Source organism: Aristolochia californica, unplaced genomic scaffold (genome assembly GCF_029961685.1).
Source record: "Aristolochia californica isolate CCGP_79_NKW_82.1479 unplaced genomic scaffold, dmAriCali1.0.hap1 SCAF_6, whole genome shotgun sequence".
In the NCBI taxonomy this organism is placed as follows: Eukaryota; Viridiplantae; Streptophyta; class Magnoliopsida; order Piperales; family Aristolochiaceae; genus Aristolochia; species Aristolochia californica.
The window spans coordinates 39,818,270-39,877,487 of record NW_027182257.1 but is presented as its reverse complement, the minus strand read 5'-3'; the positions used below and the strand labels follow the sequence as shown (position 1 = coordinate 39,877,487).

General features: G+C 37.3%; 4 protein-coding genes across 4 annotated transcripts in view; 1 reads left to right on the top strand and 3 right to left on the bottom strand.

Moving 5' to 3' along the window:
- LOC137934583 (1-aminocyclopropane-1-carboxylate synthase-like) overlaps positions 1 to 462 on the bottom strand; it is a 2,256-nt gene extending 1,794 nt beyond the window's left edge. The window contains exons 1-2 of the mRNA XM_068779011.1: positions 292 to 462; positions 58 to 189 (exon numbers count right to left, since the gene is read on the bottom strand). Coding sequence (XP_068635112.1) covers positions 58 to 189; positions 292 to 462 — 303 coding nt within the window. The remainder of the gene's footprint in view (positions 1 to 57; positions 190 to 291) is intronic.
- A 25,975-nt stretch (positions 463 to 26,437) lies between these two features.
- Positions 26,438 to 28,296, top strand: LOC137935397 (1-aminocyclopropane-1-carboxylate synthase-like). The gene is made up of 4 exons (XM_068780052.1): positions 26,438 to 26,608; positions 26,708 to 26,839; positions 27,045 to 27,205; positions 27,315 to 28,296. The coding sequence occupies exons 1-4, from the start codon at positions 26,438 to 26,440 to the stop codon at positions 28,294 to 28,296; spliced, it is 1,446 nt and encodes a 481-aa protein (XP_068636153.1).
- An 872-nt stretch (positions 28,297 to 29,168) lies between these two features.
- Positions 29,169 to 40,050, bottom strand: LOC137967190 (C-terminal binding protein AN-like). The gene is made up of 7 exons (XM_068813670.1): positions 39,149 to 40,050; positions 38,329 to 38,494; positions 36,933 to 37,063; positions 35,442 to 36,245; positions 35,239 to 35,286; positions 32,922 to 33,038; positions 29,169 to 29,526 (listed from the first exon to the last, which is right to left on the bottom strand). The coding sequence occupies exons 1-7, from the start codon at positions 39,740 to 39,742 to the stop codon at positions 29,452 to 29,454; spliced, it is 1,935 nt and encodes a 644-aa protein (XP_068669771.1). The 5' UTR covers positions 39,743 to 40,050; the 3' UTR covers positions 29,169 to 29,451.
- Positions 40,051 to 46,802: 6,752 nt separating this feature from the next.
- Positions 46,803 to 50,060, bottom strand: LOC137967191 (uncharacterized protein At1g01500-like). The gene is made up of 2 exons (XM_068813671.1): positions 49,070 to 50,060; positions 46,803 to 47,412 (listed from the first exon to the last, which is right to left on the bottom strand). Exons 1-2 carry the CDS (start codon positions 49,814 to 49,816, stop codon positions 47,176 to 47,178), a joined length of 984 nt encoding a protein of 327 aa, XP_068669772.1. The 5' UTR covers positions 49,817 to 50,060; the 3' UTR covers positions 46,803 to 47,175.
- Between the last annotated feature and the right edge of the window lie 9,158 nt (positions 50,061 to 59,218).

The following is a 59,218-nucleotide window of genomic DNA, read 5'->3' as shown; positions in this document are numbered from 1 at the left end:
AAATGGAAAAGTCGTAGAACTGAAAGGAAAGTCAAGAACAGTTGATTCAGTCATTACATTTCTGAATTCCGGAAGCCCATGGTAGTCTTGAAAGATTGCAGTTTCCTTGAACTCCGAAAGGCCTTCAGGTGAGCAGATGGAAGCAGAGGGGTTCTTCCTAATCCACTCCTCGACTACGTCAAACGAGAGCTGCAAAACGAAAAACACACATAAGCAAAACGAATTGATTAGTTACTTTGGGAATCAGAACATCTGCAATTAATGATCGAGAAATCGGTTGTATATATGTACTTGATTTTCTGCTAGACCCATTTGTATAACCCCGCCAGGATTCTTGGTGGGGTGGAAGGGATCACTGTCGTAGGCCTTCCACCCATCGAAATAAGGGGAGTCCTCGCCGTGGCCGTCATTATTTGCAATTCTCGAGAGCAAGGGATACTCTTCGTTTACGGCAAACCCCATTTATCCCTCTGCTGAAATGAAACACAGCGCAAGCTTAGAGAAGCGAAGGGAATGCAGATCGCAGAGTGAGAGAGAGAGGGTGGAGATGAGGGGAGAAAGTCGAGCGGAGCTTGGGATTTATAGAAGGTGGGGGCGTGACCGTTCAACGTTCAACCTTCCAAATCACCCAACATCCAAACAAAATGAGTCATGCGAGGTGGGCATTTTCGTCGCCGCGGACCAACTTTTGGCCTTCGCTGATCGTAATTTTAGTGTGGCTGAGGTTGGCATCATTCTTGATTTGGAGAAGCCAATATTCTTGATGTAGAGAAGAAATCGAAGGTTCCCATGAAGGTGGCCCCGAATCTCTCCTTTTGAACTCCTGAGATGGCGCCGACATTTTTCTTACCAAAGGGGGCGGCTCGTCTTCACTTCAAGCGTGTTGGACCCAATGGCAGCGAACGAAACACGCGTGTATGTTGCAACACGGACAGGGGTCTCTTTTTGAATCCAGTTGCCCGTTTTGGAAGATGATTTGATGCCTGTTTTTGGATACGATTTGGCTTGTCCCGGAAACACTACTCGTCTCCACCTGCGGCTTTCACACGTATAATTGAACGGATTTAGCAAGACGGACTTAGAATTTATGGTGCATTCCTCTTGATTAAACTGTTTTCTAGTTTCTGTAATCTCTCCTTTCTTCATGGAAGTAAAGCCCGTCAGTGCATTTTGTCAACGTTGGACTCACAGACTTTAATGTAAATCCCTGCAGGAGTTCAATCCGAAAAGAAATACAAGAGAGCCTAAGCTAGGTGAATCCATGGTTGTGTCCCTTGCAGTCAATCGTGGGAATGATGGATTAAGCAGCAAAGAACACTGTTATTACATTCGTGTCATCCATCGAGGTTTTCAGTAATGGGTTGTTGAACTGGAACGCGCAATGAGGTTCTCCCCGTCGGTGGATTCATTATACGAAAAGGATTGGAAGACGGAAGCTTCAGCTTTGACAGCAGACCCACAAACAAGAAGGAATTCGATTGCCCCACGAATCGCATGGTTTCATTAAAAACTGCTGGGTCGATGTCATTCACGATTCGTATCGTGAAGGAAGGCTTCTTCTGTCACTCATGATTCGTATCCCAGGGGAAGTTGGTAGACGGTGAATTTCGAGCATTTTAAACCATTCTCCGTCAGCCAAGTTATCTATGCAGATTGCAGAAATGAAACAGAGAGGTAGAAAATGAAGTGCTGAACATTATTTAACACACTTGACTCTCCTTTTTTTCACCTGAATAGTAGTAGAAAAGCGTAACCTTCCGTAAACCAAAACGATTATTAACTTTCTTGAATACGAATAGCACTGTCCTAATCTGTCTCTGACCCAGTTGCTGAAACTGAACTAATTAAAGACCATGCATGTATGCTTAGGTCCGCTTAAGTTTCTCTTCTGCATGTTTTAAACATGGCCGAAGCCAGTAAAAGCATCAGAAGGCGATTGAGTTGCAACTTCTACAAGCGACCGCCTCAGCTATCTCCTTGTCAGGTTTCTTCGAAAGACCTTCAGCAAAACTTTTTCCGCTCTCTGTTCACGAATTTGAGGAGATCAAATCGTCCTCTTTTTCAAAACTCCTGCCAAAACCTTTGACCTTGTTGACGAGAAAAGAGAAGACAAATGTGCAGCCAACGAATCGTAACTTCAGCTACTTCATCCCAGTGATTCATTTGCGTTGATTCATTTGCGTAAGGAGAAAGGAAGCTGCTGATAAATGAAAACGCGAGTAGCAAAGAGGTGAACGTAAGCTCGCGAGGAGCACGAGTACAAAACCAGCTTACGCACGTGAAGGCCTAATTTATCGTTTTCTATACCAAAACTCGCAGCCTTAGAATATAAGAATGTAGAATAATATTACTATTATTATCATCGATAAAGTGTATACTATTTATAAAATTACAATAGAGATATTACTTGATTACAACTCTACAATTTGAGGCCGTCTCTAATTCAATTAACTTTATACTTATCTCTATCATTATCTTTAACTTTATTTTTATCTCTATCATCAACTACCTCTTTTCTCTCCATCGCATGTCTTTGATCTCAAAGGCAGGCTCGACATAGGAATGATACAATTTTCAATTTGAGTATATCTCTATTTCAATCATCGGTAGGTCGAGGTACGGTGGACTGGTAGGGAAAAGGATGGGTTAGCTAGGGTTTGTGAGGGTGGAGGGGGGGCATGTCCTTCGGAACCATCCCCGGTCATGTACCAATCATTTTGTTTCATTGGGTTTTGTTTTCGAGCAATAAATTGGAAGAAACCCTCAATTAAATAAGAGTATATTTGGTGCCGACTACCAGAGCTCCAACAGCTTGCAGTGAATAAACAAAGAGTCCTTAATTGATTTCATTGAAGAAAAAAATCAAGGTCGAGCTCGCTAATGCTTCCGTTCCTTTTCATGAAGAACAGCCAAGCTGGAGCTGAGAGTGACGGTTTAATTAACCACTCACTGTCCGAGTTCAAACTTGAAAGACATGGAAGACGGAGCACTGGGGCAGCAGCCCACTGATCTAGACGATAATTGATGCCCACTTGCAATACTGAGAAAAGTCCTTTTAGCAATTATTGATCCCTATCTACTTCACTGAGCTCAACCTCAATTAAGAAGCCATTGATCACCATTTCAATGGCTGATTACCGCTTGGTCGGCGCCCCACTGACTTGGCTCTTTCTACTAGAAGAACCGGAGATTGGTATTTGGTCTCTCTTTTGGTATAGTGAATATGAAGTGGGTTGTTTAGTTTATGTTCTAGACTTAGAAGCTCTTGTCAAAATTAACGATGAGCCATAATTATAACAGCCAACACTTCTACCGCCATTTTGTTAGGCCAATTTTGGTTATGGAAGGTGCATCTTCTTTGTTGTTTTAGATCGGTAATCAAAGTTAAGGGGTTAGTTAATGTTAATCGTAGGTCGACTTCTACATTGCTTTTTATGATAATTTTTTTTATTGAACTAATAACTTGTAAATGTAGTATTTCAGATGCTTCACCTTCAAGAGCATATCAAGGTCTAAAATATCAATGTTTAAATTGAAAACTTTAAGCACAATTGAAGAACATCTTTTGAAGAAACACCCACAAGAAAGAATAAAACGGGAAGACTCAAGTTCAAGTATCATAGACAAAAATTTAAGTCAATCAATTTTTGTCAGAGAGTATACTAAACTCCTATTCCTTAAGTACTTGTGAGATAAAAACTTTAGGAAATAAATTTCATATAGAAATGTTTAGAATCATCATACACTTCACTTAGAAACATGTTAAAACACTTAGAGAAAAATTTTTATGCTTTATAAAATATATTTTTAATCTGTCATTGGAATGATCAATAAATCACTGACTGTGATCGATCAACCAGAACTGTTCAAGCAAAATATATAAAGCATGATCGATCAATCTAGTCAATTGATTGATCATCCAGGATATGGCCATGTCATGTTATAATGCATGATCAATCATCCCACTTAGATTGATTGATCATTGCTATCCAAACAAGCAAAATTTTCATGGAATGATAGATCATCCCTCTAGAATGATTGATCAACCATAGTCGATTGATCGATCATCCATGACATGACCATTTCATGCTATAATGCAAGATCGATCATTGTTGTCCATGCAATCAAAACTTTCATGGAATGATCGATCATTCCTCCAGATTGATTGATCGATCAAAATCTTGCTAGTAAGAGACTTCAAGCATGATCAATCAAATGAAATTACACCGATTGATCATACTTGTATTGCGCAACCAGAGGGAATCTCGATTGATCGATCAACCACTGGCAATGACTGATCAGCTTAAAACTTTTTTGGACCAATAGTAACATATTGATCGATCAGTCCATTGATCAATGAGTCACTCTCTAATAGAGAAGTAGACGTTATGATTGATTGATCGATTAGTCACTTACCAGGGATTCATAAATCAACTGTTTGATTTTTGTAGATGGGCAAATAATGACTAGTTTGAGTTGAGGAAGTTGTAAATACCCCACCAAACCGTGAGAAAAAGAAGTAAATGAGCATTTATCGGCATATTTTTAAGCCACAAACCTTATCTTGCAAATTCCCACCTAAAGTGCTTTAGAGAGAAAGAGAAAGAGCCTTACCTTGAAAAGTCTTCTATCTCTTTGAATAATTCTTGCATACATCATATTACAAGTTCATTGATCTATTCACAACGTGCTACAAAAGAGGAGGCAACTTGAATCTCTCAAAGAGAACATTTCTCCAGTAAGGATGTAATTTTTTCTTTTCTTTTTATGATATTGTGAAAGGTTCATCTAGAACCTATTAATCTAGATAGAAAGCCAGACTAAAGCTATAATCTAGTAGCCATCTCTTGGAGAGATCGGTTTATGTAAAAATTATGTATGCTACACGTTGCCAAAGAGAGCCATAATCGATTTGTAACTTTCCATGTATTAGAGAGTAATAGTGGAGTTTTTCCAAGCATGGGTTATTGGATAGTGACTACCACTATGGTAACATCGATAAAAAAATATTTTTGTTCCTATGGTGTGTGTATGTTATTATTTGCATTGAATTGCTTTTATATATGATATTTTGATTACACACACAAATGAGTTTTATTTTGAATAACTCAATTCAGCCCCTCTTTTGAGAAGTCACCTGAACCAACAGTTAATTACCCATTTATGTAATAAATATATAGTTGTAATATTGTCAGAATGGGATTAGCCATCAATTACAAATGGTGGTTAGGTCTACTTCAATTAGTTCAACTGGTTTAAATTGCATTTGAATGTCAAGAAAACAACATGAACTTTCCCGGTTGAGCAGCAATAGGGAGGTTTTTACCCTCACCCGCCAATGGGGTCTAGAGGTATAAACGGTATATTTGAAGGGAAAAGAATAAGTTATTTCAGATACCATTTATTTACCCATTTATCATTGGTAAATGTAATAATTAATATAAAATATTTAAAAATATATAAAAAAGTATAAAAAAGATGTTTTCATGCTAAAAAAAAGTCTTGAACTATATTATGAATATATTAAAATATCATTTAAAAAAATTACTAGATCATATAATATCAAAACATATATACACTCAAACATTGCATAATGAAAAGGTATATAGGAAAATTAAAAAAATAGAAAAAAATAAGCAAAGACCAAAGAACCTCACTTCCCATCTTGGATTTCCAATAAAAAAAACAGGTGGAAACTATAGAATATAGGAATGAAGAATAATATTGTCGTAATTATTATTGATCAGGTGTAAACTATTTATAGAATTACACAGTGTGATTGTAGGTGATAGGAGTAGGGTGAAAGGTTATATGCCCAAGAAAAAGGGGCGGAATCATTTCCATACCTATGATCTTAGGTCAAAGAGAAGAAAAACAATGACTATCCCTCCTCCCCATGTTCATTTTGTTTAATAAAATCTTATTGGATAAAACAATCCAAATACCCAAATACCTAAATACCTAATTGGCTAAGAATTTATATTCCATTTTTTTTCAATCTAATAGAAGATACAAACACACTAAGGTAAATAAGTATAGTTAACACCTCTTATCAAGTAGCAAAATGGGAGTTTACCAAACTCACCTACTTGGAAAACCGATTTTGTGCATCCCACCATGTGGTACTCACACTAGCAAAATATTAAATATTTTTATTATGGGTAAGTATCTTATTAGTTAAAATTGGTATAAGCTAATTTGAAGGGTATATAAATAATTTTGGCTATATTATAACGCTATGCACCTCTTAATTTGGGGTGGGCAAGGATCAAGTCAGGGTTTGGTTCACCAAAACCCAAACCCGATCCCCAACCTTGAAAACCGAACCCAAAAAACCATATTCATCAAACCTGAACTGATCATCATCCTTGTAACCCCGTCTCCTCCCCATCCCCGTGAACCCAACTTAAACCTAGCCCGTCCCTACCCCATCCTTGTAAGACCCGACCTGTTTTAACCCCATTTTATATCTTTGTCTCATATGTGAGTTGAGTTGGGGTCAGGTTTGGAAAAACCTGTCTCTTCCAAACCTGACCCTGAAATCTAGCAGGTTTTTTTCTTCGCCCCCGTCCGTCCCCCACCCGCGGGGTGAAATTACAAACCAGAACACGGTTTTTTGGGTCGGGTTACCCATAAAACCTGACACCCCTGCTCTTAATCTACATAAGACTATGTAAACTTTTTTTTTTACCATATTTCAGTTAGGAGTAGGCAGTCTCATTCATCGAAGCTTTGCAATAAAAATAGACAGTGCAGACGTATCAACTTGACCGCTAATTGGTCTGCCCCTTCTTTAGCGACTCTATCGACCACCCCCCTTTTACGATTACTTTGTGACACGAGTCCTTAAAAGTTAAAGCAGGTTGACCGTTGGAGGCGGCAAAGGTTAGATTCATTTGACTTCCTGTGGAGGCCAGTCAATCACATAAAGAAGGAAGGAAGGAACGAACGAACGAAGCAGATAAGAGAGGACAAGTAAAAAATGACCTAGAGCCAAATCCAAACCAAACCATTCGCCACGACAGTAAATTTGGAACTCTATAAATTATTTTAGCCACCAATCAATGTTAGAGTGAGAGAAAGAAAGACACATTATATGGCAGTCAAACTAGGTTTTCTAATCAAAAGACGACCTCTCGGTTGTTGGTGACGGAATTGCATCGGAGCATGTGGGTGGTCGATATAAAAGTTGTTCTATTTTTGAACAATTTTACGTTAGCGAAATTGTTGGCTTTCTGGGGCTCCCATCCACAGATTTTGCTCTCATGGCTGCCCATCGTTTCAACCCCTCGTGTCGAATTCAGCAAAGAGTTTCGAATGTCTTTTGCTTTCAGAGGTTAAAAGTGATCATGCATGCATTGCCTTCCCTGTCTGCAATCATGGTTTTCGGACTCCTTACGTGTTTCTGAAAGAAAATATATTGGGTACCAGGAAGAAGAATGTTTGGTTGAGTCTAGTAGTTCAACTACTCGAAGTTAGATGTTACAATCCATCAGAGACAAGATGAACGCGTGCAAATAAATAAATTAGCTATGTTTATCCTAAAGTTCACAAACATTCAGTTTAGCATGTATCGGTCTTCAACTTTCGATAATTTGAGCTTATCGTCTTTATTATTTCAAATCCATAATTGAAGTGGTTGATCAGTTCTTGTATCTGAGCCAAATGGCACTGGAAGGAAGCTCCTCTGCTGGTCCCTTCCCCAACCTTCTCCATTTATTTTATCAGTTCGATCCGATATATGTCGAGTGAATCAAGGATAGAGCTGCACTGCGTGCAGTACTGGGTACTTGAAAGTCTCATACATGCTGGCTGACACTCATCAACCCAGTTCTAAACAGCTGTTTTATTCCCAAACCCTTCTTAATCTCTGCTCCCGTGCTCGTCTATATTCGTAGTAATGATGTTGACGTAGTCTTATTATATTAAGACTCTAGAGCTTGTCTGACTAATTAGAACGCTTGGTACCTCTCTGCAATCCAAATCTTTGTCAGTTTCAGTATCTGGAGAAAAACGGTCTGCTGTCCAGCAAACAGGATGACATCTGTTTTCGCCGGTAGGGGAATATATAATTGTTGGAAGAAAATTAGAAACCCCCCAAGAAGAGAAGTTACTACTTACGATTCAAGCTGGAGTGCAGAAGCAGAATAATTATTCATGACCGTCAGTCGATGAGAACAGATGAAACGTAAATTTCCAAAGTAAATTAGCTTTTATCGTCGTCTCTCCTATTACGATCAATCCATTTGGTGTTTGGCAAGTCGTGGTTTCTTGTCAACTCAGTGGGTCCTTCCATGGATAACGATGGATCCTCCATTCCATTTCTCAGCAGGCACCGCTTTAGACTTTCAACCTCGAACAAACAGTCATGGTCTCCATAGCAGACAAAAGTCTAATCTCGATCAATGTAGTCTTTTTTCAACAACTGTAACAACATAATCAAACTAATCGCTATTTAACTTAAACAGTTTTTGGGTATTAGTTTATGGGTACTACGATGATTTATTGCTAGGTGAGAATACGAAAACTGGGATTTCAAAGATGTGTCTACCATATTTGATCGGACTATAGTGTTTTAAACAGTTACGGCTGCCATGAATGTGTTCAAACTCTCTAGCAAATATATTAAATTTGTTCTTCCTCGGACTTTCCACGGTCTAATAGCCTTATCGTTCGATTGGTTGAAGTTCGCGCTTGCATTCTTGCCGCAAAGAAATAAAAGATCTGCAAGACTTTGCAATGTTTGAAAGGATCTTATACAGGGATCCTTGGATTTTTTTTGTTTGATTAAATGGCACGCGAGGGTCCTTGTGGAGATTCCATTTCAACTTCTATCGATTTCTACGGCGCTAGCTTCTGAATCTGAATGCTGTTTTGTTCAATAGGCTGAGCTTGCGTCCTACCACATTTGTCTTCAAGGAAGTCTTGCACAAAATAACTTTGTTGTTGTCATGGAATAGCTGGTCGTAAATGTTATTTAATCAGAAGTCATAGTTAAAATTTTTCCATAAGGATATCGGTTCAAAGTAAAAATATACGATTTTAACTTGGAATTCGTTTTAGAATGGATTTGGAGTCAAATTAATAATTATAGATTGACAAAAAATATCAAGTAGAGCAAAACAAAAGCCAAGCATCACCCTGAGGCGTTCTCCTACTGATATTATTGAATATTAACCAAGTCTAAGCAATCCTAGAAATTACTTGCTAAAACTGGTTTAGTCATCATATATGCTGCATTATCACCTGTAGAGATATTCTCTAACATGGCTTTTGTTGAAACTAGTGCGCTAAAAGGCTCGAACCTTTTAGGAAAGCAACCCCATGGATCTTATACAAGGACTGACCCGATCGATACAAACAAATATTCCAACACTCCCCCGCACGGGGAAAACCCGTGGACAAATTCACCGGAAAAACCAGGGACAAATTCCTGGAAAAACCCAGGACAAATTCGGTGGGAGCGGGATTCAAACTTTGGACCAACCTGCTCTGATACCATGTTACTAACCATTGCGCCAAAAGATTGACCTTTTAGCGAAGGCGCAACTTGCATATTAAAGACATGCCCATTCCAACAGTCCCCCAATGGGGAATACCCGTGTACAAATATAAATGCACAATCCCACCTATACGGGGATGGAACAAACGGGGGGAGCGGGACTCGAATCCGTGACCAACCTGCTCTGATGCCATGTTGAAACCAGTGCGCTAAAAGGCTTGAACCTTTTAGGAAAGCAACCCCACAGATATACAAGGATTGGCCCGATCGATACAAACAAATATTCCAACAAATTTTCCATTAGACATGAGCTCTTTGAGCTTATGATATCGATATCAATGTGCTTTCTTCTTGCATTATGCACTGGATTTTTAGCCAAAATAATTGCACTTTGGCTACTAGAATAAATGGAAAAATATTTCTGACCAATCCCTAGTTCACCAATCAACTCTTCCAGCTACACTGCCTCTTTAACTGCTTCAATGGTAGTTGTATATTCAACCATAGTTGTAGACAATGCAAAATGTGTCTCACAACATAGATTGCCAATTAATAAGGCCACCTGCCAAGCCAAACCAATAACTTATCATGGACCCCCTTTTATCCAAGTCCCTTGAATAACCAGAATCTACACAACCATGCACTATCATACATAATATATGTATAAGTAGAGCCATTTGGATAACACAAGATCTATTATACAACATTCCAATAATGCTCTCTATCTAGTTCAGCCATGTATTTCTACTTACTACACTCATAGCTTGTGAAAAAAAAAGGTTTAGAACAAACCATAAAGTACATAAAAAAAATCTAATGTTAGAGTATGGTACCTTAGGCATATTATTCCTTTAGTGTCAATTTTTGGGCTCTGTTAATTTGACTACTTAAAATGTTGTGCTAAAGGAGTACGTGCTAGTTTAGCTTCATTCATTTTGAACCTAGCTAACACCTTACTCATATATCCTTTATGAGACAAGAACTTCTCATCTTTCTTGTCTCTATGGATCTCCATACCTAGGATTTTCTTTGCTTTACCAAGATTTTGCATGTCAAACTCCATGGTTAACTCCCACACCCACTTTTTTATTTCATTAAAATATTTTAAAACAAAAAGCATATCATCAACATATTACATCAATAACAATAAAACCTTCACAATGCAACAAAAAATAAACATGCACACCATAGTTGCACCTGTAGCCATAACTGACAAAAAATGTGTCAAATCATGTATAACATTGCCTTGGGAATTGCTTATGTGCAACAAAAGACCTTTTCAACTTGTACATAATCTTCTCTTAGCCTTAACCACAAAACTGTGAAGTTGGGTCTAAGGCCCATCCCAAAATGACTACCCAACTTAGGAAACCTCTTTCCCAACTAATAAACTCAAAATCTTTATATTCACTAATCAATGTGGGACTATTCATTAACACCCCCTCATGTGTAGGCCCACATTTGAGTACTTGTTCTGATACCATGTCAATTTAGGTCCAAGGCCCATTCCAAAATAACTAGCCAACTTAAGAAACTTCTTTCCCAACTAATAAACTCAAGATCTTTGTATTCACTTATCCATGTGTACATAACCTTAGGACTATTCTTAGTACATAACCTTCTCTTAGCCTTAATCACAAAACTGTCTGGTTGTGTCATAACATTTCCTCACCCAACTAACCATGGAAAAAAATGGTTTTAATATTTAATTGCTCAATTTTTAGATCATACATCGCTACATCGTAAGTAAGACCAAAATAGAAGTGTGTTTACCACTAGAGAAAAAAATCTCATTGAAATCTACACCTTTCATTTGTGCATTACCTATGCTACTAATTGTGCCTTGTATTTCATTGGTTCTCCCATTAATGATGTCTCTTTATTTTGATAAATCCACTTACAACCAATAACCTTTACCCTATAGGAAGATCCATCAACTCCCAAGTTTAATTCTGTGAAGGTATTCCATATGTTCCCTCATAGTATTCAATCACTTATTGCAATAATCAATTTTTATTGCTTCGTTGAATGTGGTTGAATCACCCACAAAGCTAAAAACACCTTATCCTCAAAACCAAGGCAAAATGGTGCTCCAATATTCAATTCTTTTTCCCTTCCCCTTAGTAGTACAATAGGGCTCATCATTATGTAATTGTCCATCTCAAACTTCACCTGAGGAAATATTAATATCTGGCGTAGTAGTTGTCAATTCTAGAGAGGAACAAACTAGGTTTCTTCAAAATTTCTACTAATTTTGACTCTTTTAATTTAACCTTAATAAGTGTTCACAATAATAAATAATTCAATGTGCACAATTAAATTTACAATCAAGGTTCAAACACACCTAATCAAAAGTGTAACAATTTATAGTGGTTCATAATCCTATCTTAGATTGATAATTCACTCCCAAGGTGTTTTGTACCTCAACCAAGTGACTCTTATAACAAATTGCCTCTAAGGCCAATTATAATATTGATCACATAGGGACTTGCACCATACAAATGACCACATCACCTAACTTACATAAGCTCACATTAACGTAGGATTACAACAAGAAGCAAAGTAGGCATACAACCTAGAGACACAAAAGGATTTTCCAACAACTAATTAGTCTCTACAAATCTAGACCCGCATAGGGATTCACAACAGTTCACTAGGTACACCACGCCTAGACCCACACAAGGTTTCTAGTATCGCCTACCTACACAATGACTTCTGGCTCACCCAACAATAACAAGACTTCTCAAACTTTACTCTTAGGAATATAATCATCAACTAAACAACAACTTAAATTCACAAAGGATTTTTACAGTAGCTAATCCTTGGCCACACATGGTTCTCTTAATTTGATTAGGATGAGATATGTTCTCACCTATGCAAGCTTGACTAGCTTTGCAAGGGCTATTTTCTTATAGTTTTAATTCAACATAATACCACAACCACTCAAATTCGCATAGTTCACAGTTTGCATACAAAAAAATAGTATACCAATTCTAAGTTCCTAAGAAATGTTGTAGCAACTTAGAAGGTCCTTAAAAGGACCTGATTTTCCAAATATAATCTTGATGTCAACCATGGATTGATTTTTCAAATAGTGGAAAATCACATATAGTAGCTCAAACACAAATATTAATTCCAAAGTATAAGCCCAAGAGTAATATTTTGAATTTAACACTTGTTTTCAAAGTGTAATCACTCAAGTTTAGTGTATTCGACCAAGTTTAATTTAAATATTTCAAAATACATGCACATTGAGACTTCAATTTTGTAATAAATTTGTCAAATCTTAAAGCTATTTATAAGTTCTTTCAAATGCCCCAAAAAATTTATTATGCTAGAATGTATAATATGATCTTTAAGTATACCAATAGAAATTCTAGCATGAAAGATGCTAAGTAATTTGAGGTCTCGAAAATATTTCTCTTTGATAGGTGGCTCAAATTTAACCTTTGTTACTAAAAGTGATGTAATAACCCCCTAATTACTTAGTGATAAGGATCCTACTTGTGAGAGGTCCTTATCTTTTTTAAAATGAAATGAATTTTTGAAAGAGAGAGGTTAAGGGGGTTGGAGTAAAAGAGAAGGGAAAAAGAGAGACATAAAGGAGGAAGAGAGGGAGACAGAGAAATCTAGAAGGAAAAGAGAGAAGAGGAGAGGAGAAAAAAAGGGGAGAGGTGCTAGGCACCAAGTTGAGATGGAAGAGAGATTTGGAAAATGCCTTAATTAATTTTTTCCTTCAGCCAACACCCCTATTTATAACATTATTTTGGAAACTCCTTAATCAACTAGTATTACATAACTCAAAGAGAGATTCTAGGAAATTAAAATGATTACATCAATCTAGAGAGATTCTAGGAATTGAAAGATTACATCTATTCAAGATAAGAATAATCTGGTAGGATCTTATCTTATCAAGAAGAGGGTGTATTTTTTCTTTTTACCTCAAGCCTCACATCCCTTGTACATCTTTCCTTTTTTTCCTTTTTTACCCTTAGGCCCCATATCCCTTGTTACTTGGAGGCGACACTTTCTATTTTGTGGTGGCTTATCTTTTTTGTTTTTCTTCTTCTCTTTTAATTTTCTTCTAATCTTGTTTCCATGGGGGTAATTTTGGGTTCTACCATTCCACCCCTCTTGAGTATCAAACTTATCCTCAAGGTTGAAGTCGACAAATCATAGAAGGAAATCATCCTCAAGTGTCTAAAGTGACCTCCCTTGGAATTTCTAGTAAACAACATCAAATTGCCACTTTTACCCTTAAGGTAGTGCCCCTTAGACTTTTTGAAAATAAATCCTCCTAAATTACAATTTGTACACCACCCTTTGCTTTGTACACGTGTTCATTTACATAAATTTGGGTTTATCACTTAGTTTCTTTTCTTCTTTGATTTAAGTATAGAATTGCATTATGGAAAACTCTCTCATTTAATTAATTAGCAATAGTCTCAAGTCCTAACTCTGAGAGCTCCTCTATTTATTTTCTTCTCCACATATTTGGTCTCCATTTTCTCTAGCAAAGCTACAACCTCTTTTTCCTTCTTCTCTTTCTTCTCTTCCTCTCTCTTATCTACCTACCCAAATTCTTTATGTGTTAAGGCCCTGAAATCTAACATGGTATCAAAGCAGGTGTTTTAGGGCCTAAATTTTTACTAAAATTCTCTTTGGGTGCTTGGGAAGACATTACATGGCAGCAACAACAAGCTGAAGAATCTGAGTTGTTATGCAACAACAAATCAAAGAGCTGACATCTTCCCCTTATGAGATTAATTACATTTTTTTTCAAATTTTTTTTTCTTCCATGCCAACTAGTGCCCTTTCCTTCCATGCATGAGATAGTTAGAATTATATGCATGTCGAAAAATTTTTGCACGATTTTTTTATTCTCTCCAAAAACCATGCAACTAATTGCCTTGTTGGGCTTGTTGCATTGCCACGAAGAGTTTGGCCATTTTACTTTAATTTCAGGCCTTGTCATTGAGGCTCTTAAGTTTTTTACTCAACTTCTAGTGTATAGAATAAAAGAATGAAGAATAATATTGCCGTGATTATAATTGATCATGTGTAAACTATTTATAGAATTACACATAGAGATTGTAGGTGATTAAGCCTCTACAATCTGAGTCTATATCTAATTCAAACACTAGTTATCTTTATCTCTATCACTATCTTTATATCTATCACTATCTTTATATCTATCACTATGTTTATCTCTATCTCTATCATGCCCCTACAAGATGGAGCTCCGACAAGAGAGTCCAATCTTGATCTTCAAAAAGAATGTTCCTGGAAGTGGTTTGGAGAGAGCAGCGGCATTGGAGGCGGTTGGTGCAGATGGAATTTCATCGGTAGAGCTGCGGCACTGAAGGAGCTGGGGCGGACAAAATCGCATCGTCTTGTGGAAGAGCAGTTGCACTGGAGGCGACTGGTGCGAACGGAATTTCATCGTCAGGTGGCAAAGCAACGACACTGGAGGTGGTTGGTGCGGACGGAATTGCCTCGTCTGATGGAAGAGCAGCTTGGTGCAGTCGGAATTTCATCGTTAGGTGGCAGAGGAACGACACTGGAGGCGGCTGGTGCGGAGGAAATTGCATCGTCTAGTAGAAAGACAACGGCTGGGGCGGACCGGAATCACATCATCCAAATAGGATGAATTCATTGAGTGTTTTTTTAATTAAAAAATGCCACACATGCGAAACTCACATGTGTGAAAGTCTACGTGCGAGTTCGCACGCTGTGCATATACGTGCGCGGGCCGGCACGTCCAACGGGGGGAAATAATTTTCCCCCCCTTAAGGGGGTGGGGGGTGTGGGGGGGGGGGGGGGGGGGGGGGGGGGGTGGGGGGTTAGTGCACAATGTAAGTGCAGGGGGAAAGTGGAATGGAAAGTGAACTACTTTCCCTAGGGTAAGTGAGATGGAATGTAAGTACTTGTTTGTCTTAGTGTGTGCAATGGAAAGTGCAGTTTAAAGTACTTGTTTGTGTTAGTGTGCACAATGAAAAGTGTGGTGTAAAGTGAAGATAGATTATTTATTGAATAAAATATTTTGATACATCTGACTTTCTAAAATAAAAATAATACAAATATAACTCAAACAGGGCTGGGAGGCGCGAGGGAATTGCACTTGCTCCCCTGTGCTGCACATGGGAATATCTAAGTTGTTAATGTTTACATAATATAATAGTTATTTATTAATTTTTAACTACTCAAATAATTTATTAACTATTTAAGTATTAATCAGTAAACATATTTTAGTAATTTATATTACAACTATTATGTTTTATTTTTATTACCACAATTTAACATTAATTATAATACACATTTCACTATTATACCAATTATTAATCATTAATTTTTAGCCATTAATTACCATGATTTGATTAATGAATTATTTAGGTGTCTACTGTCAACCACTAATTAGTTATTAATTACTTTATAACTACTTCAGTTACTTACTAGAAATTACATATTAATTAACCCTTCATTGTTAATTACTATTAACAATGGTAATGTTAGATTTCTCCGAAAATTCCACCTGGTTGCCTTGAAAATAATACCAATAAATCACACAAGGAAACATCTGAATGTGCGAGAAATGAGGAAAATCATAAGGTATGCAAAGACGGGGGTTTGTTTCGTCTGTAGATGTCTACGGGCTACGACGATAGAGACCCAATTGCTGCCATGTTGGAAAATTGTTTGAGCGCCAAGGAATGAAAGAAAATTTGAGAGAAATGAGGGAGAAGGAGAGGAAACAACAAGCACGGGAAAACACATTGTAGAGAGACTATTAAGCACCAAATTCAGACACGAAAATTACACAGGATGGTAAAAAAAGGAGAAAGAAGATGAAACCGAGAGAGGAAGAGGGGGGATGGGGACTAAGAAGCGCTGCGATTACCTCCCAACTAGTGAAAGTCATAGGAAGGATATAAAGCTGGAAACAACAAAGGTTGTCGGTGTTGGGGACGGCGAGAGGAAGAGAATCGAGCGGCGGAGACAGGTCGCTCAGAGAGAATTTTTTTTTCTCCGAAACCCTCGTTCAACAAAGCCCTCCTGACCGCCCCAGCCGGAGCGCCCGATGGAATTGAGGGAGCCCTCCCATTATGCCTAAAATAGGGGAAAATGAAATACAGTTGTATTTTACTTTCCCCCTGCACTTACATTGGGTACTAACGGCTTTTGGCTCCTTTTACCCAGCGTAAACGAAATACATTTCACTTACAGAGGGCACTAACAGGGCCTAACTTAGGTCGTCTCGTGCTGCCGAGACGGGGGGGGGGGGGGGGGGGGGGGGGGGGGCGGTCAGCGCTGTGGCCGGAGGGTTGAACGGAGGCAGGCGGCAGCGGGGTTGATCGATTTCGACTGTAAATCGGTGACGAGAGAAGAGAGAAGGAGAGCAGGGGAGTGGGGGTTTTGTGCGGCGCCGGCTAGGTGGTTGTCGGCAGAGCGGATGGCGGTGGCGTCAGGCTGTAGGGGGGCGACAAGAATTTTTGGAGATAGTGTCGGGAGAGATGACTTTGGAGAGACGAGGGGTTCGGCGCAAGGGGGAGGGGATCTCTAGGCGGCACCGGTAGGCTGGAGGCGGTCGGACCTGTGGCCATCGGGGCAAACGACGGCGGCGACGGTGGCTTTGAGGGGAGGAGGGAAAAATAGGTCGGCTGAGACACAGAGCAAGGCCGAGCGGCGGTCGGGGAGCAGCGTGAGCGTCGATTGGAACGGAGCCTTTGGAGAAAATCCCAGAATGGAGGAGCTCTGCATGGGGTAACAATGACTAGGATGTCGGCTGAAGTGGCGGCGGTAGAGGCAGCGGTAGCGGCTGGGGCTACAACGACTGTGAGGATGGTCGATGGCAGAGTTTTTTTTTTTTTTCAAAAATTCCTCCTACGAGATTGCACGGAGAAATGGAGGAGAAAATACTAGATATGGGCGGCGGTAGTGGGCTGCAGCTACAGAGGCTACAGTTAGGGAGTCTGCTTTCGATAAGGATTTCCAGCGACGACATACTGGTTCTGATTAATCGATCGAAAGCTCTGATACCATATAGAATGTAGGAATGAAGAATAATATTATCGTGATTATTATTGATCAGGTGTAAACTATTTATAGAATTACACATAGAGATTGTAGGTGATTAGGACTCTACAATCTGAGTCTATCTCTAATTCAAATACTAGTTATCTTTATCTCTATCTTTATCTTTATATCTATTACTATATTTATCTCTATCTCTATCATGGTGTTGGTTTGAAGGTGTTATTTTTTGAAAACTACATTGCATAAGAAAGTTGGGTTTTGAGTTTAATAAGTTCCTCGACACTGGAATTGATTAGGCTATTGCACTTCATCCTTTAGAGAATTACAATCGGCTAAATATTTTTTCCTTCACCAATAGTCCTATACTAGACGTGTAAAAGTCTGTTTTGTCTTTTTTATTTTTTTTTGGCAAAATATGTGAGGGTTCATCAAATTTCTTCTTATTCTTAAACCCATAAGTAAATCTCCTTCGAAACTTGTCAACTTTTATTTTCCTATCATGTACGTTTGGATTTTAATTGGATATTTTTTATTTGGAATTTCTAATGTCGACCATAGCAAGTCTGAAAGTTACTCTACTTCCCATGAATTTGAGAAACTTGATTTTTTTGAAAATAACCACAATTCCATCAAAAGGTGTCTCCAATTGTGGTTAGAACAAGTAGCATCCACAACGTCCCAATGACTCTATGCAAAAAGTTCTTGTTGTGTTAGGCTAAGTAGATTAGTTAAAAATTTGCCACCTCTACTAACTTACAAATCTACAACAAAATCAAATTCATTTTAAAGATCTTTTATACCTAATTAAACATGCTCGAGATGCTCACTGGAGTCTCCTTTATTATGGAAGAAAAACAAATTACTCGTCTGTTAGTCGTATAAGGCAAACACTCTGCTCTTTGCCAATTCAACAGTTTTTAATAGATAATATGGGAAACCATTAGTTTAGAAAATGTAAGGTACCTACTTTTCTTCCATGGATCTTATTCTTTTTGCTTGTATAATATGAGAGAAGGAAGGTGGCTGACATGCCCGATATCGATTTGACTCAAGCAAACAGGATGATTGTTGCGAGCTAAAGAATTTTAAACCCTGAAAGTATTTCAGGGAGAAGAATCACCAGTGACATTAGTTATGAAACTTCCGTGAAGTTCCCCGATGATTTCTCTGTTTTGATGACTTTCGGTTTGTGGAAGGTTTGGAATATTTATTTGACAATGACTCACAAGCGACTTCATTTCCCAGCAGACACCACCTTTAAAAATTTCCAGTTTAGAAGTCAAATAAGCAACAATGGTCACCTTACCAGTCTAATCTCAGGTTCTTCGGTCTTCCATCAACAACTCTGACAAGAAACCTGGTGCATACGACGTGGAACCAGCGCGATTATTTTGAATTCTCGTCCAGGTGATGAAACTTTTGCATTTTGAATTCGAAATGCATGCAGTTTAATACTGGATTGAAATCTGAACTCCGAAGAGAATTAATGTCTTAGATAAGTTTGCTTATTTGGACTTTCAACCGACTAAAGCCTAGCTGTTGGCAAAAGTCAGGTTCATTCCAAGCTAATACGATCGCATTCCAAGTTAAAGAGCGACAAGCACAGAATATTTCTAATAAGATCGCATGAAACCATTCGAACAAACAAAACATTCCAATCCTCATTTCGTCTCAAACCACCGCATTTTGAGTATGAAAAAACACAGCTAGCCTTTGGAACAGTTGGTTGTTATGCATTGTGGAGTGGGTGATCCCAATCCTCATTAAACGGGATTCAGCTTTGACGCACTATAGTTCATATTTTTTCACCGTTTTGGAAGGATTTAATGAATTAGGTTACCAAGTTCGACTGGTCGAGCCAAGTTCGTTCAACCAAACCGTATCCTTCGTTCGAGTTTGAAAACAATAAGAACTAGTGCTAGTCCAAATCACGGCTTACTTGGCTGGTTTTCTGGTTCTACGAGTAAACCTTTGTCCGAGTCTGAAGCGGGGGTGGGAGAAGGATGGGAACGATGGTTCCCCGCTCCTTCCATTTTGTACAAAACGTCCAGAGGGTAGGAGAGGTAGTACAGTCCTACCTTTCCACTCTTTTCTCTGCAGGAACAGGAGAGAAATTCTCTACTAGATTTTTCCAGTAACTCAAGAGCTGAAGGTGTCAGTGTCTCAGCAAAAATAGTTGGGTGATTGGTAAAGGATTCAACTCTACTAACTTTGATATTTCTACCATGGAGTTCAAACACAAGGAAAACATTTTTAACTTCTCAAAAATACATACTCGACCAAGTCCTTTTGACAGGAGACATCTAACCACTAAATGGAGCTCAATTAATGCATCAAAATGGTCGGCAGAAACTAGTTGGCTTCATATTTCTCTGGAAGATTAGTTTCTGTGTTTCAGATTGTTCATAAACATGGAGTCTTTCTCCTATAGAAATGGATACAGAGTTTCTCTTTCTCTTGGGTCACTAACCTTCTTATCTACTGAAATGGTTAAACTGCTAATAGGCCGAAATAGATATCTAAAATCCCAATCAAGTCATTAAGAAATGGAAAATTTTTTTTGGATCTATAATGACCTTGGTGAAGCATTAGATACCTTCATCACTGCAGTCTTGAGCAAGCCTCCTATATTCCTACATTTGATGAGTTTTAGTCAAGAGCTAAGGTTAAAGTTTTTAGTTGCTTCCTCTGTCTGTGCTTGTACAAAATGATCAAATTATATGCTAATAACTCTCACACTAGCCAGTGTTCATCCTACAAGAATACGTCTCCAGCAAAGATTTTCAGAGCTTCCTCTCACCCTTGAAAATGAGCCAAGACTTATGATACAACTTTCATAGGATATGCAGAAAACAATAATGCATAATTACAATTTCAAACTACTTCTTTCTCAAATAATTTTTTTCATTCACAATCTCTTTTTCACTGGAACCAGGAAACCCTTTCCCTAACTCTCTTTTTCATAGGATTTTCGCATTGATCTATCCTCCCAATCCCCCTGTGCCCTTCAATATTCTCTCTCTCTCTTCTCTCTCTTCCCCCTCAGCCTTCTCTCTCTATATTATGCATCTTTGTTGTCCACCTCTTAAGCCCATAGCTGTTGTCAAATCTCTGTATTTTTCAATAATAGTCACCATAAGGACGTAGAGGATGGATTACTAAGGTAACTTAGACCACACATGTAACACGATTTAGTTCTAGGCACGGATGACTGATAGGATAGGGGGATAGTTACGTTTAGAAAAACCTCTCTTTTTGCCAATCGGTTTAGACATTAAGTTAGTGGCTTAGGGAGTTTATGACTTCAATCCCCTTGATTTGCTAGTTGTTCTCAGGTGGTATGCTCTTCCTAGCTCAAAGAATTAAAGTCCCATATGAGGAATCTTAAGAACAAATTATCTTACCTTCTTCTGTTTAGGAGATAAGATTATCTAAATAATCAAACTCTTGCTACTATTATGGCTAGTGAGTGTTGCTTGTAGGTCAGCAATTCAATCTATACTTTCTCTATGCGGTTTAAGAAAAGGAGCTACTAGAAAGGTAAGAGTGTCCCACATACTAGAAAAGGCCACGAATGGAGTTGATTTAACATTGCAAAGGTATTATGATAGCAGGGTCTGAAAAGAACAAGGTTGTTTTGGCTCTAAAAGTAGACAAGAGGCTGCTTCAAAAGGTAAGTGCTCAAAGCTAGCGCTTTCTCAAGCACTATAGCAATATGTGTCATCTAGCTCTTAATTGCCAGGGCTACACACCTGGTGCAATTGGTGCTTGTTGCACTCTTGCTATGAGATAGAAAGCCACAAGCCTACAATTGTGGCCATAAAGCTAGCACGAAAGCCTTAAGAGTACTTCTTGCATGGATAAGAACATAAGGACCTATCAAATATTCAAAATAGACCAAGTGACAAATTTTTATCAAACTTTGGTCACAAAAAGAACAGAACTGTGTTCACTTGCATCTCAAGATTCTTAGATATGTATGCAAGCGGTAGTTATTGACCAACCCATCATAGAATAAGAAAACTCAGATTTTCCGATCAAAAGAATAGCTTTTGGCTGTTGAAGATGGAATTCTTCCGAGTTCTACTAAAGCAGATATGGATGTTGAATATGAAGCCTACTCTTTTTATTTTAACATTTTTTATTAGTTAGCAAATTTGTTGGTGTTTCCAGGACGCCGTCCACAGATTTTGCTTTCATGGCTGCCGAAATTTCAACTCTTCTTTCTTCGTTCTGCAAATTTGTTAATGAACAGCTGTTTTATTTCAAAAAAATTAATCTCCGGCCTCCGTGAAGATTATTTATACCGGACATGAAAATTCGGTCTCCTGCTCAGCGAATAGGATGGTCACCTTGTGAGAATTCTTTTATGTATTTGTATATGTCAGGGATGATCTAAACGTCATAGAATAAGAAGCAGAAGAGCAGCCCATGATGGTGTTTCTTCCAAGTCTGTGTGACTGTGATCAAGGAGGAGAGTCATCCATGACATCAGTCGATGCGTACAGAAGATACTTCCGCGCAGGACTCCAGAAGACTAATGTCTCTCCTGCTCCGATGCATCCATATTCCATTCAGTTTCTGGGATGAATTTGGCAAGTAAACAAGCATATCAGACGCAGTGGGTCTTTCAACTGATCATAAAGATGGACCACGATCTTCCCACTGCATTTATCAGCCGACACCCCTTTACTCCTTCCAGATCAAATAGCCAGCAATCTCAGCAGACAAAAGTCCAATCTCATACTCCGCATCTGCCGTATGCAGCAACACATGTGACCAGAAAATGAAAACTGCGCGCTTTCTGCCTCGTTTTGGGCTGGAATCTGCTCGTTATGGCCCCTGCTTTTCAACTGTCCAGAGAATATCTGAAATTTCGCGCGTGATTACTTTTCTTTCTACGTAGAAATTAAAAAAAAAAAAAAAACAACAACAACAACAAGAGCTGGGGACTCTGGGCGAGGATCATGGATGTTACAGGGAAAGTGAGAAATTTGAAAATACGAAGGATTCTTGCTTCCGTTTCTATCGCACGCACTTCTCTTCCTCCTCGCATATATGAGCTTTGTATTGATCACTGAGAAAAAAAATTTCTACGCGCCGACTAAACCTTTATGACTCATGGCGTGGATATTTGATCATCAATCACGACGGATTATTCCATTTACCAGAAAGACGGCATTACGCAGACCGGAATACAACGATTCAGTGGACCGAGGGATCTCATTTTCCTCTCAAACCAGGGAACACGGCTGGATTACGCAGACTGTGATTCAACATTCACCGTAAATAATATTTATTTATGTTTTAGAAATTAAATGGTGAAAAATCAGTAACAATTGAAGAAAAATGAGGTGAACAGGACTGGTTTTCTATTGAATCAAAACTGGCCAAGCCAGTTCAGGTCAGGTCAGATTCTTTATGCGGTTCATGCATCAAAGTTGAGCATCTATTCCGAAACCGAGAGGCAATATTTGTCACAGATGTGGGAGTCAGATGCTTAGTATATTTTCAAATAAGATCATAAACGGATTTTTTATGCGGATCTGGAACTATAATACATTTTATTCACTAGTGGATTGGCACATCAAATCCAAACCTCACATGGGATCAACACATAATTGAGTATTGGACCTAATACTATCGGCTATACGCGTAGCTCTTGAGCCAAAACCACTATTTGCATGAGCCATGTTGGTTTATCATCTTCCTCCCGATAGCAATGAAACCATAGCGAGAAAATTGACAATTGTCATGTTGTTTTCTAATGGTTTTGAGAGTTAAATGTTTGGATTTTTATTTTTTTTCTAATAAAAGTTTCAAATTTGAGTTTAATACCTGATATTTAGAAAAGAAAGGTTAAAAAAAACAATTTTTTTGTGAAAAAATTGACATTTCTTACCATTTTATTTATTTTTTATAAAATAAGAGGCAAAATGTTCAAAACAAATCGATCTATCTAATAGACGAAGCAATTGTATGAATTAATTGATAAAAAAATTGATGAAAAGAAAAGAAAACCAAAGATTTTACGTTTATCTCTTATACCATTAAAGAATCTATATTAAATTAAAATTAAATGCTAAAAAAACAAAAAAGGCATAAAGATAATTTTCATTATTTGACCTCAAGAGCCTAATCAACAGAGAAAATGATCTTTTATTGATGAATCAGAATGAGTATCAAATTAATTACAAGCCTATTTATATGCAGAAAAGGGACATAATTTCAAATCCTTAACTAAGGATATGAAATTCCTTGATTTATGTAGTCAATCACTTAATTTTCATAATTAAGCTAACCAAAATAACCAAGAAATTTTTTCTTCATTTTTGTTTATCGAGAGGAATCAATCTTTATTTATTTTTATATTAATTTTACTAATTAAATGGAAAAATTAATTCTAAAAGTTACACAAATTATGTCTCCCATAATGAGGTAATGCAATGATCTAAGTAAAATGATCAACTAATAGAGTACAAAACTACATTGCAGCTAGAGAGGATTTAGCTAAGTAAAATGGATTTGCCTAACAAACCCTAATCTAACTAAAGTGTGATAGAGAACAACTTAGTAGCTACATAATGCAATATTATTAGACACTTAATACTTGAACGATGAAACTAACCAAATTAAGATAGTAACAACAAATTGACACTAGTAGGTGTCATGGAACAAGTTTAATTTGGTCCTAGACACCCGGCAGCTTAACATGTAAACCCACCCACCCACATAACTGACATTTGGTGACCAGTTCATGCATGAGTTGTAGACACCCTATTGAATGGAATACTGAGGAGCTCTTAATAAATCCCACTAATCCTTAAGTAGGTAAGTGTAGTCAGCTAAACCCAACTAACCCTTAGCTACCAACCAACAGTAATTTGATGGTAATTTTCGTAATTAAAAAAGAAAAAAGACAGATGGGAGTTGCCACCCCAAGAGTATAATTTAATGAAAGATAATAGACGTTGAGAACTGAAATAAGGAAGAGGAGGCTGATGTGATATCCAACTAAACAAGCAGTAGTGTCCAAACTGAGCTGCAAATGAAATATAAAAATGAACAACAGAGAAGGAAAGAAAAAATCAAATTAGAACATAGAGAAATCCTTTTTAATAGTTAAATAGAACTCAAGAGGATGAGCAACGTGGAATCTGTATGGAGGCACACTGATCCTCTTCTTCCCATTCATCAAATTCTAAATGGATTGAAAGGCAGAGAAGGAGTTTCCAGTGTTGGACTCTCTGGTAGACCAGCACGTAATGCAAAGAGAAAAATGGACAAAAGAAGAAGAAAAACGATATCCCTCAAAGCCAGAATATCTGTTGCGTTTTAAACACTTGTTTCAGTCCATATCCAAATTCTGCTGTTGCAGAACTTTCAACGTTCTAAAGCATTCATGGCTGAATCACGTTTATATGAATGACTTCTAAACTAGACGAAGACCTTTGTTTTGTGACGTGCCTGTAACACGCCATCATATTTCACTGTATATGTGTATATAATTTTTATTTTATTTTTTTCTCAGGAGAGACGTATCAGAGAAGACATGAGATTAAAATCCGACAGATCAGCGGATACTTATCTGTACGACGTATCATGACAGCGGCAGAAGAAGAAATTCTTTCTTTCGTGGCAGAAGCTCAAGCTCAGGAGCCAACACGAAACCCTCCATGTGTTTTCTTGTCCCCAGCTGGAAATTCGGTGAGGCCTCCACTATCGAATGTTACGTCTGTTACCTCTGAGATTACGATCGAGACAGGGCTCTTTACCATTTGAAAAAGGGTGTATTTAAGTACAGTAAGTGGTAGTGGTGGAGACAAGAAGACGGAGAGTGGAACCCACCCTTCATCCGTGAGAAAGAGACAATTGGACAAGTAAGGTGGATGTCGCTTCACTCTCTGTAATCTGATGTCGGTAGTTCTACGCATTCCGCACGAGACGTGGCTGTATCCTATTCCATTTGTTCTATAATTTTCGAACAATTGTTTGGAGAACGACGAGCAAAATGGTTTTTAAATCGAAACGGCCTTGTTTCCACTGAAATACAGCTTCAGTGGACAACTACCTTTGCCACCTATGGAGGGGTGGCGCGCATATGACAACGCCAGGATCTTACCTGCTCCAGCAAGCATGTTTTGGTTTCTCCGGAGTGTGGCGAGCTGCGGTGTGTAAAGATTCGTAGCCAAGAGGGGACACCATGGCAGGACGATCCTTGGACACGTTGAGAAGCTGGGTCCTTCGTGTCTAAGCGTCCACGGTGAGCAGTCACAGGGTCCTCTGTATAAAACCGAAGGATGGATGAATTGAAGAGTCCAGGACTGCACTTTATGTTAAGCATGGTGTTACGTGTATGAGAGAGTCAAGAGCTTGTGTTTATTAGTTGGCAGAAAAGATTTTGTAAGTGGTACTCAGTAAACCCAAATCTAACACTTTGTGAAATATTACCCAAACAGCAAAAGAAACCGGTTCCAGAGTGAGTAAACAGTTTGTGCAAAAGTCCAGCCGCCCGCCCCATTCTCTCTCAAAAAGTCAGCGCGAGCTTATCAGAAAAAGTTGCCTTTCTTTTTACTGTTGGGAGACCAGCTTCATGCGAAACTTCAGTTTGCCTCCACACCAAGAAATGCTACCTGCTTCAGCGAGACCTTAATAGATCTACAAAAGCAGGAAAATGGAGGTAGGAAGAAATACTCACATGGGGTGACTGATTTAACTTGGATTTCTCCTACACTTTGGAATGTTGAACGTTGAAATGTCTCACTCTCTTTCTCTATAAATCTACCCCGTCAGGCTTCTCTCCATTCACATCTCTTGTTCCGTTAGCTAGTCTGCTCCCCATTTGCTCTCAAACACTTGGTCTTTCATAGTTCCTGGAGTCGAACGTTGTGAGGCTGAGACATGGGGTGTGCTGCACCTGTAGAATACTCCTTGCTGTCACGAATTGCTTCAAGCGATGGCCATGGCGAAAACTCACCCTACTTTGATGGGTGGAAGGCTTACGACAGCGATCCGTTTCATCCCACCCAGAACCCCAACGGAGTTATCCAGATGGGTCTGGCTGAAAATCAAGTAACCAACCTGTTCTGAATTCATTTATTTCACGTCTCGTGTTCAAGAGTACTTTTGAACTGGATTAATACTGATCCTGTTGTCTCTTTTGCTTTGCAGCTTTCTCTCGACTTAACCCTGGACTGGATTAGGAAGAACCCATCAGCTTCCATCTGCACCCTGGAAGGCATTTCAAAGTTCAGGGATAGGGCAAACTTTCAGGATTATCATGGGCTACCGACATTCAGAAACGTAACCACCAAACCGGCCTTTTGCCTCATCTCTCTCCGTCTTTAAGTGTCTTACAGATAGAGAAACTCTCAGGCGTATTTCAACAAAATCGTTTGTCCTTGGGGGTTCTCAAGACATATATACTAGTTGTTTTCATTAGCTCATTACTGGTTTAATAGTGGTTTTGGCGGGACCTCTAAGGATATATTCTGATGCTTGTGTACAGGCAATTGCAAAATTCATGGAGAAAGTGAGAGGAGGTAAAGCCAACTTCGACCCAGCCAGGGTAGTCATGAGCGGTGGAGCCACAGGGGCCATTGAGACAGTTGCCTTCTGTTTGGCAAACCCCGGAGATGCTTTCCTGGTCCCTTCGCCATATTATCCAGCGTATGCTCTCTCTTCTTTTCCCCCCTTGTTCTTCCCTTAAACTACTGCTTACCAACCCTACTGAAATTATCTGTTGATGGAATCCCGCCTTTCTTCCCCTACATTCCAGGTTCAATCGGGACTTGAGGTGGCGTACAGGAGTGCAGCTACTGCCGGTTGTTTGCGAGAGCTCCAACGATTTTAAGATCACCAGAGATGCCTTAGAAGATGCCTACGACAAGGCCCAAGGAGCCAACATAAGAGTGAAAGGGATGATCGTAACAAACCCGTCGAATCCACTGGGCACACTGTTGGACAGAGAAACCCTGAAAAGTGTGGTAACATTCATCAACGAAAAGAACATCCACCTCGTATGCGACGAGATCTATGCTGCCACTGTCTTCAGGCAGCCTAATCTTGTGAGCGTTGCTGAGATAATAGAGGAAGACGTGGAGTGCAACAGAGACCTCATCCATATAGTTTACAGTTTATCTAAAGATTTCGGACTGCCAGGCTTCAGGGTGGGCATTGTTTACTCGTACAATGACAAAGTGGTGAACTGTGCACGTAAAATGTCGAGCTTCGGGTTGGTGTCCACCCAAACGCAGCACCTTCTCGCATCCATGCTGTCTGACGAGGAGTTCATAGACACGTACTTGGTAGAGAGCGCAAGGAGGCTGGCCATGAGGCACAAGCTCTTCACAGCGGGTCTCTCCCAAGTTGGTATCGATTATTTGAAGGGTAATGCAGGGCTCTTTATCTGGATGGACTTGAGAAAACTCCTTAAAGAGCCGACATTTGAAGGTGAGATGGTTTTGTGGCGAACCATAATTCACAATGTCAAGCTCAACGTATCTCCAGGGTCATCTTTCCACTGCGCAGAGCCTGGATGGTTCAGGGTCTGCTTCGCCAACATGGACGACGACACCATGGAAGTTGCCCTCCAAAGGATTAGAAAGTTCATGGGTCAAACCCACGAGGCGATAGTTCCGGCGAAGAACCGGCGGTGGCTGGCTAGTCTCCGTCTCAGCTTATCCTCCATGCGAAACAGATTCGACGATGCCATCTCACCTCACGCAATGTCTCCACACTCGCCACTTGTTTCCATTTGAATTCAGATTCGACGATGCCATCTCCCCTCCCATTCGTGTTGGCTAATAAAAGGAGAGGAGGTGTGGAATTACAGTTGTTTTTTTTGGGCTTTTGCCATTGATGCCTTTTGTAAAGGGTGTAAACTCGTTTTTGAAGGCCAAGTTTCTCTTCTCTACTTGTCTCTGTTATGTTTGTATACGTTTTGACCAGATATTGGAAATTTAAAGATTTCTGGGTTTTGACTTGGCGGTCCAGTCAAAAAGACTTTAAAGTCAACGCACGAATCTATGTGTCCACGTGGGGAGAGGACCCCATCCAACAACCTTCACGTGAGATAACACGCTTCTGACTTTTATTTGGTCAGCCAGGGAGTCGGTCTTCCACCATCGGCTTCTTCATTTTCTTCATTTCTCCCACCAAAATAAATTATTTTAATTTTTAATCATCTCGCCTTTTTCGATAGTTCTTGTTTTCTCTTCTCTGGAGCCTGTTTATGGTGACAGGTTTTTGCTCGAAGAAGCTCAGCTGCCGTTTGACAAGATAAAATCCAAAATTTTTCTTCCTTAATGAAATAAACTTTTTTGTTTTCTCTCAATCTATGCAGGGTCTGGATTGTCCAGTTCAACTGCATTTGTTTGATCCTCTACAATTGCTATAATGGCGGCTTTTGGTAAGAATTTTCCGAAGGTAATTATTTACTTCTTGTTTACAAAATCTGCAGAAGAGAAATCATTTATAGCAATATTTGAAACCTTTGATTTGTTTTATCTTTATATGTTGTCTGTAATTTCGGTCAATCCCTCGTTATCTATTCGTGCCTCTCCATCCTCGATGTGAGGAAAAGACGTCAATGAGAATTATAATCTTGGGAACTCTGGAAAGTGACAAAGGGTTTAAACAGAATAGTAAAAACCGTTATCTTTTTCATCACCACACTCGTGGATGTCCAAAACCATGGGCCATGAGAAGAGGACATCTGATGTAAGTCATGGGAGAATATTCTACATATATCAAGGCAATTTTCTAGATTAATAAACGGAAATGAAACCACAGCTGAAGCAATCGATGCTCAAATCCCAGCAGAATAATGAAAATTGAATGCTTTACAGAGGTAGGCAATACAAAACCAAGATATTAGTAGCAAACAACAGACTGCTGAGGTCCCTCCAAGTCATCTAATTGAGCCAGCGAGCAACTCCATCTTCTTCACCAACAGCTGCTAGAATCTCAATACGTACATCCAACACTACCTGCATTCCCATCATCCAGCGACAATGAGAAACAGATCGTCTGTATGGACAGTTCAATAAAAAAACCTAGAACAAAGTTCTTTTCCAAACTAAGACCGGGCATATTTTCCTGAGAAAACTAAAAGAATTGTGGAAGAATAAACCTCTTTTAAAAATAAAGTGGTAGGAATAATAGCCTGGTAAACATGAATAAAAAATAAAACAAGACAATTCCCTCTCCAGTTTGATGGGAAGGGCTCAATGATCAAAACAACAGGTTAGAAATGAATACAAGAAAAGTAACATAAATGAGCGAAACAGTAGCCATAACAACCAAGAAGAGAAACAATCTGCGCTACCACTAGCACCAACATAAATTTTGCTCTCAAAATAATAATAATGATAATATTGAATAATAATAAAGCACATCAAAATTTTGAAGGGTTATTGAAATTTTGTTGACCACTTAAAGAATTTCCAGAGAGATTCATTTTTCCAGATTACAAGAAAGTAAAGATAGAAGAGAAATTGAGAAGAAAAGAGAAGAAGAGAGGAAGAATGAGAGAGAGAGAGAGAGAGAGAGAAGGGCTGCTTACAGACTGCTGGATGGGGAAAATCAGGTTTTATTCTCTACTTTAAGTGTTTTTACAAAAAGACTAAAAAACCCTAACTTCTTATACATGAGTATGTAAAACACCCTTCATAACCCACAGGATTTACACAATAAACCACACCTCTTCAAACACTAACCCAGACCTTTCTATCTAACAAATTACAAATCTACCCATATGAGAAATTACTAAAATACCTCTGATCTTAATACCCTCCCTCAAGCTGGAGCATATATGTACAATAATCCCAACTTCGTGCAATAACTTATTGAAATCTTGTTTTCCCAAGAGGTTTTGTGGATACATCACCAATCTGCTCAATAGTCTAGACATATCGGCTAACTACCTTACCACTTATCACTGCATCCCTTACAAAGTGTAGATCAACTTCAATATGTTTTGTTTTCTCATGGAATACCGGGTTACTTCTAATAAAGATGATTGTTTGATTATCACATTAAGTACCACAATGTCCTCTGAAATCAGTTTTAACTCTTTTAACACTGCTCTGATCCAAATAAGTTCGCTAAAAGTATGAGCCATTAATATCTATTCTGCCTCAGAAATAAAATGTGCCATAACATTTTGCTTTTTACTCTTCCAATTAACAAGATTCCCTCCAACAAACACACAATAAATAGTGGTGGACTTCCTGTCATGTTTGGAGTCAATATAATCTTCCATCTGAATATCCCTCAACTCTAAGATGATTATGTGGAGTATACAGTAGGCCTTTTCATGTAGCCCCTTTCCAATACCATAAAATACTTTGTGCAACTTCAAAATGAATTTTACGTGGAGGTTCCATCTCTACTAACTGATCACACATATATCAACAGCCCAACAAACCATCCCATCTTTCAACAAAGTGTTAATCCCATACTATAAATTCTGACCAACCTCCATTGGAGTATCCACCAGTTTGGCTCCTAATAATTCATACTCACATAACATGTCAGTGATATATTTCCTATGTTAAAAGACTACCCTTCGCTTACTCCTAGCAACTTCCCTTTGCTTACTCCTAGCAACTTCAATATCCAAAAAATATTTTAGAGAGATCTAAGGTCCTTGGTTTGGAAGTGTCTTCTCAGATAATTCTTCACTTCCTAGAAAGTTATATGTCATAAAACATACACCAAAAAAACTACACTTCCTGATGTTTGATGCAAAACACACAACGAAAAGGCCCTGTGAAGTCTATGCAGGTAAACCTGTGTCCCAAAGTACGTGAAGCAGGCAGTAATACCTCATATTGTTTTTCAAAACTTCATAAGATCCTTGTAGGATCACAACTGCCTACGATAACTACTTCAAATAGAAACACAAAGCATTAGCCCTTAGGTTAAGACACAAAGAATAATAAAAAAAGACCTTTAATGTCAATCAAAAGAAGATAATTGAGAGATCCCTATCTTAGGAGAGCTCACAGTTTTCAGGAATAGAGAACATTCAAATTTAGACTTGAGTTGATGGATTGAATTGCTCTGATACTAAGTAAGAAGGTAAAAATAGAAGAAAATTTGAGAAGAAAAGAGAAGAAGAGAGGAAGAGTGAGAGAGAGATGGCTGTTGTAGAGCCTGCTGGATGGGGAAAAATCGAGCCGCCATCAGGTTTTATTCTCAACTACAGTGTTTTTACAAAGAGGCTAAAAAACCCCTAACTTAAGAACTTATACATGAGTATGTAAAACACCCTTCATAATCCACGAGATTTACACAATAACCACACCTCTTCAAACACTCTAACCTGGACCCTTTTGTCTAACAAATTACAGATCAACCAACATGAAAAAATACTAAAATATCCCTTGACTCTTAACACAGACCTAACTGTATCACGATCATAAATGCGTTTTATAGACACCATGTTAAGCCTGGCTAAAAAAATCATTTTCTCCCTTTCGATCAACCATATGCAAGTCCATTCAAGATGTCCTTTTTCCCTTGCAATATTTATCATGCTGGTCAGCTGGTCCACCAATTGCAATTAAAATACTTTTTCACAGTTAGCTAGAAGGCCTATATTGCACATGTCCAAACCATCACATAGCTGTCAATGTATTTTATCGTCAATTGATGCCAACCCCTCAAGTGTTCTTCATCGTTCTAGTTTCAGCGTACATCCATCTTCTTGCATTTATACCACAGCCTCTGCAAATACCACCTTCTCAGTAGCCAAAATTTGATAACATGTCCAGCATTTTTGCCTCCACTCTTCTTGGCATGCCATTATTACTAACAATCCAAATTTCCAAACAGTTTAGTATTTATTTCAAGAGGTGCATCTCCCTCAATTCCCACATCCTTCTGAATGATTGAGAACCCAGGTCGGTACTAAAAGAATTTTCATGTTTCAACAAAGACAACTCAAAACTCAACTAATTAATAGCAATTCTTGAATTCAATATGATAAGGTCTCTCCAGAGCTAAGGAATAGAACCGATCTCCCTCATTATTTCCACTTTTCTCCGTTGGTAGACTTCTTAATTGAATCTTTTTTCCATCGTTATCAAAAAAGAAAGAGGCTTGCTCACAGCTGCAACCACAAAAATATTCACAGGCTGGCACATTTTGTATACAAATCCATAAGACGCTGAATCGCCCAATTGGAAAAAGGAAAAAACATAAAAAATGGGAAAATAGTCAACAATAGCAACTTGACTACCAAACATATGACTGATTCAATACAAATGATCAACAACACCAAAACACATATTTAAGAATCCAACCACGGATAATTTTGTAGAACAAGCAAAACAGCTCCAAACTATTATAAACTTAGACAAGAAGAAGAAGAGCTTACCAAGGGATTTCGACAGTTGACAAGCCTACAATTGTCCAGAGAAGAACCTTCCAACATCCAACTTTCCCAAACATCAAAACTGTAACTTGCAAATACGAATTCCATTCTTCTATTTATCTGGAATGCATGCAACAAGCAAAATATAACTGTGTAGCTAACTTCTACTAAATGGATCAACAGAGAATACACCAATGCCAACGGAAGGCCACTATAAGTGAACAAGATTTAAAAATTTCATGTATCAGTCTATGGAATACTTCCATGAAACCAGAAAAGCATTTTAGCATGATCATCTGCTTCTTATTCATTTCATTTATTGTGAGTAACAAGAAGCTATTAGTTTAAAAAGAAGAAGTAGAAGAAGCTAATTAATTTGATCTAACATAGAGTTGAAATACATGTGAATAGATATTGGCAATCTTAACTCCTTCTGTGTCCCTAGAGGACTTAAACTAATGACATTTACAGCAGTTTAAATCATGCAAGGGACACAGATTCACATGATAGAAAGGCCTGCTGAACAAAGCTTACTAACAACATCCAAGCAACCCAAGAGGAGTATCCAAGCTGTTGGGCATCAGAAAAAAAATTCATAAAATTCGACCTGAAATTCAGGATATGCCATAAGAACTTTACACTAAAGAATCTGATTAGCTGAATGGACCAAACTATGTTGAGTAAAATTCAGATAGCCATGTACCATTGATCAGCTAGCCAGCTACCAAAAATTTAGGGGCATTGTAGTAATTCCATATATTCAATAGAATCGTTTTCTTATTTATTTCAGAATTTTTGTTAATTTTATATTCTGTATATAAATGAGTGGATAAAAATCCTATTTCTGTAGTAGGCCTAGAAGTAGGTTTATAAGTTCAGAAGTAGGACCCCAACAATTGGCTAGTTGTTTTGGGAAATGAACCAGCCCAATTTATCATGGTTCTGGACTGAAGCTAGTTCAAGACAAATTCTATTACTCTTCATGCCCAGGTGCATGTTCCATGTCTCAGAAGCATTCTTCTGTATGTCCAATGAGTCTGGGACATGAGAGGGCTATTAGAGGGTAAAAGTCCCACATCTAGTGTAGGAATGGCAGATTTAGATTTATAAGTTGGAAGTAGAACAGACCCTTTTTTTTTTAAGGATGGAAAGGATTTTATTAAGAGAAAGAGAAACAGAGGGATACAGAAGACACGCTGCCTTATAAAAACGGGAGGGGGAAGATACAGAAAAGAGTATAATGTTTACAAGAGTATAAAAGAAGCCGAAAAACACTCACAGCAAAAGGAGAGGAAATCAACTCCAAGAGGTCAAATCTGCCTCATAACCAAGTCCTCAGAGCTCACTACCTCCCTAGGCAGTCTATCTGCACTAGAGTTCGAAGACTGTTGCGTATGCTGCAAGGTCACAGAGCTGCTGGGACTTACTAAGGATCTCTTCAACAAGGTGGAGATGCCTCCCGCAGGGGGGTTAACTGCCAAACCCCCCCTCAATGAGTAGGGCAAAGGTAAATCTCTACACCACAATGCAGATCCCCTGGAGAAGAGACTACGCTTGAACAGTCAGAAAGTCCCCAAGAGCAAGGGTCCTCCCAAAAGATTCAAAGCAACTCCCCCTAAAACCAGCCAGGATTGCCCTGGGTGCTGCCATCAAAGTTAATCTTAAGGGATCCGGCTGGGGAAAAGATCCAAGCAATTATCTTACTTTGGCAACCCTGACCAGTGATCCCTTGCATAAGAACAGGGGAAATGAAAGAAGTCCTCAGTGGGAGACAGGATAAAGAAACCCACTTACTCCTATCAACTACCTGGTTTACAGATTCCAATTCTCCGGCAAACAACATCGTTACACTTTGCCAGCCATATACACCAAGGAGTCACTGCAGACCCAATTTTCAAATAAAGCACTTCAAATATTTTGTATTAAAAACTTCCGGTGTCACAGTATGAAAGTATCACTTAGGCAGATCCTTGGCATGTACACATATGGATATTTACTGCACATTTTTTGGATATTTCAAATACCAAATATCTGATGATGGATTTTTATAGAAAAACTAAGTGATGATTAATATCAATAACAGATTTCTGATCCGTACAACCATTGATGACACAATGTGGGGAAAGGCACAGTGTCATTCATTCAGAAAACTTCTGGAAATAAACATAGAAAGGGAATGACTCATAGTAACTTCCAAGGGAACTAAAGCAGAAGAATGTCCTTTTTTTTTTCTTTTTTCCTCGGAAATGACTCTGATGATTTCGCCTCCTACTGAAGAACTCTAAATGCAAAGGTTCAATGGTGAAGAATTCAGAATTACCTGCAATAATTTGCCACCAGCAGCAAAAGACCGCAGCCCAATAGTGTCCTGAGGAAAATAAATTTAGAAAAACTGGCCAGTAAATAAAAAATTAACGTTTTATCTCACAATAAAGGCAACATATACTTTTTGGATGAAAAACAGGATGTTATATTGAGGACTAGAAGAACCAAAGAAAGAGGCAAAATTGCAAACTAGCTAACCTTGTTTCTGAAGGTCACCAGAAACTGAGCAGCTGGATCCCTTTTCGTCACATTTGACACAGTATCCAGAAACCAACCTCCCCTGGGCAATCTTTGCCTTGACACATGAAAAGCTGGTCTATCTTTTACATGTAAAGCTATAACATACCCATCTTTCAATAGTTCCCCAGAATTCATACTAGGTCCTCCATTTATTACTGTTTTATTCTCTGGAGTTGATTCAACGGTTGATTCTGCGGGAGCAGTTGGCCTATTTCTAGAATCCTCTGGAGAAGCAAACCTTGAACCAGAACTCCAAACTTGATCCCGGCCGCTTACAGCAGTATCATCCTCACGTTGTGAGGTGCAATTGCTCTCTCTATCAAAAGTTGGATCATCTGACTTTTGTTGTGATTTGCGACGAGAATGCTTCTTTTTAGCCTTTCTATTTGATCTGCTACTCTTCCCCTCAGACCTAACACAGGAATTTTGTGACGAACCAGGTCCTTGATATTGAAGATGAGAGCTAGCTGGTTGATTAAGATACTGTCTCTGGCTATTTTCTATACTCAACTGGCTTTCTACAACAAGATCACCACCATGAACCTGTGAAGTACCATCTGTCTCTACTTTGTTGGGTTGTTCATCTTCATATCTATTTTCACTTATTTCATTTTCCTCATCAGAGACAAAATTCTTTGGAAAAACACCATCAACAAAGAAAGCCTGCAACATAGATATTGCTTTCTCCCTGATCTCCATCCATACTTCTTCACTGTAATCTGCACTACGGGGAAGTATCAACACATTTGGCATCTCTCTTACCTGTAGCAAATTGATAAAACTATAACAGTTAAACTCATAGATGAATTTATATGTATTTTTCACACAAAAAAAATGAATTAATTACAATAAATGTAAAAAAAATTACTGAAACATACATAAATGCTCAAGAGGTCACATCCTGGTAATATGCATGTCTTTTTCAAACTTAAAAGTATGAATCTGTAAAGAATCCAATTTATATTTGAATCGCAGTAAATGCCCATGATTGTCTACCATGATCAACAATATAAAACATTTACGAAATAGACTGTTTGCCTTAGTTCGGTAACATAAAATGAATGCTCTTGACAACTCTAATCAAGTCACTTCAAACCAAGTATCCAAGCCTTCACCAAATCAACTATAACAATGAGTTTTATCTTTCTTTCCAACCTAAAAATATTAAAAAAATAGAAACTCAATTATCTCAGTGGTAAGGTGTTATAGCATGAATTTACAGTGTATATGGAACTGTAAACTGTTCTTAAACATAAACCTAATATATGTTTTGAACGCTCTAAAATATATTGGATCGATAGATATAACAAAATGAGACTCTAAGTAGACTTCACACATCAATAGAGGAACTCACATGCATAAAACTAATATAAATACAAGGGAAATGAACCTATTAGCCACATATAATTCAGATTCCAATTTCATACCCAAAAGTTATAATGCCCATACCCATGCTTCCATCCATTGAGGCCCTTCTGCACCATCCAGAGCACAACCAGCGATAGTTCCACCAATCAAGAGCTGTTTCAGAGCACAATCATCTAAAAGCTGACTGCTACCTGTATTCACAATAAATGCTCCTGGTAGGAAGCAAATTTGTTTGTCTTCAGGAATGGTGATATAGAAATCATATGCATTTAAATGATCACAAGCTAATGCAAATATTGCCACAATAATTATTTGAAACATGTGGTGTAATCACCAATGCTCACAACCAATCAAATACATCAAGCATGGGACAAGGCAAGCACACATTTGAAATAACAGACTCAAGATACAGCAATTCGAAAATAAGTTTGTTTTTTTATTTTTAACGTGTGAGTACAAAATCAGAAGCTCCGGTCATCTGAACTGGTCACCAGTTTTGTCCACTTGTCACTTTTTAAAATTAAGTAGGAATGTCAATGATCTAAAAACAACTACATCCTGGAGGATTATGAACCAAAGTCCATCTAGAATTGTCACTTTACCAGCCATCTCTGCAGTGGCAAGGATGGGCTCATTCCACAGAGCAGCACAGGTTTGAAACATAAATTCCACAATAGAACAGGAAGGGAACACGTTTTTGTAAAACTGCCCTCAAAAGCTCCATCTCTGTCTTATCCAATAGTATATTTAGAATTCATACAAAATTTCAACTCCATACTTAATATGATTCAAATAGCCTTCAACAATTTACACTTTTTTTTAACTAGCAAGAACAATAAAACTTTTTTTTTTTTTGAAAAGACAATGTACACATTTTCATATCCACTGGAAAGTGAAGCTTTTTTTTTTTTTGAATAATGATGTATAAACTATTAAAAAGAGGGAGAAAAATAAAAACCTAACTAAGTGGGTCTTCTTCCACAACAAGGTGTTGGAGTGAAACTCTCAACTTAGCTTGAGTGTCTGCCAAATGATTGGCAGACCTAGGGATGTGCTTCCAATTCCAATTACTAGAAAGTGTACCTTAGTTTATAGTATTACAAGGAACAGCCAATAATGAAAAATCACACATCATAATTTGAAAAAAAAATGCTCAGTAGGCTGAGCCAGATTATAGTGTTTACAGGCTAGGAATATGGTGGAGGAAATAACTCATCATTGAGCAGGACCAGGATGGCACAGGCATTTGTTTCACAGAATAGTGTTGGGCTCTGCAAAACCTAAACCGAATACATCCACTGCTAACTCTAAGCTCGTCCACATAAAATAATTATACCAGATCAACCGACCACTTAACATCCAGCAAAGTATTTTCTACAGTCCCTGAAGCACTTGATGATACTTCACTTCTTTCATTTCAGAAAGAACCTTGGAAGGAAAACATCAATCAAGTGCAAAGAAATAGCTTGAGACTTACCAGGTTTTATATGCTGCAAGCATTCAGCATTAATAATCTGAACAGTTTCATTAGTTAGAGCACAATGCAGTGAAACAAGATCACTTGCTGCCAGCAAGTCGTTAAGAGTATCCATTCGACGTGCTGCCGGTGGAAATGCGATTGCCTGTCCAGCTTTCCCTTTTCCCTGTCATAAAAGTGTCAATGACTAAAAAAAATTACCTCCCCTCTCTGACTGTAAAATTACCAATCAAAGAAGATAAAACAATCACTGAAACCACATAAATCACTTCCCCTCTCTGACTGTAGAAGCATGATTGGAAATAGACAAATTTGGAGGGATAAAATGAATAGCACAGTAAAAAGGACAAAGCATGACATATACAAGTATATAAATCTCTTAATCAAGGGATAAATGGAGAGTGGAGAACAAGACAGCAATGTCCTAGCACATGATTCAGACACTTAAACACTACTCCACCTTCTTCGGTAAAACTAAACATCTCATTTCATTTCATTCTCAAGAGTAGTATAACTGCAATGAATAAAAGATTTCAACCCATCCCATCACACTCCCACTAACCACCAGAAAATACAAATACCGGCAACTCTCCATTCAAAATGTTTTTCTAGTTCTTAAAAATGCCTTAGTCACTGCACGTGTAACTGTTTATCTTCATATAAACAGGTTTGATTCTAAGCTGCCTCCAGCTGTAAATGACTAAAACCATCAGAATACTCTTATTTCTTCATGAAGACTAATAAGTTCGAAATCACTTTCACACCAAAACATCAAAAGTGAGGATATTTAAGTATCAAGATAGATCAAAGCAGTAAATACCTCATGGACATCAAAGTAAAGAACGCTGATTTTAAAAGCCAAACTCCTGGTCGCCAAAGACTTCGCGGATGCAGATCTTCCGACAATTCCAAGCACCAAGCCCCTGCACCTCCTCATCCCGCGGCAGAGTGGCTGAACGGAACCAAGCCAGCCCGAGGCAGAAAATACGTGGCGCGAGAGCAGGTGCGTCCGGCGAAGCAAGCCGAGGAAAAGCGCCATTACGGTATCGGCGACCTCCTCAGCGCGGTTGACATCGACATGAACGAGGCGGAGGCCAAGATCAGCAGCGAGTGCAGAGTCGACGACTCGATCCGCAGAGCCGAGGCAGAGGATTAGCTGCCAGGGCTGGAGCCTGCGCTGGGCGGCACGAGGAAGGAAAGCAAGCGAATGGAGGAGGATAGCAGAGGCGGACTCGATCCGGCCCTCAGCGATGCGGCTGAGGCTAACGTGCTCGACAGCGGCGAGGCCAGCGAGGCTCTCTTGCTCGAGGGAGCAGTACTCCAGGCAGTTGAGGGAGACGACAAGAGGCAGCATGGGCGTCGCTTGGGCAGCGGCAACGGCGGCCTCGGAGTGGTTGTGCTGAGGGCGGGGCATTATAGTTACGTAGCCTGCGTTCAGCAGGGATTCGGAAGGCGCCGCTCCAGCAGAGCTGCTGATCTGAGGCTTCCCGTCATACACACTTCCTCCGCACTCTCTCACTCCAAAACCTGTCTCGACCTCTTTTCAGAAAGGGGAAAAGAAAAAAGGACAAATGCACAACAATCAGATTTGTGGTTACTTGTTAGTGAGACCCATTTTCCAGTTTGCAGGGGTGTTGAGAATGTTTTGAGAGTTGGGAGGGGATGAGACAGATGATGGATTTCTGTTGCGAACTTCTGTGGCCTGCTCGCTCTGTCAGAACTCACGAAACTTCTCTTCTTCACGACAGATAGCCTCCCATTCAATCTGAATTACCAACGTATCCTTCTCGAAGCGCCAGGGAGTGGGAAAATCTAAACTCATCTTCGTGTCAGTACCCTTTCCATCAACCGTCTTTGCTTCAATCTCATGGCCCATTCTACAATCCAATTAAACTTTTGTAAAAAAAAAAAAATGTTGCTTCATGTCTCATCACAAATACTTGAAGACTTAGAATCAAGACAAATAGAAAAATGTCAAGAATTTTAACTGTTTTTTAAGAAGATAGCCGGCCAAATTCCAATCTTAAGGTATATGTGTACATTGAAGCTTTGGGACGTACAATTCTTCTAAAAATCTGTTCTATCCAAAATTGATTAAGTTCCTCGTGTAGTAACTTGATTATCCAAAAATCATTTTTTAGCTTCGACAAAGTTTTGGGGCTCTATTTGAAAGACAAAGGCATTATTTGTCATGTGTTCATGAGTTGTTCTTTGGTTCATTTTTTAGACATAGGCTCACAAGGAGTGGTCGGGCATGAACTTGAAGTTCTTAGCCCCTTTAAGAGGTTCAATATTTAGGTCTTGAGATCTAGAACCTTTTAATGATTCAAGAGGGTTTTCCTCTTCACCATTTTAAATTGGAGTTGTTGTTGCATTTGGTGAAATTGACTCATCGAATTCCTCATCTCTCAGAGTGGTTTTGTATAAGCTCTATTTTCCTTTATGTGAGATGAATAACATACAAAATTTCCTACAACAACCATTGAGTCAAATTACCCAAACTCTTCCTTTTGTTCTTTGAGTTTGGATACTTTGTATCCAAAGGTCTTAAAATAGTTGTTAGGAAGGCTACCATATACAACTCATATGGTGTTTTCTTGAGAATAGGCCTAATAGTAACTCAATTAACCACATAACAATTAACCCAAAATCTATGAGGCAAGATGTATGCATGATAAATAGTTCTTGTCATTTCAATTGAAGTTCTATTATTGCTCTTGCCAACACCATTTTACGAGGAATTCTAAGAGCTAAAATGTATGGTTCACACCATTTTGAGTACAATACTCCTTTAAAATAGAATATTAATCTTTTCTTCATGGTCACTTCTAAATTCATAATGCTGCAATCCTATTCTTTTTGTATGTTTTCACATAGCTTAGTAAAGGCTGGAAAGAGATCATCCTTATTGACTAGGAAATCTACCCAAGTGAACTCAGAGTAATCGTCCACAACCACCAAGGATTGGTGTTTTCCATTTACGTTTAAGGTTCAAACAGGTGACCTCCATCCTTTGGGGTGAGTTCCATAATTTTTATCACCGGGTCATATGCCTTAAGCACCTAATGTCTAAAATCTGTGCATTCTTTGTGCCTTGGCACAAAGACATACCTAAAAGAGAAAAGAAATCATCCCTGCAAGGTTCCAACCAAATTGAGTCTCTTTGGGAAACCATTAGCCAAAGCATTCTCTTTGAGTATCCAAATTTGGTAACCTTTAGATTTTGGGGTAGCTTCAACATTATCTAGGACTTTTGGATGCCCATAACGTTCTAATTGATAATAATACTACCATCTTACATGGGGCATGTATGTGTGATTGTGCATATAATTTTCTTGTTCTACCTATGGAGCCTTAGTTGTGAGAAGTAGCATTTTTGAGCTTTTGTTCTAGCTCAATGCAATTCTTTAAAACGATAGTTTTGGTACCTTAACTTGAAGACGTACATACAACAGAAAAGAAATCACCCCTTGTGAGATCTAACCAAACTGAGTCTCTTTGAGACCATTTGGCACTTGGGTATCCAAATTTGCTTACCCTTAGATTTTGGGTAGCTTCAACACTATCCTTGGATTTGGGTACCCATAATGTTCTAATTGATTACATAGGGCATGTATGTATGACTATGCATATAATTTTTCTTACTCTTCCTATGGAACCTTGTGAGAATTTGCATTTTGAGCTTTTATTCTAGTTCAATGCAATCCTTTTAAAATGCTAGTTTTGGTGCCTTGGCTCGAAGACATACCTACTAGAGAAAATAAATCATCCCTTAAAGGTTGCAACCAAATTGAATGCCTATGAAACCATTGGTCAATGCATTCTCCATGGGTATCCAAAATTGTTTACCCTTAGATTTTGGGTAGGGGTGGCTTTGAACTAAGCCGGTTCGTTAGTGGCTCGAGTTCGGTTCGGTACCGGCTCAGTTCGATTTGGTATCTATGCGATCGGCTCGTTTACCTTAACGAGCCGAGCTCGACCGAAGCCAGGTTCGGTTCGTCAGTTCGCGAGTTGGCTCGAGGTGAGTCGGATCGGTATCGGGTCGGGAGCGGGGGAGCAGGATCGAGAGTGAGGGGGGAAAATTTTTTCCTCCCCTCGTCACCGCCGAGCCCCTCCCATCGGCTGTTGTTGCCGCCTCTACCGCCGTAGCAACTCTTCGCTGGCTGTCTCTACCGCCGTCGCAGCTACTCTTCGGCCGCCTCTGTGGCCGTCCATTCGATTTCTTCCTCTCCTCGCCCTCGCCGTCGCCTCTGTTTCCGTCACCGCCCCTTCCGTCGCAGCCGTCATCCCCGACAACAGGTCCTCCCCGACGCTGTAACCCCTTTCCCTCCGCGTCGTCTCGACGGAAACGCAGAACCTAAGTTCAGGGGAGAAATTAGGGGAGAGATAATCTCCCCCCTCCCCCGCGCGAAGATTATCTCGCATGTGCTAGATCATAAAGTAAAAAAAACTTTTTCCACTAGAAAAAATGAAAAAAAAAATTATAGAAATAAGTTTCTATAAACTATTAGTTTCTCATTTTTTTGAACATTTTTCTAATTGAAATTTTTTATTAAAAATCATATAATTTTCTAAGTAAGATTTTCGTACCAAGACGGGGTAGAAAACTGTATAAAACAATTTTGAATAAGTATTTAACAGTTGATGCTGTAATACTTTTAGCATGAAGCAATTTTCATTGTAATTTTGTGTTTGATATTTTATTTAATTAAAAATTTATCGATAAGTATAATAATATATATTAGATTGATTATTAATTTTTATTTATTTCCCTAGAAGAGACAATAAAAGGTCCATTTAACTTTCCTAAGAAAATTTTAAAATATTTCTTGTAATTTTCTAATAAGTCACTAATAGTAATAAGATTTTATTTAAAGGTTTTTTTTGGGAATATGTAACATAGGAAAAATATTTTTAGTTTTTCCTAAAATATAAATTTTCATCTAGGGGGATTCAAAAATTACAAAACAAGCTAGACAACAATTGGAGTAAAAAAGATTAATATTGGTGCATTTTAATCCATTATTGAAATTCAATCATGAACCTCCCCTATCATTATATTTTTTAAAAATGTATGCATAATTTTATATATAATTTATTCAAAGCCACCCCTATGGGGCGAGATCATAAACAAGGAAAAAAAAAACTCTTTGTCCCTTTCTCATGGCTCTTAAAGAAATTGAAAAGATATTTTAGTAGAAATACGTTTTTAGAGACTATTAGTGGTTTTTTAAATAAATATTGAAAAGATATTTTTAGTAGAAATATAGGGACCATTAGTGCCTCATGTTTTTTAAAATATTTTTCTAATTATAATTTTTTTTTAAAAAATCATATAATTTCTAAGTAAGATTTTCTTGCCAAGATGGGTTAGAAAACCATATAGAAATTTTTTGAATAAGTATTTGATAGTTGATGATATAATATTTTGAGTATGAAGCAATTTTCATAGCAATTTTGTGTTTGACATTTTATGTGATTAAAAATTTATCGATAAGTATAATAATATATTAGATTAATTATTAATTTTTATTTATTTCCTTAGAAAAGGCAATAAGGGGTCCATTTAACTTTCCTAAGAAAAATTTAAAATATTTCGTGTAATTTTCTAGTAAGTCTCTAATAGTAATAGGATTTTATTTAAAGAATTTATAGTTTTTATTTGGGTGATTGTAAATTGATAGTGATATTTTATTTAATTTTATTGTGTTTGATTATTGTATGGAGTTTATTTATAATGTTATGTAGTCTATGGAGTGTTTAGACTATTTTATGGAGTGTATAAACAATTTCATGGAGTGTTTATGGAATGTATAGACAATTTCATGGAGTGTTTATGGAGTGTTTATGCAGGTATTATGTATATTGATTATGCCCAATTTTAAGTAGAGGTCATACCGAATTTTATACAAGTATTATATATATAGATTATGCTCAATTTTAAGTAGAGGTTATGCCCAATCTTATACACGTATTATATATAGGTTATGCCCAATTTTATGTAAAATGTATGCATAATTTTATATACATTTTATTCGATATATATTTTTTGAAAAGTTTTAAATATATGTTGAGGCTCGAAGCTCGGCTCGAACTCATTGGGCTCGAGCTCGATAATAATTTTAGGCTCGAGACGATGCTCGACTCGAACCTCGGCTTGAACATAGGCAGGTTCGGGCTCGGCTCGGCTCGATGTCACCCCTAATTTTGGGGTAGTTTCAACATTATCCTTGCATTTGGGTACCCATTATGTTCTAATTGATTACAATACTACCATCTTACATGGGGCATGTATGTGCAATTGTGCATATGATTTTTCTTCTTCTTCCTATTTGGTATATTCCTGTGAGAAGATCATTTTTTAGCTTTTGTTCTAGCTCAATCCATCTTTTAAAATTCTAGTCTATCACAAAAAAAGAAAAAAAAATCTTCTAATTCTTGCTGCCTTAAAACATTTACCAGATAGTCATCATTTGCTTCTTTTGAACAAGAATATTTAACTCATTGATAATATAATTGAGCTTAGAGTTTATTTCAACTATAGTTTCACCTGGTTTCATTTTGAACTCATCATATTGGGCAACTAATAAGCTGATTCTAGAGTCTTTAAAAAAATAAAAATAGGAAGATGAAAAGAAAACTTAGACCTTTCTTTTGGAAAGAAGCACTCTTAGTGAGATTCCAAACTTCCAATCCTTTAAGCATGTGTAGTGAAGTACGTGGAACTTGATGGAACTAGGAAAGCAAAGAAGTATCCAGGGAATTTTGAAATTTAGGCAAATTTGGGCTTTTCTCATTTAAAGGGTAAAATCGAAAGATTTGGCATAAATATCTTTAGGTTCATTTAATACTTGTCAACAAGTTTAGATCATTTTCTTGGCAAAAGTAGTTATTTTTTACCATTGTACAAAAGTCTGCCTTAGAGGGATGAACAATCATACCTTTTTGTCGATCCATTATCTGACTCCATCTGTTATATTCTTTGAGTTTCTGGGGCCTAATGATCGATTCTACCATCGATCAATCATTTTGTAAACTTTAGCAAATTTGACTACTGATCATGCTTTATAGAAATAATCAATTATGTTTTATACATTTTCATGACATTCTGGATGATCTATCATGCCCATAAAAGATGATTGATAATGTTTTATAATTTTTTCCTAGCAACATTTTGTATGATCGATCATTTTGCACAAGGAATGATCATGCATTATAGCTCTACTTCCAACATATCGGATGATCAGTAATGATGTTGAAAGTTTGTTGTACTCTGGATGATCGATCATGTATGATGATAACATTGTGTGATCTTAACCTCTAAGCATGGTTTTGGCCAAAACTAAGTGATTAATTATTTCTAAAACATTTGTATAAGATTTAAAATCATGGTTTTAGAAAATATTTTATACCCCAATGCTCTAAAAACTTACTTTTAGTCTAAGGATCGGAGTTTGATTGCTCGTCCTCTTATAAAACTACGGTTAATGAGATTTTTTTGTACGACTTAAACTTCACGTCTTCAAATATTCATGCTTCCACATAGGTGCTTATTTAAGATGACTTGTTCTTCATTTAGCTCAAAGTATTTTGTCTGTAAAGACTCGACCCCATTATTATAGTATGTATTGACTTGAACAATTACAATAAATTCTCGTTCTTGCATTGTAATAACGAGAACTATCACGTTTATTTTGGTATCAAGTATTAGAAATCCATGATATTTTAAGATATAGGAGTCGAACCAATTTGGTACGATCTTTTAAATTATCAAATAGTTATAAAGACTACAAAAAAAAAAAATTAAAAACAAACTTGATCCGTTAATATGATATTTGTCTTGCTTTTATGAAAAACATATAAAAACTACTAAAAATTAAAAATATGGATCCAAAAATCTACTATTTGTCTTGCTTTTATTGAAAATAAAAACATAATTACATGAGTTCAGAAACAGTTCAATCTATCGAACTATTTTTTTTTTTTAATTCTGAATACTTTGCTATCTAATTGAGGTTGTAAATAAATTGGTGGAATAACTTAATTCATTTGAAAGATCATATCGCCCCTTTGTTTCATCTCCTCCTTGTCCCAATCACTATGATGAGACCAGAGGATCGAAGAAGATTATTATTTACAAATACCATAAAATTCGCAACTAGATACCTCTTGCAAATTTGAAAAGTATTCTAGTAGAGATAAGATCCTGAAAAACCAGATAGAAGGAAGAGACAGATAAGACCATCCAATTCAAGCATTTGGACCCTGTCATCGAATTCTTTATTATTCAGACGCCCATCCACACATCCTCTCTTACGTAGAAAGCTGGAAAGCTCTTGTCCTTATCTTGTAGCTGCCACTTCCGTCAGCGCTGCAATTGACCAGAAATCTACCTTCCATGCTCACACTTATAATAAAATATTTGGTTGAAGACGAGAGCTGGTGGTGCAGGGCCATTGGAATAAGCTTGACAAAGCTACAAGACGAACGGGGAAATCTAATTACATTCTATACATATTAAATGGATATACAGCTTGAAATGCCCATGCTGAAATGCTCTTACATATCATGAAACCTTCTACTGAAACAAGCAGAATGGGAGGAGGAAGAGTGTAAGACACTGGAAAGCCCCAAAAACCCACAAATAAAAAAAGCACGCATCCATGGAAAAAACGAAACAATCGTAAAAGGACTGTACAATCTCCACTCACTTGATAACAAAACCAATCTGATGAGAAACTGAAAAAGCTTCCCCTCATCAACTTTTCATAGGATTTTCTACATAGACGGGTGCACTCCTGTTAGACCCACATCTCCTTTCGCGTTACAAAATTGAGGTAAGGAATGTTACAGAAAGCGCCTCTTGAAGGTTCTAGTCGTTACTTGATACGAGCGCATGAGTAAGCCAACACCTATACCAATCCCAAGGCACATGCCCAAGCCGATTCCCACACCAACTCTCACCCCAGCATTGAACCATGACAATTGCCCATCTTCGTCATAGTATACATCTTCTGGATGACAAAAGTCGTGGTTCTCAATTTTGCCTTCTGAATCATAGCCATCGGGTTCCCCATCTGTCATCTGGAAATGATAGAAAAAAACGAGCTTCAGGGCAACACTCATCCAACAACAAGATTTGCAGCTATATTTTCATATAAAAGTTCCATCATGACATGGTTAGTCGTACTCAACAGAAAGCTTTAAGAGTTTACAATTCAGAGAAGCTCGCTAAAGAGGCCTAGCAGCACAGGAAGGAAAAGAAAATAGACAAAATACTATGAATTGATAGTCAAGAAGTAATGAACAAAACATGTCAATTCTCATCTTGCTTTTTTCTTGAAAAATAATTCTGCATCATTCAACTTCCCCAAATTTGGAGCTTAGTATTCTTAAGAATCCCAAGAGAATCTCTATGAAAGGCAGTCCAGTAAGGTTATCCTCTCTAATGCCCAGCACATAAAGTGCAAGTTTTGCCTCTTAGGGGCCCAAGATTACTGTCAAACTCTCTGGGCCTGCTATCCACTGAGAATTATTCTGCCAACAAAATCACTCAGGCTCATGAGAATAATTTTTTTAGATAATCCCATGATCATCTAAAGGAGATTGAGAATATAAACCTTTGGGTATCCAATGATTCAAAGCTTTCAGAAAGAGTAACTGGAAGCCAGATGATTATATCTCCATGCATCCACCAAATAGCTTACACTGCTCTGGTTATTACCGTGCTTGTTTTCTTTCTGTAAAATAAACTTTTCACTTTCATTTCCAGAAATATAAAGGAGGCTTCCTCTTCTTTAAGTCTTTCAGAGTTGCATAGGCAGAGTTTTGTCAGTTAACTTGTTATGATCCATTGTCTCAAATCTTTCAAGGAGGGATCATTATGGATCTTTGTTACCACTTTGATCACGAGTGTGTAAATATTTACTTGTGCAATCCGGGAAAGTCATCCCCGGCAAAAAATATGTCCCAACAACTTTAATGGTTGAGAAGTTGCAATCCCATGAAGTAAATATTTCCAACAATATAAGTCAGACTTAAATAAAGAAGAAGCTGTTCTGGCTCTCCACCTAGGATAAAAACAGGTTATAAAAAACAGTAGTGAATAATTACATCAAAATTTGCCAATTTCATGAAAGCACTAATAGTAATACCAATCAGTGAAGGCTGCAACTTCATGATTGGTAAGATGCAAATCAATACACCAAGAGCATTTTTGATTGACATTGGAAAGGATGGAAAAAAAACAAAATTCTTTCAAACCAAAGGAGTAAGGCATATGCAGCAGACTCCACCAATATCCTATACCCGCAGGAAAATTATATAGGACACAAATGTAGGACAACATATGAATGATGTTAATAAAGAATGCAATACTGAGTAAAAGAATGATGATCCTTTTCTGCTTAAACAGATTCTTAGGTGTCAAAGAATGATGATTATTTTCTGCTTAAACAGGTTTTAAGGAGAGAAGAGAGGCTAATTAAGGGGAAAAGGTAAAAATAATTTCAATGATGTATTTAAATTTATCTGGAACTTATACTATAAGTTTCAGATTTCTGTCAGCCAGAGGCGAACTAATCTTAGTTTCAATTTAGTTTCAAGCCAATTCCAATTCTTTTATTTGCGACCAAATTACTTCAAAACTATAAAACAATTAACCAACCGAGACAATCAAGATCTTTCACCGGGTAAATAAAATAGGCTCGGAGAAAAAATTCGGTTGCAGATATCTTTCTACCTGTAGCGTCCGGTGACGAAGCGAACCATTAACCCCCTTCCGCTCCCTTTCTGTCTCCTCATCCTCAGGTATGGAATCAAGCATCCACGGTCTCGCCGGCTTCTTTCTCGGACTGAGATGAATTGTCTTAGTCAAAATCAAAGGGAACCCCGAACAACATCCAGCCACATAAACCTCTATCGACGGGGACGAGATACCAAGCTTTGGCTGAAAGAAGGCAGAACCACCATTTGCAATCGTCGCTGCGGTGTAGCAATCCATACTCCACCCAGTCTTAGCGTCGTTCTCCAGCTGGTGGCCGTCGAACCCATTGCTCCAGGGCGAGTCCATTCTCTCGAGCGAGCCGCAGAGAATCAAGTCCTGGTTCTCATACACCTCGAACTCCACAGGCCCGGTAACCCTCACGCTATCGGTGCTAACATAGGTGACCTCCGACGACTCCTTATCAAGCCGGTCCCGGCGAAGGGTGAGAGAAGCGGTGTCTGATGCAGGGACACGCGACCCATTAATCTCGAGAGCAACGCCGATCTCACGACGGACATGACAAAGGGTGAGATGACCGGGAACGGCATCGATCACACAAGGCGAAACGCGAACATAAAAAAGCCGAAACTCTAACCACCCGGAGGGTGAAGCGGGGCCGGTCCCGTTCAAGATGCGATAAACAGGAAGAGAATTAAGATTAGGGTTTTTCTTGCGGAGGCAGATCGTCATCGATTCCGCAGAGTCCTCGTTGGGAGAAGTCATCAACCCACGGAAGGATGAAACGGCGACGAGCGGGTTTGTCTGTTCCCCTCTAGGACATAGGAATTTGCCAGGGGGATATAGACCTGGAAGAGGTAGGGGAACAGAAATCGTGAAGTCGGGAAATCGGGGAATCGATGGTAAGAGATGAGGTTTTATGTATTTCACTCGGTCTCTGATTTTCCCTGTGAGAGTGATCCACGCGAGTCAGAGGCAATATCGGAGGGAGGGAGAAAGAGAGAGAGAGAGAGAGAGAGAGGAGCCAAATTGCTCAATGCCCATAACTGGCGATGCGGTAGTCTTTCTCCGTTGCCTCTAGGCTAGCGTGTGGGACGGAGTTGTTGCGGTCCCACACAGTCCGACAATTTCAGCCGTGGATTGAGACGTTCGGCGAAGTGACATCTTACGGCTGGTATTTTCCTACATTCTTTTCCTAAAAAAATTATTTGTGAAGGCACAGAGCTGACATGTCAGGAGGCATCTACCTCTTGTCATCGAAAGAGACAATCTGGTGGGCCCACCTTAATCTCTTTCTAAAGCTAAATAAATTAGATTCCAATGAAAAGACGAGATTTTCATATTTTGTTTGGGTCATTAGAGAATCCGGAAGCCGGGTCGGAACTCGGACCCACGAGTTTGATTTTCTAATCGGATATACGAAACGACTTACGCTAAGCTATTTTGCGTCCATTCCCGCGGAAAGGAAAAAACATAAAAACCTTCAAAGTTCGGACCCTCTGCCAGCTCGAGAAATCGATTGGCCAACCACTGTTACCAACAAAGTCCTGCACGGTACCCGACTCGGACTAACGAGAAATCTGAATCGGAGTCGGATTACCCATTTAAGTCCCGCCGCCGAGCTCACGGGAATTTTGTAGGCAGAAAAAATACCAACCAAACCTATTTTTATAATTGAAACATTGCATAAAATACCATATCAAATAAATTGTACATAAAATTGTGCATAAATAACATTAATAATAATAAAAAAATCAAATAGTAGTATCAAAATTAATTTGATCACCCAAATAAAAACTCTCGCCAAGTATAAATTTGGATTATCCAGACAAATAATATGAACAAAATATTAAGCTCAAAATTTTGTATTTTTGTTGTTCACAATCGCAAAAGTGAAATGATTTTGAGAATGGAAACTCATTCCTTAAAAACCTAAAAACAAAAAAAAAACTCCAACTATTTCCTTTTGTGCTAGAAAACCATATGCTTTCAAGTCCCTGTTCCCTCGAATAAGCAAAACCTCTATATATGGCAAAAACAAAAGAATAAAACTTAGGATTGTCTGATAAAAAAATATTCTTCCACTACAAATTACTTTATAAAATATTAAAACTATCAAGATGAGAAAAAGTTGAAAAACCATGTAACGCGTAGCATTATCTCCACAGACTTCTTCTCAAGTTGTAATCGTTAAACAAAAATTTATTAAACAAAACTATAATTATCACAAGAAAAATATCATGATGAATAATTATCCAATATTACTTCACCTTTTAATTTTTTAAACCCAATGAACTACCTGAATCCGATCACCGCCACAAAATCAAAGCTTGAACTGTATTTGTTGTAAATGAAGAACTATATGAGTCTATTACTCTACCGCCAACACTAAATGTAAACTTTGAGGGTACTATAAATATGAAAATTGCAAGAATTTCTACTATTATCTTCGATAATACCCAAAATTTTAAATTATTTACTTTCCACCATTATAAAACATCAAAATCATATTGTAAAGTTTTCTCACAAATATACACACATTTTTCAAGATAATTATCCAATTCTAACATTGGTGAATTTACTACTTCCACTTGTTTCACACAAGTTATTAACTTTGATCAACCTAAACTTGATAAAGAATGTGACATATAACTTGTGGAAATACCTAAAAAGTTAACACTCGAAACAATCTCTTCAATAGTAATTTCCACATTACACATAATTAAATATTCATCATAAATCTCAAATAAGGTTCTACAAATTAAGTTTATATTCAATCTAGCTTCCACCTTAGAATATATCTTTGGGAAACACATTTCAATCAATCTTAATTTGACCCTTGGATCCAAAACCGAAACAACAACAATCAATAGGTTGCATTCACCCTAATACTTCTCGAAATTTCCTTTTATTTTACTAACCATTGTCTAAATGAAAATATTTTTATTCATAGAATAAATATACAAAACTTCTTTACCTTATATATCTCACTAAGGTACAAATTAAAAGTACAATAGTCACTTTCAGAAATAACATTCGTGACTGTATTAAAAACTTATAGGATCCCATACACTTATTTAAGTTTTTTCTCATTTATCAAGACTTGGCAAATAATCATAAGTTGACTCCCTATCTCGGAAACTAGAAATTCATCTTTAAATTTTAATGCACAAGACAACATGTCATAATTAGAGTTCCAACAAGATGGACAATTAATGACCAACCTTTTTGCACTTAGTTGTAATTATTATATAATTTTAAAAAAGTGCAAAGTCTTATCTCTGATTGATTAATGAATTTGACACTCTCATGCATGCACATTCTCGATGATATCATTAATTTATCAAGACCATATTGGACTAATAAGTTTTGAATATGAGCGCAACAACGTACATGAAACAATTTTTCACTAAAAAGTGTTAGACTAATGGTAAAATCATGTTGTTCTCCATTATTTTGATGATAATAAAATGGATAACTTAAAAGTCTACTACTAATGGTGTTATCTGTATAATTTCAATACATGCTTTCCAATACAAATATTATGAGATTTATGACAAAGCTCAAGATAGAAGAATACTCAATCAAGTGTTTTTCTTTTTTATTTATAGTTTCTTTTGTAGAGGTTCTTTAGTACTTTAAATATAGATTAATTGGTATTCTAGAGCCTGAAATTTAGAAAGGAGTGTCCATTGGGGCCGAAATCTAGTTGTATTGAATCTCTTTGGGAGAGATCAATTGTGTAATTTAGGATTACACGTGAATTAAAAGAGTCAGAATCTTTTTGTATCTTCAACTAATAGAGCAATTAGTAAAAAAATTCTGAGCAAGGGTTCTTGGGCGATAACTACCATTAGGGGAACATGGAGAACAAAAAATCATTGTCTCCTATAATGTGTGCTTATTTTATTATTTGTTGAACTTTATTTTAGTATTCCATGCACTTTAATTTTTATACTTAGAATCTCAATTCACCACCCTATTGAAAAGTCACTTGGGCCAACAAAAGCAATTTCCTATTTTTTAAAAAATCATCTTTCAAAACTCTCAAACAAACATCATTATACTCAATATTATTGATTGACATACTAAATACTTTATTTTCAATTTCCCAATCTTCTAAACACTTATAAATAACATTTGGTATGTCAACACCATGATAAGGAGGAAGAACATACACAAAACTCAAGACTCGTTTTTGTAACTTCCAATTACTATCAATGAATTGCCCAATAATAAGCATGTATTTGGTTTTTTTTATTTTGAGACTTTCAAAGATTTGTATTAATACTAATTTTCTTAATCTCTTTTAATAAAGCTTTTCAATTTTTCTCTACCTCATATACTTCTTCACACACTCCTTCTTAATGGACTTACAAGATATTTTTCTATAAGTCACATTTGTCATCTTCATTACAAAATTAAATCTCTACTCTTCTACTATCATGAACAGATGTTCATGCATAAGAATCCAATGAGTAATGACTACTCTTATTTTAATTTGATCATATTTACTTCCAAATTCATAAAAGGAAGGCTAGTTAAAATTTGATCAATATTATACCCCACTAGTTGAAAGTTTTTGGTTTTTTTCTTATTGTCACTTTTCTACTAGAACAATGTTCCAATGGCCGACTCATATGTGAGGTCACTCCATTACTATTAATACTCAAATTATTTTTAAACTGAATACATTGAGTTTTTTTTTTTTTTGCATCATCTAGAAGTGAGATTTCTTTGAATTGAAACCACACATGAGACATTCTTCGTCTTTTTGTACTTCGGATAGCATCACCTTATTCATCATTTGAGCTACCTTCATCTAGTCTCCCTTCCATTGCATTAGTAGTTTAAGGGACACAAGACTCTGGTGTTTATGGCCATACTAGAACTAGTGTGAACTACAGATGCCAAATGTGCAAATGATATTGACGTTTCTACTTCTACATAAAAATAAAATACAGATAAAAGCATAAACAAAAAATAGCAATCCAAAAAATAGAGACAAATATGAAAAAAAAGATGAACAAATAAAGAGACACTAATCATAGTTCATAGTGAGAAAGACATGAAGAATCGATAGAGATTGTGGCTTAACAAATTGAATCAAGAGTAAAACAAGATTCAGATGCAAGCAAATTCATATCAAAGTACCTTGTACAATGGTAAACACCTTGACAACACTATATTACCCTTGCTATAGAAACTGAGAGATATACACCTTATTCAAGTTGAGACATATACACTATTGAAGGAAAATAGAACACATTTAAAAGACTAACAACAACAAAAAGTTGAAATTGAGTCAGTTTATTGTTCTCCTTCATTCTACTCTATCACAAGGCTTTTTTGTTTCATTTTAACATTTTTCTTGGAATTTTGTAGCCATACCTTTAATCAGAAGAGATTGAAGCAGCCACTCTACCGTCACCCTTGTGAAGGTGTTCTTTACACCAAGTTAGAATATTTGGAAGATGTTGAAGCACTTGTGGTGAATTTTGTATTTGAGGGTTGTTGATCTAGTGTTTGTACTAGCTCATAGCTAGTGGTTATTTCTATTAGGACTTGAATAAATAATTGCCTAATATTGAGCATCATAATGTTAATTGATTTTGAATGTATTTTTATGACTGCGTGTCGAACAATGTAGACACTAAGGTGATAATGTTTGGCTTAAAGCCACTTGATCAATTTGGGAGAATAATTAAATATTTGGCTTTTTAAATAATAGGTTGTTAGTATGTTTGAGCTCTGATTCCACCTATGTTGTTGAACCAGCTTTGGCAGACTAGACTCAATGTTGTAATTCTATCATGGGACTCAAACTTGTCCTTGCCTAAGCCTCACTTAGACAACTTATCCCTATGAACCCTATTATGTCCCACAAAATCATTCTATCTTTTACATTGTTATAGAAACAATTTTAAGGGGTATATTTATAAAAATACATATATTTTACATACATCTCTAGTTGGGGTGGAAGTTTTATGATTAACCTCATTCCTTATCTAATCGACTGACCCAAATTGGTTTATTAAGAGAAAATGTTCTTGCATTATAAGCTATAATGAGAAACTTTAAAGAGGACTTGATCTAGATAGTTTCTTTATTTAACTTGCCTTATTACCATCTTTATGTTTTGTTGAATCAAATAGGACGAGAGAGGAGAAGACTACAATCAATCTTATTATATCTTTTTAATAGAAAGGTCATGTTATTTGTAAAACTATCAATTATTTATTTTTTACAATATTATCCCAATTTCAATTTTCTCATAAAATTAATGAAATATAATATAAATATTATAACGTATGAGATAAAAAAAGTGTTATAAATTATAAGATTAGTTTAATTAATTTAATCAAAATATTTAACTTAAAATTAGGTAGACCTATAAGTTCATTCTTTCCGAAGTATAATACATGAGTACTTTTGTGATTTCCTTTACGGATTATTAAAAAAGAACCAGTACGATGGGCTTTCATTTATGTAGATTAGCAATTGCTTTAAATGGATGTACACGTAGGAGGAGGAAGACATGATCCCATGTGAAGAGGAGGACCATTTTGGGAGGGGAGATTCGAGACGAGGCAATCCAATCTTATCCACTTCAGTAGCCTTCCTTAAAAACTAAAATTCTTATGCAATTTGGAGATTGTGAAAGCAAGTTGATATTTTCTTCCCCACTCCCCACTTGACACCCTCATAAAAACTCACATGACTTGAGGATATTTTTAATATACATCATATATTTTTAAAATTAGACTCCTACATAGATACGGGAATTACACCAAAAAGTTGTACCATATCTATCTCTAGAGATGTATTATGAGCCAATAACGCTTAAGTGAACTTGCTCTTAGATGAAATGACAATCAAGTTTCATGCATTTGATCATGTAGAATAAGACTAATTGTCATGGCAAAAGCATTCCCGTTGTCCAAGTATTAAGTAGAAGCATAAGAAACATTGATGAAAAAGTATAGAACTATCAAAGCCAATCATTTCAACAACTACCCAAACTATTGATTGTATTCACCATTGGTGCTTGATCTATCTATAATTCATTGTTTTATGCTTTTCCATGAAATCAAACTAGACCCAAGAAAAATAATACAATGATGACTTTTGACATCTTCTACCCAATAACATTAGACAAACTTAATTTAGTCAGATTGTAACTAGTCAATTAAATAACAATATGTGTCGTGTCCTTAACGTATTGTATTATTTTCTTTAGAGCCATCATATGATGTTGATGAAGAAGTGTATGAATTGGTAAGAATTGGCAGGCCTGATTCAAGATTCCGAAGAATCAATGATCGTGTAAGAATGTATTGAACATTACAAGCAAGTGCAACAGGTGAATTAATTGGTCTACAATTCTCCAAGCCCAATCAATCTAAGTGATCCATAGCATATTGCATTTGTGACTATCGTATTTCACTTGACCTTCTATCAAACTCAATGCTTAAAAAGTATTTAAGAGACCCTAAAACTTTCATTTGGAAGTGGTAGTATAGATGCTTCTTGAGATGATTAATGAATTTAGTATTTCCTCATTTGATGATAACATAACTAAGGTGAGAAATGAACCATCGCCTCGAATGGAAAGGGATTGATCAAGTTCTTCCTGAGCAAAGTCACAACCATCGAGCACTTGTTGGAATTTTTTATACCTCGATCAAGAAGCCCACTTCAGCCTATAAATTGATTTATATAGTTTACTTACAACCTTATTTTAGCAATTCTTATTGAAACCTCAGAGTTATTCCATCTATACTACCACAGGCAGGTCATGATAAAAAAATTAAAAAAAAATTCACTTCCAACTATGGGAGAACCCAATCAGAGGAGATTACTAAGGTTAAAATGATTTGCATTGTCACAATCTTAATTACTTGGTTGAATGTTTTTTTCATAGTTGATCCCATATTTTGTGGGTATTCCTAAGCAACTAATCTAGTTTTATATCTTGGACCACTCCCATTTGATTTATACTTCACTTTGTAACCCCATTATTACCAACAACATCCTTTCCATTGGGTTGTTCAACCACTTCCCAAGTCTAGTTATGATGCATGCCATTAATTTCTTCACCTACTACTAGGATCCAATTTTGGTCTTTTAAAGCCTCAACATTGAAATGAGGTTCCTGAATTTTAATGATCAAATTAACAAAAGTGGGTACACAAAATTCTAAAAAGATATAGTGGTATTATATGTAATTAAGTGTGTGAGTGGCATGTGATGTAATTATATAATAACTTAAGTTCCTTTCTTTTCTTACTTGTTAGGGTTTTTTACCTTCACAAAATACAAATAAGAGGTAAGGGGGGAGAACTCTATATGTGCTCCTGATTCCGCCTTGAGAAACCCTAACTCTTTTCTCTCCTCTTTGCTCTATTTTCTCTCTTCTTCTTTTCCTCTCTTTTCCTCTCTTCTCCTCCTTAAACCTGGACCTTCTAGTGATGTAACCCTAGAATCTAACATGGTATCAGAGTAGAGATTCTAGAATTCTTAAAACAAAGATGCTCTAAGGTACTGAAGTATGCAAAAGAAACAAAATTCAAGCCATTAGAGGAGGTAAATGTGCTATTTTTTCAACTTTTAGCAATGCCCTACATCAGATAAGTGTGTTAAATCTCTTATTCCTCACCTAAAATCATTAATTGTCATGTTAGAATCAACCCTAATTCGTTTTTAGGATCAACTACACAACATATGCAAAATCTATTCCAATTTGGTCAAAACCATGGTTGAATTCAATTTTTTTTTTAAATCCTTATTGTTGCCTTGTTTTTATTGCTTTTGCATGCCATAAATTCAGGTTGTTAAATTCAAAAACTCCTCTAAAAATCTGGATCCAATCTCTACTTGTTGCTGAAGTTAGTTGTTCTATAGTTTCATAAAACCGTAAGTTGGGGTTTAAAGTTTTTTAGAAAGTTTTCTTTATTCATGGTATGTTTGGAATTAACTTCAAAATTAAAAATTTCTTATGAATTATTCAACGTAATTATCAGTATTCTAAGGTAGTATAGAGTGTTGTTTTAGAAGTATAAGATTTTTGAAGTCAAATCATGCTTGTGCCTTTACATTGCTAAGCCTTGCATGAATATGTTTTTTGTGTTAGTTCATGAATTCAATCTACAAGTTGTGTGTTTGTTTAATTGATTGAGAAAGAATGAGGTCCAAAGTGTGTTTGTGTGTGTTATTTAAAGGGAGTCCTTGTAGTTTTTGTTTTCAATTGCTGAAATTTCAAATAATTTATCTTCTTCCGAGAGTTATGTTGATTTCAACAAACATGATCCTTTGAGAATTACTACCATTCCTCTCAAGGGTTTGATCAATTTTAATCTCAATCCATAAAATGGTTTCTGATAACATACTTGGCTGAACACCCTATCATAAGTGATAGAAGGAAGATATATTGATTATAAGTTGGTTGATTAATAGCATGAAAGATGTGGTTTCCAACAATTTTATTCATTTGAAGATAGTCAAGGTTATTTGGGATATATGTTTTCAATTATATTCTACACCTAATAGTCTTCAAAAGGTTTATGAAATATTTCAGAAGATGTATAAGACAATGCATGAAGGAAATCTTCATGACTATTTTGTCAAGTTTTAAGGTCTACTTAAAAAATGGATAGTTGCTCAGTCATATTCAATTGAGATTTTAACTCAAGCAAAGTAGAGGGAAGATTTTCTATTTTCTATATGCCTTGATAATTTACAACCTTGCTTGGATTTTGTAAAAAAATCATGTACTTAGCTCCTTAGCTAGAACCTTGTTTAATGATGTGTGTGCAACAATGCTTAGGACATCAGTTAAGGTATCTACTCCTTTAACTGATTAAGTTGAGAATTCAATAATATTCTCCCAAGGGAGAGGAAGTAACAATTCTGGTAGAGGAAGAGTTGGTAGAAGAAGAGGTGGCAGGTCATATGATGAAGATAGAGGAAGAGGAGGTAGTGAATCTATCCCTAATTCCTCTACCACTGGCTAGCAAAGGAAATGTATTTTTTGTTGTATGAATAATCGCCTAGTTGAATGGTGGTAGAATTTACATGGAAAACCAAATTATTTCAAGGCCAATCAGGTGTCCACCTCTATCACATCGGCTCACAATGAAGTGCCCAGTGAACCCTTAAAAGGGAAGA

Coding starts and splice junctions, on each gene's coding strand:
- LOC137935397 (XM_068780052.1), top strand. CDS start 26,438: ATGGGGTGTGCTGCACCTGTAGAATACTCCTTGCTGTCACGAATTGCT. Junction 26,609..26,707: donor TGGGTCTGGCTGAAAATCAA/GTAACCAACCTG, acceptor TTTGCTTTGCAG/CTTTCTCTCGACTTAACCCT. Junction 27,206..27,314: donor CCTTCGCCATATTATCCAGC/GTATGCTCTCTC, acceptor CCTACATTCCAG/GTTCAATCGGGACTTGAGGT.
- LOC137967190 (XM_068813670.1), bottom strand. CDS start 39,742: ATGCCCCGCCCTCAGCACAACCACTCCGAGGCCGCCGTTGCCGCTGCC. Junction 38,495..39,148: donor TTTACTTTGATGTCCATGAG/GTATTTACTGCT, acceptor CTTTTATGACAG/GGAAAAGGGAAAGCTGGACA. Junction 33,039..35,238: donor CTGGTGGCAAATTATTGCAG/GTAATTCTGAAT, acceptor CATGCATTCCAG/ATAAATAGAAGAATGGAATT.
- LOC137967191 (XM_068813671.1), bottom strand. CDS start 49,816: ATGACTTCTCCCAACGAGGACTCTGCGGAATCGATGACGATCTGCCTC. Junction 47,413..49,069: donor TTCGTCACCGGACGCTACAG/GTAGAAAGATAT, acceptor TATCATTTCCAG/ATGACAGATGGGGAACCCGA.